The sequence below is a fragment of the Vigna angularis genome, chromosome 3, assembly GCF_016808095.1.
Source record: "Vigna angularis cultivar LongXiaoDou No.4 chromosome 3, ASM1680809v1, whole genome shotgun sequence".
In the NCBI taxonomy this organism is placed as follows: Eukaryota; Viridiplantae; Streptophyta; class Magnoliopsida; order Fabales; family Fabaceae; genus Vigna; species Vigna angularis.
In genome coordinates, this window is record NC_068972.1 from 13222968 (window position 1) to 13295056 (window position 72089).

The 72089-nt window shown below is 32.5% G+C and overlaps 4 protein-coding genes and 1 pseudogene across 9 annotated transcripts; 2 read left to right on the plus strand and 3 right to left on the minus strand.

Moving 5' to 3' along the window:
* Positions 1-4717: 4717 nt before the first annotated feature.
* LOC108324707 (uncharacterized) lies at positions 4718-5662 on the minus strand. The gene has a single exon (XM_017557643.1). The coding sequence runs from the start codon at positions 5660-5662 to the stop codon at positions 4718-4720; it is 945 nt and encodes a 314-aa protein (XP_017413132.1).
* A 9701-nt stretch (positions 5663-15363) lies between these two features.
* Positions 15364-18383, plus strand: LOC108324998 (uncharacterized). Its single transcript, XM_017557972.2, has 2 exons — positions 15364-15626; positions 17702-18383. The coding sequence occupies exons 1-2, from the start codon at positions 15459-15461 to the stop codon at positions 18224-18226; spliced, it is 693 nt and encodes a 230-aa protein (XP_017413461.1). The 5' UTR covers positions 15364-15458; the 3' UTR covers positions 18227-18383.
* A 22441-nt stretch (positions 18384-40824) lies between these two features.
* On the plus strand, positions 40825-44215 carry LOC108325540 (threonine--tRNA ligase, mitochondrial 1-like). Of its 6 annotated transcripts, none has more exons than XR_008248137.1 (4): positions 40825-40962; positions 41375-41780; positions 42751-42822; positions 43862-44215. XR_008248137.1 is itself a non-coding variant. In XM_052875604.1 (4 exons), exons 2-4 carry the CDS (start codon positions 41635-41637, stop codon positions 43970-43972), a joined length of 288 nt encoding a protein of 95 aa, XP_052731564.1. In that variant the 5' UTR covers positions 40825-40962; positions 41375-41634; the 3' UTR covers positions 43973-44215. The 6 variants fall into 6 exon arrangements, 2 of the variants coding, with proteins under 2 accessions (XP_052731564.1, XP_052731563.1); XR_008248135.1 differs by having other exon boundaries at positions 41375-41701; XR_008248136.1 differs by lacking the exon at positions 43862-44215 and adding an exon at positions 43369-43855.
* Positions 44216-45378: 1163 nt separating this feature from the next.
* Positions 45379-48939, minus strand: LOC108324708 (mitochondrial import inner membrane translocase subunit TIM23-2-like; annotated as a pseudogene).
* A 12058-nt stretch (positions 48940-60997) lies between these two features.
* Positions 60998-64050, minus strand: LOC108324286 (probable mitochondrial import inner membrane translocase subunit TIM21). Its single transcript, XM_017557196.2, has 6 exons — positions 63719-64050; positions 63472-63653; positions 63317-63365; positions 62930-63049; positions 62097-62285; positions 60998-61425 (listed from the first exon to the last, which is right to left on the minus strand). The coding sequence occupies exons 1-5, from the start codon at positions 63884-63886 to the stop codon at positions 62112-62114; spliced, it is 693 nt and encodes a 230-aa protein (XP_017412685.1). The 5' UTR covers positions 63887-64050; the 3' UTR covers positions 60998-61425; positions 62097-62111.
* Between the last annotated feature and the right edge of the window lie 8039 nt (positions 64051-72089).

Sequence of the window (72089 nt, forward strand, 5' to 3'; positions counted from 1 at the left end):
TCTTCCTTAGTATTTGATAGGGTCCGACAAACTTCGGGGATAACTTCTTTGGTCGCATGGCTCTGCCGACTCCTGTGGTTGGATTAAGCCTAAGGAATACGTGATCGCCAGCTTGGAACTCTAACGGCCTTCTTCTCTTGTCGGCATAGGACTTCTGCCTTCTCCTCGACGTCTTCAATCTCTCCTGGATTAACTTCACTTTCTCAGTCGTCTGCTGGATAAGTTCGGGTCCGGTTAGCACGTTCTCTCCTTCCTGGAACCAACAGAGTGGCGTTCGACATCTTCTACCATAGAGAGCTTCAAACGGTGCCATTCCAATGCTAGCCTGAAAGCTATTATTATACGTGAATTCCACCAGTGGCAAGACTTCATCCCAAACACCTAAGTGATCTAGGACACACGTCCTCAGTAAGTCTTCAAGCGTCTGGATGGTCCTTTCCGATTGGCCGTCCGTCTGAGGGTGATAAGCTGAACTCATCTGCAACTTGCTTCCCAACTCACCTTGTAAGGATTGCCAAAACCGAGATGTGAACCTCGTGTCTCGGTCAGAAATTATGCTCGACGGCACTCCATGCAGACGAACAATTTCCTGAATGTACAGCTTGGCCAGATTGGTCATCGACATCTTCAAATTTACTGCCAGGAAATGGGCGCTCTTCGTCAGTCGATCCACGATCACCCAAATTGAGTCATGATTTCTGACCGTACGTGGTAGGTGGGTCACGAAATCCATGGAGATGCTGTCCCATTTCCATTCAGGAATTTCCAGCTGCTAGAGTAGGCCGCCTGGTAGTTGGTGTTCCGCCTTAGCTCTTTGACAAGTCAAGCATGACGCTACAAAACGAGCGACATCACTTTTCATTCCAGGCCACCAGAACGAACTCCGAAGATCTTGGTACATCTTAGTCATACCAGGGTGTATGCTAAGACGACTATGATGTGCTTCTTCCAATATGATTCGCTTCAGTTCGCCATCATTAGGGACGCACGTTCTTCCCAGGTAACGCAACATGCCGTCCGTTCCCGCATTGAACTGCTTAGCTTGATCCGTACCGAGCGCGTTTAAGATCTTCACCAGCTCATCATCCTCACGTTGCTTCATCCAGATTCGGTCGAACACATCACTTGTTATTCTCAAGGTGCAGCATTTAATACTGTTCGGCTCCAACTCGAACTGCAACCTTAGGTCTCTAAAGCTTTCCACCAGATTGAGTTATTTCACCATCATAGCTGAAACATGAACCGACTTCCTGCTCAGGGCGTCCGCTACTACATTAGCCTTTCCCGGATGGTAAAGTAACTCAAATTCATAATCTTTTAGAAACTCAAGCCACCTCCTTTGCCTCATGTTTAACTCCTTTTGATCGAAGAGGTACTTGAGACTCTTGTGGTCACTGAAAACCTGAAAGGTCGCTCCGTACAGATGATGTCTCCAAATCTTTAGTGCAAACACGACTGCTGCCAACTCTAAGTCGTGTGTGGGGTAATTCTTCTCGTGAATTTTTAGTTGTCGAGAGGCGTACGCCACTGCTCGTCTCTCTTGCATCAGTACACAGCCCAAACCTTGATGAGAGGCATCGCAGTAGACTTCGAATGGTTTGGCAGTGTCTGGAATCACTAAAACCGGAGCGCTCGTCAACTTCCGCTTAAGCTCCTGGAAACTCTCTTCACACCGATCGGTCCAAGCAAACGGGTGATCCTTGCGCGTGAGCTGTGTTAGGGGTGCTACTATCTTGGAAAAACCTTCAATAAAACGCCTATAGTAGCCTGCAAGACCAACGAAGCTACGCACTTCAGTAACCGAACGCGGACTTGCCCACTCCAAAACCGCTCGTACCTTTGACGGGTCCACAGAAATTCCTTCGGCTGACACAATATGCCCCAAGAACTGCACGCTCTTCATCCAAAATTCACACTTCGACAGCTTGGCGTACAATTCCTTCTCCTTCAACACTCCAAGTACGATCCGCAAATGTTCCTCATGCTCTTCATGGCTCTTGGAGTAAATCAAGATGTCATCAATGAAGACCACTACGAACTTGTCCAGGTAGGTGTTAACTTTCTGGCAAGTGTACCAAATCGTTCTAAGTAATAAAACCGGTAAGACCGGATATCGTTTCCCAAGAGACTCGTGTCACCAAACAATCGTATAATTTCCAGCTAACTTAGACTAAAGAATGCTTCATAATTTGTGTTTTTGTGCAATTAAAGTAAACATGAAACATAATTGATAAAAGTGATCTTAGATACTCAAACACTAGGAAATGGAAAGATTAGAAATGACATGGAATGGTATTGTTGGGGGTATGATTTCACCTACTTCACTCTTATGTATAGAAAATCACTTCCTCTTCATTAATATGCCAATGTCAATCTACTAAATTACTCAAACCCAATTCCTTGGTAGAGAGAGCCTAGACTTCCTTATTAGGTTCCAATCCCTTGGAAAATCTAACAATTATTTCTGCATTAAGAATTGAGATCTTAAGACAACCAAAGGTCCTAGCTCTATTCCTAGATACTATTTCCTTTAGGTGTTTAATCCAAGTCCAGATTTACCCAACATTTTCCAATATCAAGCAAACCCTAAAATCATGTAATGGGTAGCAATTTCACAACAAGCATTAAGAAAAGGAATTAAACACTAACAATCAATGAAAGAGGCATAAATTCATTCAAAACATAGTGGTTTACATAAGATTTCAGTGGCTACATCAATCCCCCAACAATAATGAAACTAGCTCTCCATGAATGGAGAGCTCAAGCTTACAACAATGGTGGAAATGGAAGAAGGAGGAAGACCCAAGGTTGAAGAAGGACTGTTTCCACAGCTCCTAGCTCGCCTCCAAGAGCTCCAATTGAGAGAAATCGTGTTTGGGCAGCCAAAGATCCCAACCCCTTCGCGTTTTAGGGTTAAATAAGCTAGATCTGACACATCAGCAAAAGTCGCACCCGGGCGCCCTCTCAGTCGCGCCCGGGCGCGAGCCTCTCGGAAAAAGTCGCGCTTGGGCGCCCCATTTCTCACGCCCGGGCGCAAGCTTCTCGCAAAAAGTCGCGCCTGGGCGCCCCTTTTTCACGCCCGGGCGCGACCAGCACACAAAACTGGCACCTGGTCACTTTTCTGTGCAGAAACTGGCCCTGGTGCAGTCGCGCTTGGGCGCCCCTCAGCCAGGGGGGCCCGGGCCTGACTTTTCAGCACTGCATCATTTTCACTTTTTCTGCAGATCTGCTTGCTTCTCATGCTTGGTTCAGCTTTAGACATTATTGGAGACTCTTCCAAGCTCATTATTAGCTACAAAATAAGGGATTATTGATGAAAGCACATCAAAGTAGCCAAAGATACACTTATTTAGAAAACAAGACAAAAGAAGAGGATTAAGCAAGTTATAAGTAAGAAAGGAGTTGATTTTGCTACTAAAATGATGCTTAAAATATGGTAAAATTTAGCATTATCAGTAGGGTCGGAATATCCGATGCATGTAATCCATGAAGATCGCTGGCGCGTTCGTTACTCCGAACGGCATTACCACATACTCATAATGCCCGTAACGAGACCTAAAGGCTGTCTTCTGAATGTCACCTTCCTTCACCCGTATTTGATGATAGCCCGAACGTAAGTCAATCTTTGAGAATACGCTCGCTCCCTGCAACTGATCCAGTAGATCGTCAATACGCGGAAGTGGATACTTGTTCTTGATAGTAAGCTTATTAAGCTGTCGGTAGTCAATGCAAAGCCTGGAACTGCCATCCTTCTTCTTTACTAACAACACAGGCGCTCCCCACGGCGATACGCTTGGCCTGATGAACTGCTTGTCCATTAATTCTTCTATCTGCTTCTTGAGCTCAACCAACTCAGCAGACGACATTCTATATGGTTGAACCGAGATTGGCGCTGCCGTCGTTACCAGGTCGATTGTAAATTCAACCTCACGAACAGGAGGCAGTCCCGGTATCTCTTCTGGAAAGACTTCAGGAAATTCTTCTATGACCGATCGTCCTCCATACGGTTCATCCTGTGACGATCGTTCCCACTTCACTCCTTCCATTTCCTCATCTGAGTGCGTCATTATCAGGAAGCAGTAGGCGCCCTCTACTATATCCTCCTTCAGCTGACCGAGCGTCACTGATAACTCCTCTTCCCCTTCATCTGGGAAGACTAATTCCTTCTTACCACAGTCTATGAGAATGCGATTGGTGGCCAACCAATCCATCCCCAAAATCACCTCTGAGCCTTGAAGAGGCAAACATATGAGATTGACTTTGAATCTACGTCCCTCAACTTCTATAGTACATCTAAAGCAACCAGTAGATGTTCTAATCCCACCAGCCGCTGGGGTTGACACCACCAAGTCGAACTGTAATTCACTCTCCACTAACCCCAGCCTCTCAACGCACGCCTTCGAGATGAAGGAATGTGTTGCCCCCGAATCATATAACACGCAGCAATGTTTTCCAAACAGCAAACAATTACCGATGATGAGTGTACCTGAACTAGCAGCTTCAGCACCCGTGATAGCATACACTCGTCCAACTGCCTGCGCACGTCCTCTCCTACCTTGCTGGGTTCTCCCAGCGTTCGGCGGTCTTGCTACCGCACGGCCTCCCATGTTACACTCCCGATCCGAGTGTCCGTTCCTTCTGCATTTAGTGCAGTATTTTCCCCCATTCAGTTGAGGACAAGCCCACCTAAAGTGCGGTCCTCCACACTGGAAGCATGCTAAACTCCTTGGCTGTCCAGGCTGGCCGACAGTAGCCAAGGCTTGGGATCCACCAGAGGATTGGCCTGGACGAACGTACGGGGAGTAGAGTTATTCCTTGATAACACCGGCCCCTTGCTCAACTGTTGCTTCTTCTGTCGCTCGGCCTCAGCCACGTTCTTCTCTAACACCTTAGCCCTTTCAACCATAGCAGGGAATGATCTAATGCACAAGCTGGATATCAATACCTTCAAGTCGCTCCTCAGCCCGTTTTCAAACTTCCTGCATTGCCATTCTTCGCTCGTAGCCATGGTGTTCAAACGGACTAAATGCTTGAATCTATTAGTATATTCGGATACCGATATTCCCCCTTGCACCAATTGTAGAAACTCCACTTCTTTAGCATAACGTACGCTGTCCGGGAAATACTCTTCGTAGAATTTCGTCCTGAAAACTGCCCAATTTACGGGACTATGAGCGTCCGTCAAGAGCGCCTTCATGCTCGTCCACCAGTGACTTGCTTCACCAGTCAGCAAGTATTCAGTAAATGCCAAACGGCTGTCGTCCGGACATCTCTTAGCATTGTAAATTCGCTCCATATCCCTGAGCCACTGATCCGCTTCGTCCGGAAGACCTTTCCCACTGAACTTGGCCGGATGGTGTTGGAGAAAGCTTTCTAAACTCCATTCAGCAGTAGGCGGGGCAGCGTTGGAAGAGGACGCTCCTGCCGCGCCCCTAGTTGCAGCCAATATTTCCATCAACTGCCGCTGTGTCGCCTCAGAGTTGGCTCGAGAGGCTTCCAGACTCTGCATAGCTGTCTGATTTTGTTGCATCAGTGTAGCGTTCTGTTCCATAAGGGTGGTATTCTGCTGTTGAAGTCTGTCAATCACCGTTTCCAACAACCTAGCGCTGTTGGACGTATCCGGTTCATTGGGTTGAGGTGGCGGAGGAAGTCTAGGTGCCATGTATTCTCTGGATACAGAGAAAACGAACGTTAGTAATGTTCAAAGAGTTGATAATTAACTCATTCAAACACATATTAAGCACACAGCAAAAACGTAGTGCACTCATAATCCTACAGTGTCCTTCAAAAGAACAAAACTGCTCTGATACCACTAATGTAACATCCCAAAATATAGTAATTACCATAGATTAGAAATAATTACAATTAACAGTTAAAATATGCAACTTTATACTAAGCACAAGATTCCAAAACCGAACGTTCTCCCGTACAGAGGTAAAATGCCATACATCAGTATATCAAAGTTTAAAGACGAACGGTTTTACAAGCTTTAACCGAACGTCCAAAAGCTAACAATCAAGGATATAAACTACAACTTAACGAGCACTCTAGGGCTCGGCTTTAACCTCTACTTCAACCAGATTGGCGTCCTCCAAATCTTCTTCTTCCAGCGCTTCCTCAAGCAACGCCCCTCCATCTGCTCACACCCACACGGATGATCATTGCATTGACAAGACGGACGTACATGGACGAACGACAACACAAAGAAACGACACAGGGTAAGCTTATTGAATTTAATTCACCAATAATTCATACACATAACATTTCAACATTCATAAAGATATCACAACACATAATATCAGTTCAAACTCTCATAAGACAGACCGTCCAGACTGTATGAATCCATGTAACCACAGGCGTTCGTGCACTCGGGTGGTGTGGTAACTGTATTACACTCGACAGCTGCCACCCGAGGTTAACCCTATCAGTCCAAAGTACTCAATAGGACTAGAGTCTCTTGCCATTCCCACGCATGACCTACTCCCCTCTACATGAGGACGAGCACTCACGGAATATCAGGATGAACAGCCATCAGCGATTTTACCATGGTCATACTACACACTTCTCATATACAAATCATAGAGTCGTTCCTCCACGGAACGCTCGCCCAAATCCCACAACCATAGTTTCACCTCATATAATGTTCGGATAAAAAATAAAATAAAATAAAAATTTATTTATCGGATATCTGTATCCGTTACCATAATTAACGGATATAAATTCAATTAAGAAATATTTTTAAAATTTTATTTCTTATTTAAATTTTAATACTTATTTAATTTAATTTAATATTTAATATATTTAAATACATTAAATATGATTTTAAATATTATCGTTTTTCATTATTTACTAGTCTTATTTTAGTTATTATTATTTTAATTTTTTAATAAAACTATTATAAAAATATAAATTATATTTTAATAATTATTATAATATAAAAATACAATCAATAATATTAGTATTTTAAATATATTAAATATTAAATTAAACTAAAAAAAATATTAAAATTTAAATAAAAAGCTTGTTAATCGGATGTAAAAATCCGTTAAGGATATGATACTGGATAAATATTTTTTTAAAAAATTTATTTTTATTTAAATTTTTAATAATTATTTAATTTAATTTAATATTTTTATATAATTTATCATATAATTATTAAAACATAACCCTGTATTATTTTTCTAGTGCTTGAATCATATAATAACATCTTTATTTATAAATATAGTAAATTATTTTCTCTTTTATATATGAATCAAACATAAAAGTTATAAATTGTATTATGAATAATTTAGTTTAACTTTGTAACATCCCAAAATATAGTAATTACCATAGATTAAAAATAATTACAATTAACAGTTAAAACATGCAGCTTTATACTAAGCACAAGATTCCAAAACCGAACGTTCTCCCGTACAGAGGTAAAATGCCATACATCAGTATATCAAAGTTTAAAGACGAACGGTTTTACAAGCTTTAACCGAACGTCCAAAAGCTAACAATCAAGGATATAAACTACAACTTAACGAGCGCTCTAGGGCTCGGCTTTAACCTCTACTTCAACCAGATTGGCGTCCTCCAAATCTTCTTCTTCAAGCGCTTCCTCAAGCAACGCCCCTCCATCTGCTCACACCCACACGGATGATCATTGCATTGACAAGACGGACGTACATGGACGAACGACAACACAAAGAAACGACACAGGGTAAGCTTATTGAATTTAATTCACCAATAATTCATACACATAACATTTCAACATTCATAAAGATATCACAACACATAATATCAGTTCAAACTCTCATAAGACAGACCGTCCGGACTGTATGAATCCATGTAACCACAGGCGTTCGTGCACTCGGGTGGTGTGGTAACTGTATTACACTCGACAGCTGCCACTCGAGGTTAACCCTATCAGTCCAAAGTACTCAATAGGACTAGAGTCTCCTGCCATTCCCACGCATGACCTACTCCCCTCTACATGAGGACGAGCACTCACGGAATATCAGGATGAACAGCCATCAGCGATTTTACCATGGTCATACTACACACTTCTCATATACAAATCATAGAGTCGTTCCTCCACGGAACGCTCGCCCAAATCCCACAACCATAGTTTCACCTCATATAATGTTCGGCATTTATAATCTTTCACTTTTATTTTCATTTTTATCTTTCAATCCAAGTACATAAGATCACAAACGTTCAGCCCCCTTTATAATGAGGACAACCGTGGAGAACAAGACCGAAGAATTTACTCCGTTCCAAAAACAGAATAGAACCGATTTCCAAATAGATGGACGACATGTATTAATCAAGGGTACTCGACACTGTCGGTTGACACAGATGGATGATCTGTAGTCACAAGGGTGATCGACACGGTATGTCGACACAGATGGATGATCTGTAGTAACAGGGGTGATCGACACGGTAGGTCGACACAGATGGATGATCTGTAGTCATAAGGGTGATCGACACAGTAGGTCGACACAGATGGATGATCTGTAGTCACAAGGATGATCGACACAATAGGTCGACACAGATGAATGATCTGTAGTCACAAGGGTGATCGACACAGTAGGTCGACACAGATGGATGATCTGTAGTCACAAGGGTGATCGACACAGTAGGTCGACACGGATGGATGATCTGTAGTCATAAGGGTGATCGACACAGTAGGTCGACACAGATGGATGATCTGTAGTCATAAGGATGATCGACACAATAGGTCGACACAGATGAATGATCTGTAGTCACAAGGGTGATCGACACAATAGGTCGACACAGATGGATGATCTGTAGTCACAAGGGTGATCGACACGGTAGGTCGACACAGATGGATGATCTGTATTAACAAAGGTATTCGACACTGTCGGTCGACACAGATGTATGATCTGTATTAACAAAGATTTTTCCAAAAAAGAGTAAGAGCGCTTGGTGTAAGACCGAGCACTGCCCAATACGATTACCATGTGTAAGATCGACACTGCTCATTATGAGCTCTAAGTAAAAGACCTACATAGTTCATGCTCGACCAGAATCCTTCCCAAATGAAAGTATTCCAATTCAAAGAAGTTTACTAGAACATCAAACGGTCGAGAACCGTTTAATGTCGGACATACGTTATCATAGGGAAGTTGATATTCAAGTTTCACTTATGTTCACTACTTCTAAGCATGCATATTTCATATTCACATGTATCACCCATATCATACATTTCAACCAACATATATCATGTTCATGTAGTACAGCAACGTTCGATCATGCATACTCAACCAATATACACCACATACTTATGATCATATACCAAAAATCAGATAACACAGTTCATACTTCATGCGACACACATAATATTCATGCCGTACAAGACACACATACGAATTAAATTTAATAAGCTTCCCTTACCTGGTCTAGCAGTGAACTCCCAAATACAATGACTTTTGATTCGCCCAACTAGGGTTTTCCTACACTCAACGTGCTTCTCAAATGTTTCACTGCTTCTAACCAGAAGAAACGTAGGAGAACTTAGTTTTTATTCTAACATGCAGCGGTACCAGGGTCCGCATGTAACTCAGAAAGGAACGTTTATAGTTTGAGAACTTACCGGTTACAGAACTCTAAAGCGTTCGGTTCCAGTGAGGGCTCACGACGCCGTGAATGATCCTACGGTTTCTGAAATGGAATCGGAGAGGTTGGTGGTGAGTTATCTTAGAGAGAAGATGAAGGAGTTTTTAGAGAGAAGTTGGAGAAAATGGAGGTTTAGGTTCTGAGGAAGATGAAGGGTGCGTGCGGGTGAGAGAGGGAGAGTTTTAAAATCTCAGTTTTGTTGCTTTCCTCGTCAAGACGGACGAGCGTCTCCCAGCCCGACACCTGCACACCACTTCTGATTTCAGAAGCTTCTCCCGTGACACGTGGCGTGCGTGCATGCAGTGCAAAGTGCGCTTTTAATGCTTCAGGGGAAAAATGATGGGGTGGGGTTTTCTGTGCACGTCAGAGGACAGGTTTTCAGATTAGGGTGGGGGGGGGGTTTGTAGTGAGTTAAGCGTTAATGTGTGTGCATTAATTTGACGTGACAGAGATTTATTGCTACAAATTATTAGGGGTCTCACAAACTTAAATATACAAAACACTAAACAATATTAAATCAATTTTTATCGTTGATTCATATAACTTTTGTAGTTCTATTATGTATTTTTTTCATTAGTATATATTTCTTCTTATATACTACTATGATTTTGTTTTTCTTCAACATCCTGTATATTATTAAATAATATTTTTACATATGTGACTATCTTATTTTCATACCTTTAACAATAAAAGAATTAAAACAGAATATAAAAATAAAATGATAAAAGGGATTTATATGTATTTATATATTAATATATACATAGAAGATAAACTCTTGGATCTACCTCTCATCACGAGTCTAATAACGCTCCTCAAACATATATTAATATTAAGTGAAATTTAAAACATAAACATAAAAAAACCAGTCATACATTATATTATATTACTATTTTACCATAAATTTATAAGCTTAACAAAGTTAAAAACATTAATTTTTTTCCCAAAGATATATTTATCGTATATAAATGAAATAATAAATAATATAATAATATTTAAACAATTGATTTCAATTCAAGATTTTAAAATGTTAAATGTGACATCTGGACATTGACGAAGACGAGAAGTGATCGTCGGTGCAAAAGGCACGAAGTGCAAAGAGCAGAAACAAGGAGCGGTTTCTGGCAGGCTTCCAGTGGAAGGGACACATGGATGAATCGAACATACACTGAAATGAGAGGGATTTAGAGACTGTATAGGTATCAGACTATACAGTTGAATGATAGCTTAAAGAAATTGATTTGACTACTCTTATAACCAAAATGCATTTGCTTTTCGGTAGCCTAACCATAAGAATTTTATGGCTAAGCGTGCTTAGCCAGGAGTAATTTAGGGATGGGTGATCTTGGAAAGAAAAGAAAGAAAAACTATATCAATTAAAAAAAATCCAATTTTTAATTGATTATCTTATTTTTTGGATAATTTTAGATTTTTTATGGGTTTGGTTATTTAATTATTAATATCAAATAAGTTATCTATCTTTTTATTGTGACCACATTCACATGGTGGGCATTCACTAATGGCAACATGGTGACTTGAATTCAATTATATTTTAATTTGAAGTAGGAAGGTCTGCCTACGTCTTAAACTATATATACTAGCTGTAAAACTTTTTTGCATATAATTAACGTTATAAACAACCACATCATGAGAAATATAAAGGTTAATTTTAACACAGAATATAAAATGTAAAAAAGCATATTCTGACATATATGGCTATTTTTAGGAATGTGCAATGCATTGTTTTTGTATTTTTTTTTACTATGTAAAATATCATATTGATTTGCATCATTCCTCCCACTAAGAAACGTGCCTTATGAGAAGTTTCTTATTAATGGAAATTAAAATAAACTCATGCTCATCTGATTCACTTGGTCTATACCTAATCAAGTTCAAATCCAACATCACTATTAATATATTGTCTTATCTTGCAAAATTACAACAACTGAAAGGAGTGCAGATTAAATATTCTACTAAGAATTTTAAAGTTTTTTGTATTTTTTAAAGATAATCAATGTGAGGATAGGTTAGTTAATCATTAAGAGAAAATGACCATTTTTAAGTAGTTATATTCCTTACCTGAATTAAGTTTGAATTTTTCTATGATGACTTTGGTTTATTTGAATTTAAATTAATTTGATTTCTATCATAAATTTTGGTTTGTTACCTTGATAATAATTGAGGTCTTCTTTTTTTCTTAATGTTTTTCTTAGCGCATTTGACATGATTGATATATTTTTTTTATTGCATAGATTTTGTTAAGATTTATTTATTTGACAATTATGTCTTTTTATTATTAGAGAATAAACTTTAAGTTTAATTTAATTTTAAAACTTTAATAGAGTCTTGTATGACATGAATTTTTTTAATTACTGATGCAATTTTATCCATGTAAATTAATTTACCAATAAGATAGAATTTAGGATGGATTTGAATAAAAATAAATTCATCAATAAGAAAAAATAAGAGACAGAAATCAATGAAGCAGCAAAGCGATGACAACTAGGGATGACAACGGGTCAGGTCAGACACAGATAGTACCTATCCACAACTCGATCCGTCGGATAAAATTGTACCCGTTACCTGACCCGCTACCCGCGCGGGTAACCATTTAGAAAATAACCACGGTATTTTAAAACCTGTTGGTACATGTGGATACCCGCAAAAAAATATTTTATACATTTTTAAAATAAAATTTAAATAAAATTACAAAAAAAATATATATATATAATATAATATAATATAAATTAAATTAAATATAAATTAAATATAAATTAAAATTTAATTTTAATTAAATTTAACCTAATAAAATATAATTTAATTTAATTTTTAATTAAAATATATATAATTTTTTTTTTAATTTGTTGCGAGTAAGATACTCGTGGGTTGGATAATATATTACCTGTACCCGACCTAATTAGAAGCGGGTATTAAGATACACGCTATCCGTTACCCAATGATAGTAAATATCCGCGGATAGTAATTACCCGCCATGAATTTTACCTGCGGATATCCGTGCTCGCGAATTGCACAACTCACAACACAACATACACATGGTAATTTAGTGCAATTCTAAAAGACCATATACAAATTATAAACTTTTTCATAATTATAACTAGCTAATAACAAATAAAAAATAAAATAAAATATTTACATCAAATTTGTCTTTAAGTAACATACATATGAAATCGTAGTTCACTTACTCTCAAGACTTTGACATTTAACTATACTTCTGAAAGACATGTGTATTAAGTAGATACAAAGATTATGCACCTGTCATCTCTCACCTCTATCTTATAAGGGCTATAGTTATATCACAATAACTATAGCTAATTATAATAGATCATACAAATTATAAATTATCTCATAATCATAACTAGTCAATCACATATAACGAAAATCAAATGTCTACATAAAATCTGCACTAACATGCATACATATGAAATCACATCCCACTAACTCTTAAGTTTTTTACATTTGACTCTACCTTTAGAAGACACTTGTATTGAGTAGACTAAAAGATTGTGCACACCTATACCTACAGTTAAATCCTAGTCAGGTAAGATATCTCACAAAGAGCATGACAAGGTAAATTCTATATTTACGAATTTGATCTCTTACCAAAGCTTCAGATATGAACCCTTTTGACTCTCATAACTAGATATCTTTTTTTGTATGAGTAGGATTCTAGCATAATCAGATAATCCCTATACTAAATCAACATTTAATACATCTTAACTCGATATTAGTGTAGCATTTTCTCCTTGGAAATCACTAGGCTATCATCATCTATATAATCAAACATCATATGTTGCATATTAACTCATTCATATAAATTATTCAATATATATATTTTTCAAATAAAACTCCTAAACATGAAAATAGTATAATACAAATTATAGTCCCAAGGAAAGTTCTCTATGCCTAACACCCTAAGCCACAAGGATACCTGAAATTCAAGGTGGCGCCCAACCTGAGGACAAGGGCCTAATGCATTACACCGCAAAGGTTCAAATGCACAACGTCAAACCTCCTGAAGCTCACTACCAAGTGGGCACCCAACAACGGTTCTAGGGTATCGCCTAATGCCTTGAATCACTAGAACTCACTGTCAAGTGAGTGCTCAATGGTCCTAGGGTACCGCCCAATGCCCTCGACCTAGGATCTAATTGACTTGAGTTCTCCACTTGGTGCTTAAAAGTTCTATAGTACCGCTCAATGCTATATTAGAAAAACCAACTCTTAATTTAACTGAGATAGGTTATCCAACTTCCATATCTAAGCAATTCTAACTTTTCCTTAGTTCAAATATCTTGTTTTTAGTTCAAAATAGATCTCGAGTAGAGAAAATTGGATAATACTAGCACAATCAAACTAGATCCACATACCACATTTCAAAATTTTAAATCAATAGTTAAAAGCAATATCCCAATAGTTTCAAATTCATCCATTCAAAAGGTCAATCATTATAATTAAACCAACATCTTTTACTTGGATAGACACTCCTAACTAAAAAAAGTGTTCCACACTGATTCTATCTCACAGAGGTTACTCTATTTATACATAGAAAACTTTACCCCTAACAATCCTTATCGATCAAAGATCTTGAACCCTTAAATGCCACATACAAGCTTAAAACACCCCAAATACAACAAATTTTGTAAAAGACTAAAAAGAATAATAAGAAATGAACTTAATTTGTTCAAGATCATGATGAGATAGGATTGTAGACCTTTTTATTCTAGGTCTACGGGTGGTCTCTAATAATAAAATAAATGGAAGGCGAATCCAAAAAAGCTAGAAAAAAAATAAAGGAAGTTCTATAAAAAAATTATATAATAAAATTCAATTAACGTCAAATTTATAAAGTATAAATTGACTTTATCTCTAGTCGATGTGGGACTTTCAACCGTTACTTTTAAACTATTTCTTAACTTATTAAAACATACCAAAAGAAAAACTTTCAAACATTTAATTTTAGAATTTTAAATTAAAAGTAATTTCATAATTTTTTATATGGTTAACTATTAATGTTAAATATTCCCATATATAATTTTTCATTAAAAGTCATAATATAAAAATGCAATGCCAAAGGAGGTGATGCTAAAATATGTTAAACAACAAAATCTGCAATTGTTCATATCAAAGGATTGGATAGTAAATAGCATGAACCTTTATCAAAGGAACAAAAAGCAATTTACTTAAAAAAAACAGAAAAAAAAGGTGGTAACAATATTAAAACCGTGGTTCAATTAACCAATATAAGTTAATCTGGGTGTACAATTTTAATCTGTATTCCTGATCCAACAACAACCAGAAAAGCAATCACTTTAATTAACCAACATAAGTTGGCGTTGGTGTGCGTAATTATTTATTTTCATAAACAAATGGCAATAACTTAACCTCCATTAGTAGCGCTACCACTAAGTAACCACGGCCATTACAAAAAGTGTACTTCCCAGCATCTTTTGCCATTTCATTCTTCCACTCCCCACATTTTAATATATCTTTTATTATATTATTTTCCACACTCAAATTATTATTCTGAAAAAAAAAACATTCTTAAATTAGCAATAAAACATATTTCTTGTGCAATTTCACCTACCTTGGATATCTTATGTAATATATAGGAAATATATAATTAAAAGAAAAAAAATGTGTTTACGTGTCTGACAAAAAATTGCACCCCACTCACGTGATTTTCTCTTATAAATGAAACTTCTCAGTCGAAAACTGAGCAAAGTTGGGTTATAGAAAGAATCTGCAAAGGGTGATTGAAAAGAGAAACAGCAGAGAAGGGGAAGTTGAAATTGTTGAGAGATCGTAGAGAAGAGATTAAGATGGAATGGAAGAAATACTATTTGGATGTGGCGTTGGTACCATTGGGTTTTCTCATAACCATTGGTTATCATGTTTGGTTGTGGAATAAGGTTCGTACGCAGCCTTCTTCCACCATAATCGGAATCAATACTCATGGAAGACGCTCATGGGTCCCTGCCATGTTGAAGGTATTCTCTTCATCCTTCTTTCTTTTCTCATTTTCTCACTTTCATGTTCAAGGTAAGCTTTAAACTGCTTTCTGCTTCGTCAAGAGTTTCTTTCTTTCTGATATTGAAACCATGAATGATCGATCTGATTGGCTATGCATGAGTCCAGTGAACCAGACAAGTTTTATTTATCATAAACCTCTGTTACACCTTTCAGACACAAATTTTGATATCACTGTTGCCTGTCAAAGCCACACTCTTCGATAGTTAAGATACTAATTTAATAAAGATATGTGAAAAAAAAGGTATTTTTTTCAAGTTCAAGGTAATGTGTTCTTCGAATATCTTGCTATGAAATTGACCGTTCCAGTGATTATAAAATAATTATCCCTTTTCTTTACGTTATCTTCGGTTAATCTATCTAAGTTTGCGAATAAGGGCACACACACATCTTTCATCTTTTATTCGATCTTACTCAACTTGCTTATTTGAATTATTTGTGTGTATATATATTTTAATGCAGAGAAAATTTTATTTCAAACTATAAACACCAAATTTGAAGACATATATACTTCTCTTGAATTAATAAAAACAAAATTAAGACAAAAATCTTACCAGGATCAGAATCATAATACAAATATTAATTTTTTCTCATGCCTAAACATGATGTCATTATAAATAAACACACAGAGAACTATATATGTATAAGTTGTCATGATATAATTGTACTTGAATTTTCAATATTTTCTCTTTGGGCATTTTAAATCATTATAAAACGACGAAGTGTTGAGAATTTTTGTTTGAATGCTTCTGGGAATATTTATTTCTTTTGGTTTGTGTTTAAATAAAGAAAATTATTTAACGTGTAAACTGTGTTGGAGTCGCTCAGATTTTCGTAAAAGAAAAGATTTTAGTTTTTATGTTGTGAAAGTAATGATGTATTTTTTATAAATAGTAAATTACGTCCCTGGCTGTAGTTCCAAAGTTCGTCAGACAAAATATAAGAAAAAATACTTAAACAAGAAATAACTGGTATTACGTATAAGAATTAAATATGATTTTATTGGAAAATTGAAATGCCCTATACCTTCCATCCTCATGTGGTTCATTTCTTGCGAATACTTTTTTATTTTTAATCCAAAAGTTGAAATGTTATGATACGAGTTAGGCCCAGTGCCAAGCAAGCTTCCACTTGAGAAGCTGCGAGGTTGGGGGAATAGATTTTATGAATATTATTATTCTTATCTTTGAATAGATTTTAAAATTTGACACGTATGGAGTAGATATATAAGTAGAAAATAAAACTTATTTTTGAATGTTTTTGATTAAAAATAGTGTTTTTAAAATAATTAATAAATAATGAAGCAAGACCAGGTTCAAAGATATTGCTTTAGTAAATGGATTCCAGGGCCCTATCTTTGGCGTGGTGTTTATCAGTTTAGAATCTTGAAATGACAAACATACAAATATGAATATTCTTGAGAATCTGCATACTACTGGCTGCCCTAAGATTTGGATTTTTTTATGACAATGTCTGGGTTGCCTTTTGCAAAATATGGTCCATCACTTTCTCATAAAAGTGCCTTAGTAACTTCATATAAATAAAAAATATATAAAGTAGGTTAACGACAACGCATTTTGTTTTTGTGGTCTCTTCTTCATTACAAAGTGGATCACCCTTTTTCCAGAGTTAGTTCTTCATCAATTAATTGATTCCCAGGAATATAATAAGTTTCTGCTTTAATTACATCATACACTAAATAATTAAACCATGTGTTCGGCACAAGCATTATCATACTTCTAATCAACTTAATTTTAAGTTTTCAAATTTACCATTTAGATTGAAAGATCTTTTCTTTTTAATCTTGAAAGAATATTTTTTAAAAGGGTAAAATCAAAATTACCCGAAAGCATAAAGGCATCTATATTTGGTTCTCTTCACATCAAACATGATTCAAACAAGCTCACACGCACCTACACGACCTAAACCTGAAACTAGAAGGGTATATATAGAGAGAGAGAGGTTGTGGTGAATGTAAATTAATTTATAAATTTATAAATGGTTTTATATATCTGAGACGTTTTTAGTATGTCAGGATATTGAAAAGAAGAACATTTTAGCAGTTCAAACTCTTCGTAATATGATTATGGGATCGACTCTTATGGCGACAACATCGATTCTTCTCTCTGCCGGTTTGGCAGCCGTGATAAGCAGCACTTACAGTGTGAAGAAGCCTCTGAATGACGCTGTGTATGGAGCCCACAGTGAGTTTATGGTGGCACTGAAGTACGTGACACTGCTGACCATATTCTTATTCTCATTTTTCTGTCACACCCTGTCGATTAGGTTTTTCAATCAATTGAGCATCCTGATTTGCACACCACAAGATGTCATGTCCATGGTCACACCTCAATATTTGACTGAGCTTTTGGAGAAGGGAACTATTTTGAGCACTGTTGGCAACAGGCTCTTCTACTCGGCTCTTCCTCTTCTTCTTTGGATCTTTGGGCCTGTGCTCGTTTTCTTGTCTTCTGTTGCAATGATACCTGTGCTTTACAACCTAGACATTGTTTGTGGAACTGTCAAGACCAAGAATGACAAAGGGGACGACTATGTTTGAAAGTAAATACATTATGTAATAATATGTTTATATAGCTCGTTAATTAACTAGGTTGAATCATTTACAACTTTAACGTTGTAAAGGTCTTGTGTTTTACTCGCACAGCCACATGCTGAAGCGTTTTTCTCTCAATAATTCAACTACTTTTTCTCATGTATATCTTTCATTCTGATTATCATTGTTACATGGAACCTTTTATCCTAAACCACTCAAGAAAAAGACTTCAACACTACTCCTTTAATAATCTTTTATCGCCATATTTTTACACTTAAACTTGTCACACCTTTTTCTTTCGATTGCAGAAAAATCAGTGGAAATTTGTTGTACAAGATGGTTTTTTTATTTAAATAATAATAATGCTGTGAAAGCTGGCCACAGTGCTGTTTTGTTCTTTTGTGGGAGTGGTTTAGAAATAGATAAGGGCTAATTTATGTGAACCACTAGTTTAATCACCTAGTCTTTGTTTAAGAAAATGAATGTTCCCCTCTAAGCTTTATTGTTGTTACACCTTCATTACTTTTCATAAACAAATTAAACTTTATTAATGTGCGTGTAGCTCTATTTCCACCTACTATTTATATATAGGATTTTGGAAACAGATAATTTTTCTTATAATTTCTTTTATGATGGTTATATAAGATAAGAAAAAAAAAAGTAAAGTTTTGACTTAATTAAACTGGATTCCGTCTAAAATTTCCATGAATCTCTCTTAACTTACGTAGTTACTTTTACTTTCCTACATATAAAGTGATCAATAAGAAAAAGCAGATTGTTTAAGCAAGTAATAGTTAAAAGGAACAAAAGCAAATCCAATAGCAATTTTAAGTTGATGATTACTAGTATATATGACGATATTATAAGTATTGATGAATTTTGTAAAGTGAAATCACTGAGAAAGAAAATGATACGTGTACATATTGATTTCTTATAAATTGATGATTATTAGTATATACTAGTGAAAACGAGAATAGTTAATGTTCACTTTTTTTTTTCATCATAACAAATAATAATAAAATGATAAATATAAAAGCAAATATAAATATATTTTGATAATTTTATTATAAATAGTTTTTATTTATTTTGTATGTAATATTTCATAATAAATAATTATTTTAGTTTAAAAATTATTAAATTTTGTATAAAAGTTAAATTTAAAAAAAAAAATAAAAACGGTCATTTAAAGAATATAATTGATAAATAATTACTTAATAAAGGGTAAATTTAGAAAAATAAATATTTATACGAGAACAAAAAAGAGAGAGAGAGAGAGAAATGATCAAGGACCGATGTTATAAAGTCTATTTGATTAATTTTGTAAAGTTAAATCATTGAAAAAGAGAATAATACACAGAAAAACTACAACTACGTGTTAGTTTCTTTCCATATTAAATGAGTTTAGTTTCTATCTGTTATCGGTTTCCATATATTTATAATTGATTTAAGTTTGAATTGAAAGTTATATATTGATTATGGATAGAAAAGAAAAAATATATAAAAAAAAATATTTACAAACATGTTAGTTTTTAAGATTTTGGATTAGAAAAGCTATCATGATTTTTTTATATTCAAAACTTTGGAATTTTTAGTTTATCTCCATTAAAAAAATATTCCAATATTAAAATTAGTGTCAATAATTGATCAAGGACCTCGATATTTATATTTAAAAAATGTAGAAAAAAAAAATCTTATGAGAATTTATATTAAACTTTAATTTTAGAAATCAATTATGTGAAGGAATTATTAACATTTACTAGTATGTTACAAAGGAAATTACATATAATTCATTGACTAAATTATTTATAATTTTTTAAATATTTATGTCACCTAACATTTATAAAAAAGTTAACTACAAAGTAAATTATTATTTAATTATTAGAAAAATATTTTATTTAGACGAAGACTAATATGTTACGATTAGTTTTATGTGAAAGAAAAGTTAAAGAATTATTATAAGTTTTATCTTTTTAGGTAGAAAGATTCCGACATATATTTAATTATAATAAAGAGTTAGTATTTAGTCGTTTTAAAAAAATATTTGTGTTAATATTTTTTAAAACAAAATTTGTTTACTTTTGTTGAAATGCAGAATTTCTGAGTTATTATTTGATATATCTTAAAATGGATCAAATGTAAGAGTTTAGTGTTTTTTTTTTCTTTTCATTGGTTTATATGTTTAAGCTTTTATAATATTTATAGAAAGAGTAACGTTATAAATATATAAAAGTAACCATATATATATACATTTTGAATTTTTTTTTATATAAAACTAATGAAAACAATAATATTGAAAGAAAAGAAATTAAATATATTAGTTTTAACTTTTTGAGTGCATAACATTAATATCAAAATAATAGTTTAAAAAATTCACCTATAAAGCTGAGAATGTGTGATAGGGAAGATTGTTGGTAAAACTGTACTTGCAAGGATATTTCGGTAGTGAAATAAAAAATTGCAAAACTGTGGTCCCAATCAAACCAAAAAAAACTACAGATTAATCACATTTTTATAATGGGTGGGAATACCGTAATTAAGCAATAGAACAAAAATGTAAAATGATAAAAAAAAATGTACTAGTGGTGTATTTTTTTTGGTATTTTTTAAAAATAATTATAATTTGTGGTGGTTTTTAAAAATAGTTATAATTTGTGGTATTTTTTAAATAATTATAATTTGTTTACATATATTTCTAACATTTTAATGTAAAATTATTTAAATTAGAGTTTTTTTTAAAAAAAAAATTCAAAACTTTTCTTTTCTTTTCATTTTTTTTTTCTTTCGGTGCTGGTGGATACTTAAGTATTTGTGAATGTTTATTTTTATAGTTGAATAAGTGGTGATAGGTGTTTTATGGTGGAATCTGTTTTTCTTCTATTGTATTAAAGTTTTTGTGGTAGGTACAAATGCTTATTTAATTGTATTATTGAAATTGAAACTTAATTGTTTTTGGAAATCAATCATGATAAATGTCTTCATTGATTTCATGTTTTTAATTTCGGGGTGCTGTTGTTGTTCTTGGTGTTTCATTGTTTTTCATATTCATTTTTTATATCAATTTGTTGTATCTGTTTTGTTTTATTTGTGTGTTTTTACTATTTATTGTAAAAGTCATAAGAAAAGTCATAAAAAAATATTCCAATATTAAAATTAGTGTCAATAATTGATCAAGGACCTCGATATTTATATTTAAAAAATGTAGAAAAAAAAATCTTATGAGAATTTATATCAAACTTTAATTTTAAAAATCAATTATGTGAAGGAATTATTAACATTTACTAGTATGTTACAAAGGCAATTACATATAATTCATTGACTAAATTATTTATAATTTTTTAAATATTTATGTCACCTAACATTTATAAAAAATTTAACTACAAAGTAAATTATTATTTAATTATTAGAAAAAGATTTTATTTAGACGAAGACTAAATATGTTACGATTAGTTTTATGTGAAAGAAAAGTTAAAGAATTATTATTTAGCTATCTTTTAGGTGACAAACAATATTCCAAAGCGAGTTAAATTTTTATTCACACCTCTTGCCTTCTTAGCCCAACCCTTTCCCTTTTTGAGTTTGTCTTCTTCGGCCCAATAACCAAAAAGCCCAAATTCATGTATTTGTCATACTTGTCACTTAAACATTATTAGCATTCTATTAAAAAACAATGTATTGAGTTTTAATTTTACAGGGTTCTATTACTATATTTATTAAATGTGATGAAATCATCACCCTCCTATACTTAAATTTGTTTTGAGAAAGGGTAAAATTTACTATATTTCAGTTAAAAAAATAAAAATATTGACACCCACCAAAGTCCCAATATCTTATTGTAAGTGACAAAGAAAACAGATAAAAAATAACCAATAAAGTCCAATAAGTGTATGCTAGAGTTTTTCATAAAACAAAGAAGATGAACACACAATATTAAATTTGAGGACCACGAATACATTTTAATTAGCAAAAAGGAAAAAAAAAATAGTAGTTTTAACATGTGGGTGGGACTCGAATACATTTTTGCTCTATATGACCTATGCAACCTGCAAAATGTTCGTCATATTGCCTAAGAAACAAACATATTCTTAGACCAAACAAAAATCACCGAAAGTAGGTCATGTGAAGTATGACTACTGCCAGCATTTGAAAGTGTTCTCGTGAAGATTCAAACTATAAATAATAAGGGCCAAGCAAATGTGGTGCAGTGAGGGGAATGAATGATGATTGGAAAGTAGTATCATTGTGATAAACCGATGATAACTATAGTATATATGGTCCAGTTTTGTGGTGATAATGCATGCAACCTCAGACTTTTTGAAGCACTATGAAAAAAGTGAAAGAAATTGGGCCATAAAGTAGATATGCATCAAGAAACAAGCAGACAGAACTTACCTCCCCATCATGGTTGCCCTCAACAAAAGGGATCACAGAACCAGCCTAATGGGTCCCCCATATATATATATACTTTCATTCATCAGAAAACCCTTTGGCTCATATGTTAGATTCCTTCATGTTTCCCTTTCTTCTGCTGTCTTTCTGTCATAAATACTCAAATTTCCATGTATCCCAGTAAAATATATATCCCATGTAAAAAAATTGTACCTTTTGCCTCATTTCAACTTGCATAATTTGAGAGTTGTAAACAGATGGAGACATTTTAGGTCCCCAGTTGCTGGGCCTGTAGTGGAGAAACTTACAAACTGAATTAATGATTCTTTGCTGAGGCATCCAGCAGTGGTTATGACAAGTTAACGACTAAAGGTTTTATCAAAGTACTGAAAGATTAACTTATTAGGCGAGGCATGTATCATAAAGGTCCCGCTAGAGCTTAAACCAATAATTACGCCTTCAAATGGTTTAAATCTGTCTAGCAGACACTGAAACAGCACAGACAAGAGGGGAAACATGTGGTCTATAATCTTTTTGTTTATTTAATTATATCTTGTCTTTTTCTTTTCGAGAAATTTGCCTACAGGACATGAAAACTTTGTGGACTATTGTGTAGGTCAAATGATGGCTTTCTCCTAACCTCCTAACAACAATGTTTAAGAACTTTACGAGGTCAATGTTTTGTTTGGAGATCAAATTCTAAATTCTAAGCATATATATGGACATCAGTCAAACACATTGTTGGACATCTTTGATCTTTTGAAATTAAGAGAAAATTCATTCATGACACATTGATAAACTGGCTATAGGGAGCATATTCAAGACACCTCCATGTGGAGTTTGATTAGACTTTAAAGAAGAACTTTGCTGTCATTTAATTTGCTGAGATGCGTTACAGAATATTTTGTTTTTAGTAAAGGAAGTTTACTTGGATGTGCTGGCTCTGACAAGTACACGTTGTCTCGGTTCTTTCAGAATATTTGTATTATATATAACTCATTACAGTTTCCACACATTCATATCCTTCAAAGCTTTACATTCACATAAGCTCATTTTTACCTACACGGTGCTTTTTTACATAATCGCACCATAGACATTTTTTCTGACTTTTTCTTGCATGGATACTTCGTATTCTGTAATTGGCATGTTGCAAATTTCTCAATCATGAAACAAATCTCTAACCGTTATCCCAATGAGGATATATGTCTCTCAATTATTCACGAATACTAGAAAAAGGTTGAATGTCAGGCACAAACAAATAACATTAAAATAATGTTCTCTAAAAAGGTTATCCAAAGTGTAATTCATCTGTTGCAAAACAAGTCTTTTTGGTCTAAAGCAGTACTAAAAAAGAAAAAAAAAAGAAGAAGCTCAAGCAATGATCTGAAAATGAAATCAAAAGGAAACGTCTTGTCGTAAACTTTAACCATGATATAAGATTAATTCACGTAATACAGAAAGCTTTATTATAGAACATAACACTGTCGTCGCATATTATGTCCAACATTATGTGATCCTTGGCCACCAGAAAATTGAATGCGCTACACTGTTAACCCTCTCACCCCTTTATTTTAGGGATTCCAACTTGTCATGGGTCAGTATCAAGTCGTATGCTCTATTACTTTTTCCCATATAGGCACCTAGCAAGGAACAAGATTCATGACAGAAATGGAGATAGTATAAATCATCATCTTTACCCACACAAAGGCCAATGAAAGATTCCTATCTTTCTATCTTACATAACACGTAGGATATGGATGACACAACAAGACCAAAAGTGGGCCCAAAATTTCTTGACTTGGTCCCCTATCTACTATACCCAATGAAGCAAGTTTTTTTGGATGAATTTGGCAAAATGGAAATCCAGCGGTTTTGCTTTTGCAGTATGGCTCTTGGTTTACAGATAAGGTTACCACTTGCTACTTTTAGAACTCAGGTGTATAAATGGTATTACAGAATCTTATAAATACATATAGAACCCTAGTGAGTGAGCTGCATGATTTGGAAGCAGAAAATAAGAGGCACATCCTCCTAAGAGGGACTTGCATGAAGGAGCAGAGAGTGTAGTGCAGCCAAGGATGACTTGCCGGCATTAGCCAAGTTTGTCAGCCTCTTCGCTCATGTTCTTGCCGGCAAGTTGGCCTTGGCTATATTGTACTTTCTTCTTCTCATGTAAGTGTCACAATTAGGCTCAGTCATTGATGCAGGAAGCCAGCTAACATTTTCCCTCGGCATGCATAAGATAAGTGCAATTCTGCCGATAATTATTCTCTCTTAGATAGCCAAACTGATGATTGTTTATATGCTAGTTTAACAGTGGTAATTGTCCCTTTCTTTTGTTGTCATTTTCTTTGACAAAGAAGCATGAAGCAAAGTTAAGTAAACAGATACATTTTGGTGAGAGCTGAGATTTAAAGTCTGAGCTAATAACTGCAGATGGAGAAGGATTGATCAGCATAATATTCATTAACTGTGAATTTCCATTGTGACGTATGTACAAACAATTTGCATGCATGAACATATGTTGAACTTTTTGTACATGACGAGTTATATGGTATCCAAACAGGGGCAAGCTTTTATCACTAATCAGTCACCTAAGGCTTTTGTGAGTGTTAAATGATGATTTTAAGGTGAAGTTACCAAAGCAAAATATAAGTGATCTTATCTTCATATATTGTAAATGCGTGAAAAAGATATCCTAAGTCCCTTAATGGGGTACTTTGTAGAAATGTGTATATAAGATCTCACTAAGATAATGTAAATAAAGTAAGGGTATATTTTATGGGGTCCACACATACCTCAAAGAAAAGGTATATGAGAGAAAATATGTGTTTGATATAATGGCTGAATATCAGTGAGAGGCCAAACAAAAGAAAATGACTGAAAATGATGGCTAAATTGGTGTCTTGTTTGATATGTAGTTTGAAAACACTAAAAGGAAGTATTAGATATCTCATTTAATAAAGCATATATAGGTAAATGGAAATTGATTTTTGAAGATTAAGTTATGGTTAAATTTAAATTTTAAGATGGAAAGTATATGGTGTCATGTGCTATCACCAGATCATCTATAAGTATTTAGTTTTATATTTAAGATGTCTCCTACGAGAAGATGATTTCATGACTTCACGTTATATAAAATTATAAATAGAGTATATAAATTACGCAAATATTATCTTAAAAAAATAAAAAAAAAAAACTTTGATTTAGATTTTTATGTAGGAATTAATTTCTCTCTAATGGAATCTTAATTTTTTTCCTCGAAAAAGTAATATGTATTTTTCACAATATTGGAGTAACCTACTTAAATTGAATAAAATTATTATTAATTTCAGTCATTTGTAAGAAATTTTATTTACTTGTATAATTAAATGACATGTCTAATATTTCCTTTTGATTCTTATAAGTGTTAGATATGTTTGAAAGGAATTTTATTTTTTAAGTGATTAAGGAATCTAAAGTTGGAAAACATATTTTTTATGTTTCGTTTAACATTTAAAATAATATTATTGAGTTAAAATATAAATTTTACGGGAAAAATATAACAATATTTTTACATGAATAATTGATATTATCGACGGTTATAATTCGTCTGTAATGTATAAAATCCGTCGGTAATTATCATTTATCGACAGCTTACCGACGATAAAAATATCGTCAATAAAAATGTTGTCAGTAAAAATATAATGGACAAAAACCTCCGATAAACCTGTCAGTAACTGGCATACACATTACCGACGGTAAAAAGTCTTCGATAAATCCGTCAATAAGTCACATACACATTATCGACGATCAAAAGCCTCCAATAAATCCATATTAAATAACATACACATTACCAACGGATTTATCAAAATGTTTTGTCAATCGATAAAAAATAAAGATTCGTCAATAAATTTTTATTGACGAATATATATCCATCGGTAAATTAAAATTTATTGACAAATATATATTTGTTGGTAAATTAAAATTTACTGACAAATATATATCTGTCGATAATAAGTAAGATCTTTTGTAAAATAAGTTTATGGCTTTATAGTAAAATAAAACTTTACACTTTTTTTTATAAAACTTATATATTATTTTTAATGAACCGTACAAAATTAAGTTCGTTAATAAGAATCATAATTCTCAAATATAAAAAATTATTTCGACATTAAATACTATCTAAGAAGTTAATTTTAAAGGACTTAAATTTTATCTTCATTCTTCATTTCCTATATATTAATATAACAAAGTAAATTATTTGTTAGAATATATTAAAAGATAATACAAGTAATTATTTGAGAAAATATTTTCTTTTTTGTATTTTTATTTTGGTCAGCTTTAGTGAGTGAATACACGTTTTGATCATAAGTTGCCAACCAACCTATCTAAATGGGGTGACTTATTTTCCCCAACTCAGTCAAAAGATAAAAGAAATGATTTACTAATAACAAAAAATTAATATTTTAAACTATTCAAATTATAAATATTTATAATCACACGTTGAAAAAAAATTTACAACATAATTTATTGTTTATATTAACATTTTTTATAAAAAAAAAGAACTGTTAACCTATTAATTCTGTTATGCAAATTCCAAATCAAAGTTAGCTGTGTTACTCGTCAAATTATATTTTACAATAATAAAAAAACAGAAAATTAACAAAAAGTTTGCTTTTGAAAAATAAAATGCATTATTTTTTGTTTAAATATTTGAAAACAGAAAAAAAAAATTAATTAACGAGTAAACATAGAATAAAACCCAGAAGAATAGGAATGGATTTAAAAAAAATTGTGGGGTGCGTGAAAAAATTGATAGGATGTAGGAAGCAATTGCCTTAATTAAAATAGCAATGTAAACCAATGAAATGGGCCTTAAAGACAACAAGCCCATTTCAAAAAGGGAAATTGGGGCAAGCCCAAATAGAAGAGTTGGAGAGGGTTTGCAATTGTTGGTGAATCTGCTTATTCTTCAACCATAACAATTTACACACGTTTTATCTTGTAGCAGATGGTTCTTATACTTTTTGTCTTTTGGGAATATAGCAGTGTTGATTTTATTAGAGATTCTATGTTTTTAAAATTTTAAATTCAATATTAATAATTTACATATAATATTAGAAAGTACAAGTATTATAAGGTACAAATAGTTATGGGCCTAGTTAAAGAATATTTCAAAAGAAGTTAATTTATAATTTCTAATGGAATTGCTTTAAGTATTTTGTTGGAGCAAGTGACCTAGTGATTCAAGTTGATTAAAGAATATTGCTTGTACATTAAAAAATGTAAAAAAAATATGTATTTTTTCCGCATATAAAGAAGAAGAATAGTTGAAATAAATTAAGAAAAACATATCAACATCAAAATGAGGTATACGTTGACCATATTAAAATGAAAAAGAAAATCATAAATAGATCAATATCACAAGCAAGTCAAAATGAAATAAATTATAAAACAAATAAGAAGGTATATACAGATTAGAAGATCAATAAAAAAATATAAATAAAAAATTAAAAAAGGTAGGGGGGCTTCGTCAGTGTCTTCTGTGTCTCCATCTTGTCCCTTCTCACACCTCTCTCACTGTCTGTATACGCCATTGACGTTGGTAGCTAAAAGAAAGAACAAAAAAAAAGTGCAAGTGTCAGTGAAGGGAAAAAAAATAAATTGGATAAACTTATCAAGTTAATTAAAAAAAAAAGTCGTAAGGGATACAATTGAGATATGAAACCCTCCTGAATTACGCATCTAACTTTATGCTTGTATTAAATAGAAATCCAGATTTTAAATGTAATTGATATTATTTTTAAATTAAAATTTATTATGTATTGTCAAATTTTTAACCAATAGATTTATTTATTTTGTTATTTTGGTTATGAAACTAGTTGTTATAAACCTGGTAGTTATAAATATTATAACTATTATTATAATATTTTTAAGTATTATGGAAAACTCAATTAATAAATATTATTATTAATCATTATTAAATCTAAATATAAAATAAGTAACCACTTAAATTTTGTCTCGTGACGTGAGTTTAGAAAATAATGTTGTAATAACAGCCGGATCTCATTTCGAAATGTAAATTCCTTTGATTGCCAGACTCTAACTGAACAACTTAAACTATTTTATTTTCGCAAACGAGAACACAAGGCACACACACAACCTAGTACAGTTACGAAAGACAATCAGAACCTTAAATAGAACTTATTAAACCATTATCCGACACTGGTGAAAGGTTCCCAGAATTTGAGGAGACGTAAGAAGCGCAGTCATAAACAGAGCAAAAGGTTTGCACGGTGGTGAGAACAAAGAAAGAAAGAGCCGCAATAACTGTGAGGATCTTCCAAGAAGAATACACATAATCTGTGACCATCTTCTGTAGCCAATGGCTTTCTTCATACTTCATTTTGACTTTCTTAATCACTTCTTCCAGATCAGGAGTTTCGGTAGGCTTAATGGACGTGCTCATCACATTGAAAAGATCTGTCACCACTTTATCACTCAGCTCAGTCACAATGATTTCGTTCTTCACCAACAGCTTCACATCCTCAGGAATGTCTATGATAGCTCTCATAATCTCAATGTACCTAGTGAAGATTAAGTAGGTGGATCTAGTCAATGACTCGTAGGCCACCAGGTTTCTCATTATCACCTCCGAGTTCTCATTCAATTCGATAACAGGCAAAAACAATTCCTTCTTTCCCGCATCGAATTTAATGTCTTTGATGCTTTTCGCGGGTTTGAAGTGAAACCCAGCACCATCCAGTTCAGTCACGGATTGGATCGTAACAGCGGGGCGTGTATCCTTTTCCTCAAAAAAGTGCCGCCGAATTGTATCACCCGCTTTCTTAGCTGAGTCGATCACCGTTAAAACTTTTCCTTGTTCATAGTCTTTTACGTCTTCAGTCATAGGGAGAAAGAAAGCTAACACTTTCAGAAACACCCTACATACCTTTTTAAGAATATGATATAGAAAACGTAACACACTAAAAACTATTTGCCAGATGAAATAAAGCAAATACCACAAAATTACGCCTATGACCACGAAAAACATAAAAAAGTAAAAGCATATGGAACCCAATATGGAACAGCATCCCTTTGCCTCTGTCTTACTGCCACTCTTGTCTGGGCTCTCGGCGTTGTCCGTAATACCCGTGGGCTTATCCGAGGACTCGGCACGCTTGTCAGTCGTCAGTACCCCAGATTCGGGGGGCTCATCAATCTTCACTTCCAGAGTCTCGGGGGGCTTGTCAGTCGTCTCTGCATCTGTCTTAGGGTCGGGGTCAACCTTAGTTTTTTGTTTAGTCTTACGTTTGTTTGTAGACTGGGGGTCGGGCATGGGTGCTACCAAATGGTACATGAGATCCAACAAATGAGCATGATCTTCTGGGTTTTTGGAGAGTTTTTCGACGTGGACGAGTGGACAGTGGTGTTCACAGAAAGCTAACATTTTTGCACCGAAATCGTGTGATTGAATTCCGTGTTGGGTGTTGGCTAGGTTGATTTGATGAAGAACACGGGTGGGAATTTGGTTCTCGAGCATGAAAACGTCCCTGCTGACAGCGTCGATGGTCAACTCTACACCAAAAGCGTTGACGAGGGGCATGCCGTGTTTTCCCGTCAAGAAGTAAGTGTGCTGCTGAGGTTGGGCATCAAGACTCCTGTTGAGCAAAGCCAGCAAGAATAAGCCATCGATGGTGATACCCTTGAGGAGCATGTCTTTCTCGTGGGCATAGGACTTTAAGGTATCTTGGTGGTAGAAAGGTTCAACATCGGAGAGGTGGATTTCGAAGGCGTGGTTCATGATCCTTCTTGCTGCAGCTAACTTGAGCTCGTCTGTCATGGTGAGCTCAAAGCGGGTATGGTGGTAGGGTCCAAGCCCCACAAAGTGAGGGCTGAAAGCTTCTGGGTGGCCGCTTATCAAGGATTTCGGGACACGGCACACACACACTTCATCTTCTTTCTTCTTCTCCACATTATTTTCTGCTTTCTCCGAGACGCTCATGGTTTAGGTTTTACAAATCTCTGAATATTTCTTTCTTCGGCGTAACATATTTATATAGAGATGGAAAGGGTTTTAAGAATTTGGTATCATAATTATCACCCCATCATTTTTTTACTATTATACTATCATCACCCCATCTATCCAACAATTTTTAAAATCCAATACCAAGAGATTTCAACAACTTTTGATAGATTTCCCTGTCTTATACTTTTTTTTAACATTTTATTTAATTTTTTATTTCAATAGGAAACCTTGAATTTATTTTTTTTAACGATTATAATGTGTATTTTCTTAAAAGAAAATAATTTAAAATGTATTTTTTATTATTTTGAAAACTTTTTTCAATTTCTATAAAGAAAATATGTTAGAGATGTGTCCTTTCTCTATTACAAAATAAGAAATTTTAATTATATTTAGAATTTTTGTTAGAGATCCAGATCTAAATTTGGTCTTAGGATAATCATTCTAAAGATCCAGTGGGTGGAAGTCTTACTTTTAATGTTATTTACTGAATGAAGGGAAAGTCTTTGATTTTTTTATCATAATTATTTACTGCCTCGTTCACGTTGTATGACTTAAAAAACTCCGAGGTTAGGGGTCGTGGTCTTCTTTTAAAATGAAAAACTTGTCGATAACGTTGAACGGAAAATATGTGTTCCATTATTAATATTTTAAATTTCAATAAGTTTACCTAATCCTAAAGAATGAGTTCGGATATAGACGGGTTTTCTTCAAGACATATGTGAACTTTCATAATTTCAGATCAAGTTGTTGATTAACAAATGTTTTTTTTTTCTCTAGTTAATTAAATAGACATATAAGCTTTTTGTGCGCGACTAGTTTAATGATATTATTTTAATAGTAGATTCTTGTTTCAGTATGATTGTTTGGGACCGAGATACAAACCTTATTGATGATGTTTTATTACTCCTGTACGTCTGGGACCGTCCTTCTTCCAATGATATTAGTTGTTCACCTTCCAGTAACTCGTTCACACTCCTTCCACCCGTATAATGTGTCATCTTCAATGGAGGTGGGGATATCTGCGAAGATACTCCGATGCTAAAATCAGATATGAGTAGTGAAACTTTAGTTTTCTAATAAGTGATTTTCTCACAATGTGATCTCTACAGTCTTAGAGCAAAACGTACATTTTTTCCTTAGGTTCTCCTGTATTTAACCTAAAAAGTAAAATAAACTGATTACCTTAAAATACGGTTAATTGGTAAATCCGATTACTTGCTTGTAATCCATGTTAGTCTTGAGATTCGGTTAATTGGTCCCGTAATATGCGTTATTACGGTTAGATATTTTTGACTATTTCTTCTTTAGCTAGACTATATGGACTATTGGTCCAATTATTTAAGTGCTGGACTAATTGGATCAACCTCGTTTAGTGTAATTAAGTGTCCGCTGATCCTAGCTTGATTTGGTTGACTGAGTGTCATAATATCGCTTGACTTTTGACGAGCGCTTTGACCTGCTTATGGAGATTTGACGAGCGCTTTCAACTATGCGATAGTTGACGAGCATTTGGTATAGTTGATAGATGACGAGTCGTCTCTATAGTGGATAGAACGATCGATCGATCGGTTGTGGTTTACAACTGTTCGGTTTAGATATCATACTATACACTTACTAACTACCTTATCCTCCACAAAGAAAATATTAATTATTTAGTGTTTCACACATTTTCATGATTAATTTTATAATATACAACGCAATGCAGTATAAGTCAACAAATTTTAATATGTAATATACTAATAGAACAATACAACTATTATTAATCAGTGTTATACAAATATTGATTAAAGATTTAAAATAATTTTTAAGATTTAAGAAAACATTGATCCATAACTAGCATTTGCCTAGTGGTCATAGCGTTCAAGACAAAATTCAGATTTATTTACACAAAGCATCTGTCTTCCTACAAACTCCACTTTACAATTATTAATAAACTCCTTCGTCATTTATATGACGTCATACCCTAACAATAGTTTAAAGTCCTTGTATTCATTCTTTGACTTAGTTTGCATTCACTTTATAATTATTACGAATTTGTCTTAATATAAATAAACTAATATTTCTCACCAACTTTTCAGGATTTTAAATTTTAGCATGATGGTGGCAACATGGATAAAAATATTGTTAGAATAGTATGTCAATATAGAAACCGTAGAATTTTCATTAAAAAAAATTGTAATTTAGCAATCGAAATTTGTGATCGAAAAAAGTTGATCGTAAATTGTAATTGAAATAATGATCAAATGGTAATAATTGCAAATTAATAATCGAAATAGCAACCGAATTAACGCATATAGTAACATTTCTTTGTATCATAATTAAAATAGTGATCAGATATGTTTTTATGGTTAAATGTAACTTGCTAATCACCAAATTAGTGATCAGAATAATGTAATATCCCAAATACAGGGTAAAACCATATAATAGGATGATCATATATAATAATATTACAGCTCAGTTCTTACACTAAAGTAGAGCCAAATGTAAGTTTATGGCCGAACGGCCTTACAGGAAGAGTTACAAACTTAAACTGTACAGGAGTACAAGTCTGACCGAACGGTTTATAAAATAACAAACACCGAACGGTCGTTCAAAACAAAAGGGGAGGTGATCGAATGACCACCTTAAAACAACTAAACTATTTACCGAACGTCCTACTATTCGGTCTTAACTTCAACCTCCACCAGATTTTCTTCCTCCAGCGCCTCTTCCAACTGTACGTCTCCTTCTGCTCACATCCACACGGATGATCATTACAATGACAAAGACGGACGTACAAAACAAGACAAGACAGGAAACACAGGGTAAACTTATGTAATTTAATTCATGCATAATCATACATTCGAAACAATCAAACACTCAAGGTAGATTTCATCATACGTTTCATACAAAACCTATTACTAGACTGACTGTCCGGACTGTATGAAATTTGTGTAGCTACAGGCGTTCATGCACCCGGGTGATGTAGTAACTGGAATACTCTCATCAGCTGCCACCCGAGGTTAGTCCTATCTGTCCAAAGTACCCTTAAGGACTAGAACCTCCTGCCATTCCCACACATGACCTACCCTCCTCTACGTGAGGACGAGTACTCACGGAACATCAGGATGAACCGCCAGCTTAGCATGCCCACAGTCATACTTTACCAATTCCAATATTCATCCATGAGTCATTCCTCCCCGGAACGCTCGTTCAAAATCCAAACATTTCAATCCATATCACATTCTCTTCATATTTCATTCATAATCATTCTCAATTTCATCTTTCATTGTCCATCATTTCAATTTCATCTTTCATTATCAATCATTTCAATTTCATCTTTGTTCAAATATTATTAATGACACCAAAAACCGAATGTTCAATCCTACTCAGAACGAGAATGAACACTTGGAACAAGACAGAGAGGTCTCCAGTTCCAGAATAGATTAAGACCGAGAGGATTACTAACGATTTGAGAAAGAAACCGAGTTCAATCATATAAAACATGAATGACCAGAACGAACGATCGTTACTTAAAAGGTGAGCCAATTAGATGAACTGACTCTTACGAGTTCTAACCGAACACCGAAAAGACCATATCAAGTACTAAGGCTCTAGGCCGGAATCAATAACTATGGACACTTCAAAGAAAAATACTTAAAAGAATTCACATGAAGAAACCGAACGCTTATGAGTACTTAGCTTATTTGAGTTTAGCATCAATAAAACCGAATGTCAGTCAATGACCAAACACGGAAAAAGGAAAACTCTATTGAAGTTGGACGAACGGTATTTTCATCAAGATATATTATAAAAGGAATGAGAACGATCGCTTGATGTAAGACCGAGCACCATTCAGAACGATCGCTTGGTGTAAGACCAAGCACCATTCAGACGATCGCTTGGTGTAAGACCAAGCACCATTCAGAACGATCGCTTGGTGTAAGACCAAACACTACTCAGAACGATCGCTTGGTGTAAAACCAAGCACCATTCAGACGATCGCTTGGTGTAAGACTAAGCACTACTCAGAATGATCGCTTGGTGTAAGACCAAGCATCATTCAGACGATCGCTTGGTGTAAGACCAAACACTACTCAGAATGATCGTTCATGCACAGTATTTCGAAACGAAGACGATCGTCCTCAACTAAAATTCTTCCCAAATGAAAGAATCCAAGTCTAACCAAATTCACTATGAAATACCAAACGGTCGATGACCATTCGGTGACGAAGTACTTTTTCATATAGAAATTTCATACCATAATCATTTATCTCAATTAAATTTCTCAACAAATATCTTCATACTTTCATATATTAATATCATAGTCCATTTTCATACTTCATACAATCCAAGCATATCAACCATCATGCATCATGTTCATTCAGTCAACTAACGAACGTTCATACAGCACAGTAAACATACAAATTAAATTAAATAAGCTTCCCTTACCTTATAAAGTGAATGATCGTTCCTAGAGTCAGAATGAAGGGTCGCCTGACTACAAATTCCTTCTACCCTCACGCTGAATAACTCTTCAAACCAAAATCAAACAACATACCAAAATGGTTCAGAATGAGACTATGAACTCATGCAACCGGAACTTGGTTTGCATGTACCAGAGAACGAACAGCTAAGGACAAGAAGAACTTACCAGTTCGGAAGCCAAAACCAATCGGTTCAAACTCAAGCTCTTGATGCCGTAAATGCTTCTACGGTGTCTGAATGATGATCGGAGAAGAGAAAGGGTGAGATTTCGTAGGGAGAAGGGAGAGCTTTTAGAGAGAAGGAGGAGAAATAAGAATTTCAGAGTTTTGGGGAAGAAGATGCATGCAGAGAGTGTGGCGTAAACTTTCCAAAAACTCAGTTTTGCTTAAAACGAACGTCCGCTCATCTGCCGACACCTGCCTTTCATTTTTTGATTTTCGGATCTCTTCGCTTGACACCTAGCGTCCGTCATCTGAGTGTCGAGCCCCCTTCTTGACACGTGAACTCCACTAAAACGAGTCCTGAGTGCGTTTTAAATGGGTTCCGACAAATAATATTATATTAACTACCAAAAATAATAATATTGTATTAATTACCGAAAATTCATTGGTCGCTAAAAATACTTTAAGATTTCGTTGTACACATTAGTTCTCGTTTCCTAAATTTGATGGAAAGATTCACAAACCAATAAATTTGACAACCTTAGGTTCGTTTCATCCAATTTCACATCAATGCTTGAAACTCCATGCATGAGTTGGCAAAAGGAATAAAATATCAAGAGAGAAAATGAAAGGAATTAAAAAATTAGGATAAAAAGAAAGATTTAAGAATTAAATCTTATAAAAATGTGTAATTTGTAATTATTTAATTTTATTGAAAGGAATGTTTAATTTTACTTTTTAACATTCAGCAATAGTAATATATCAGTGCTTTAATTTGTAATTGAATTTCATGTATTTTAGTTGATAAGTATTTAATTTTCTTATTTGGGTTGATGAATGTGCAGCTCATGGAATTGAAGATCCAATTTTAGAATTCCACCGTCCTCTGAATTTGAAAAGAAAGAAATCCTTCTTCTAAATGGCAATAGCAATGGAAAATTGTCATTGATTATTGTTTTATTTATAAAGGTTTAATTTATTTTTAAAAACAACTTATCATCTTGGTTTTCAGAGGGTAAACAAAACCAGTGAGGTCTGAATCTTCCTAACAGGAGAGCTTAAGAATCTTATGTCAGATTTTTCTAATCTTCCTAAAAGGAGAGTTGATATAGACCATGATGATTGATCAGAGAACCAAAAAATCATTAGTTGTATGTTTAATTGTATAATGACTTTAAAGTTTGCATGTTTATTCAAAATTATTTTCATTTTGGTTTTATGTCATGTATATTATAACTTTTGTATTATTGTTTTCTACATTATATAGTGGAGTTGATTTTATTTAACATGGTTAAATTTTTATAATTTATAAGTGTTTCAGATATAGGGTTGAAGTCCCTTACTCAAAGCATTTCAAGCTGTCTTGAAGATCGGACTGGCGCTGCTCAAAGCACTCTAGGTTGACTTGAAGACCGGATATTCGTTACTCAAAGTACTTTCGGTTGATATAAAGACTGGACGTTCGCTGTTCAAAACACTCCAGATTGTCTTGAAAACCGGACGGACTCCCTAATTGTCCTCCTTCCTTCAAGTTAGGTACCTGTCAAAGGTACTTCGACGCTAAGTTAGTAATGTAATCGAGCGGTTGACACAGCAAGTAATGCATATATTTTGCATCGTGATCTTAAAGTCATACCTAGGACCTTTATTTATACTAGTTGGTGATGAACCTTTACCTTTCGCTGGCTTAATGACAGCTCAATCACACATTAACCTGCATTTGGATTTTAATGAGCTATCATCATTTATAATCTAACCATGCGGTTGACCTAGGTGGTCGTCCTAGTAGTTGGTCGGTCTGAATGGTCGGCCTGGATAATCGGCCTAGGTAGTCGATCGGTTTAGATGTTCGATCTGATGGTGTCCAAAAAAATCGTACCGTAAAATAAGTTATAAAGTTATTTATAAACCTATCAAAATATTATTTACAAGTAGGTCAAATTCTTGTTCATAAAGTTAGTTACTGATATTTCGCTTGTTAGAATATTTTAATATTGTATTTAGTGATCAAAAGATATTGGTAGTCAAAGGTTTCTATCTTTTGCCACTAATTTAACTGTAAAAAAACTATTTTAAATTAAAAATCTTACTCATTATTGACTGAAAACTATAAGTTGTTACCTAAATTATCCACCGATTTTTTAAATTAATAAAATTTTGTATGAATTTTTTTAAAAAAATTAATAAAATTTTGTCTCATTAGCCAAGAATTAGCAACTTAATATTTTTAAAAGTCAATCTTGGTTACATTACCGGGCAATTATTTTTAATATCTAGTAAAGTTTTGTTCAATTAGTACCACGATTTTTCAGCACAATTTGGTTATTAATTTGTTCTCAATACTTGGACGTGACCAAATTAAAAATCGAATTTTCGATAATTATTTAGCAATCGAATTAAAAATCGATCGTAAACTATTTTACGACTAAGATTTGTGTTATTACATTTTTTTTTCATTTGGGTGTTAAAAGTCTTAACTATCGATTGAGGCTCTTAACAATAAAAAGTGTGTTGTCAAAATGTTTTATTTTTTGAAGTGTTTATTTTATTCAATTTTTGGATTAAAATGTTTTTTATTATTCAAAACATTATATAATCTTAGTTTAAAGAATAATTTTAAAGAATTCAGTTGTAATTATTTAATTTTTTTTATAATGTGAATATATAATGATCTTACTCACGTTATCTTAAAATGAAAATATCCATATCAATAAAATGAAATAACAATTTATACAAGTTTTTTATTACATTAACTAACATCACTGCTTATTGATAGACATAATAAGTCTAACATAAGCTAGAAATTAAACTTAAGATTAATGCTTAAAATATATTGTTGTGATTTTTAAGGAATCTGCTTTTAAAAATTAATTGACAATAATAAGGAAATGATAAACATCATAAAAAAAATTCGTATGCTATATTTATTGTAAAAAAAAAACAGAAAACATGAAATTGTTACAATATAAATAATGAAATGACTAAATATATCACAATTCCAATAGTAATCCCAAATAACCTGAAAAAAAGGGAAAATGTCTTATTTAACCCTAACCATAATAACAAAAAAAGGAAATTATATATACCTTACTTGTAAAAGGTCAAATAAACTAAGAATGACGATGTCTACCAAGGTAAGGAACCACAGCAAAACAATGGATCCACACCATAAGTAGAGAAATGGAAGGCACAACGAAGGAAACTGAAGACATACTCAAACACGGTACTCAAGTACATAAACAACCAAGTACAATTACGAAATACAATGATAGCCTTAAATATAACTTATTAAACCATTATCCGAAACTGCTGGAAGTTTACCCAAATTTGAGGAGAAATAAGAAGCGCAGTCATAAACAGAGCAAAAGGTTTGCACGGTGTTCAGAACAAAGAAAGAAAAAGCCGCAATAGCTGTGAGGATTTTCCAAGAAGAAGACACATATTTCACCAGCTTGTGTAGCCACTGGCTATCTTCAAACCTCCTTTTGACTTTCTTCATCACTTCTTCCAGTTCAGGAGTTTCGGTAGGCCTAATGGATGTACTCATCCCATTGAAAAGGTCTGCCACCACTTTATCATTCAGCTTAGTCACAATGATTTCGTTCTTCACCAACAGATTCACATCCTCAGGAGTGTCTATAATAGCTCTCATAATCTCAATGTACCTAGTGAAGATTAAGTAGGTGGATCTAGTCAATGACTCGTAGGCCACCAGGTTTCTCATTATCACCTCTGAGTTCTCATCTAATTTTATAACAGGCAAAAACAATTCCTTCTTTCTAGCCTCGAATCTAATGTCTTTGATGCTGTTCGCGGGTTTGAAGTGAAACCCAGCACCATCCAGTTCAGTCACGGATTGGATTGTAACAGCGGGGCGTTCATCCTCGTCCCCAAATAAGTACCGCCGAATTCTATCAACCCATTTCTTAGGTAAGATGTTGCCCAACGTTGAAACTTTTCCTTCTTCAGGTTGTTTTGATTTTGGTGCCTTCATGTGACCAATTACTCGTGCCATGTCCTCACTCACGGGGAGAAAGGAAGAGAAAAGCATCACAAATACTATTACCACTGTTTTAACAATACCAGCTAGAATACGATATGGAATAAGTAACACACCAATAACTATTCGCCATATCAAAAGAAGCAAATACCACAAAATTAAGCCTATGATCATAAAAAAGGTTAGTATCGTAAAGCATATGGAACGGAATATGAAACAGCATCCCTTTCTCTCTGTCTTACTGCTTCTCATGTCGGGCTTCTCAGCTTTCACTACCACTGACTCGGGTGGCTTGTCAGTCATCACTGCCACAGGTTCAGGCTTCTCAGTCGTCGCTGTATCTGGCTTAGGGTGGGGGCCAACCTCAGGGTCAACATCATGGTCAACCTCAGGGTTAGGTATTGCAGTCTGGGGGGCCATAGGTGCTACCAAATGGTACATGAGATCCAACAAATGAGAATGCTCTTCTGCGTTTTTGGAGAGACTTTCAGGCTTGGCGAGTGGACAGTACTTTTTACAGAAACGTAACATTTTTGCACCCAAATCGTGTGATTGAATTCCGTGTGGGGTGGTGACTTGGTCGATTTGATGAAGAACACGGGTGGGAATTTGGTTCTCGAGCATGAAAACGTCCCTGGTGATAGCGTCGATGGTCAACTCTACACCAAAAGCGTTGACGAGGGGCATGCCGTGTTTTCCCGTCAAGAAGTAAGTGTGCTGCTGAGGTTGGGCATCAAGACTCCTGTTGAGCAAAGCCAGCAAGAATAAGCCATCGATGGTGATACCCTTGAGGAGCATGTCTTTCTCGTGGGCATAGGACTTTAAGGTATCTTGGTGGTAGAAAGGTTCAACATCGGAGAGGTGGATTTCGAAGGCGTAGTTCATGATCCTTCTTGCTGCAGCTAACTTGAGCTCGTCTGTCATGGTGAGCTCAAAGCGGGTATGGTGGTAGGGTCCAAGCCCCACAAAGTGAGGGCTGAAAGCTTCTGGGTGACCGCTTATCATGGATTTCGGGACACGGCACACACACACTTCATCATCTTTCTCCACATTTATTACCACTTCCACGTTGTCTGTGGTGTTTTCTGCTTTCTCCGACACCCACATGGTTTACGTTTTGCAAATCTCTGATATTTCCATCTTCGGCGTCAACATATATATACAAATGGAAAAGAGTTTTAAGTTGAAGAATTTGGTATCATGATCACACCCCGTCATTTATTTATTATCATACTATCATCGTCCTATCTATCCAACAATTTTAAAATCCAATATATTTAACGCAAGATTTCAACAACTTTTGGTAGATTTCACCATCTACCACTATATACTTTTTTATTAATTTTTTTAGAATTTCTGTAAAAAATATTTTTGTATGTTAGAGAATAATCATTGTAAAGATTTAGTGGGAGGAAACCTTAAATTTAATGTTCAAAAATGATTCTTTCACACGGCTAAAGAAATTGACACTCATTTGACACGGGTGGGCCCAATTTTTCTGAATGTCATTAAGGGCAAAGTTGTCATTTGCGGTGCGTAAAAAGTTTATTGAAAGTTTTCGTTCCTTTCACAGTCGATCCTTTCATCTTGGAAGAGGAAGTCTAGGGTTAGGGTTGAGAGAGAGCGAGAAAAAAAAAAAGGAGAACTGCATGGCTGCCACAGGCTGGACGTGATCGGTGATCAGAAGAGTTGGAACCGGCGAAGTGCGAAGCATTAGGTTTGTCCCCTTTCTATTCCTTTCTTGTTTTGTCATCATTTCTCTATCTTTCATTTTCTTTTTGATTCATTTTCGAAAACCCTAGAGTAAAGGGGCAAGGGCGTGAGATAGAGAGTTTTTTTTTTGATTCAGTTTCGAAAACACCAAATGCTCTACTACAGGCACATTCCTCCAATTCGCCCTTGATTCCTCTCTGCATCATATCCTCCAATTTGCTTATGTTGGCAGTTTCATTTTGTGTATGACAGCACCCATTTCTTCTCTTCATCTTTATGTTGATATGGGTGAAGGGTTTTCACTCGCATCTACACACTCCATTTTTTATTTTCATAATGTTTTATTATTTTCTGTGGAATGTGACATTTGAAAGCTTTACTATCTTTGTGCTTATATTCTGTGTAAAACCTTGCAGTTGTTGAATGAAGGGGATGGGGCATTTTATGGACCAAAGATAGACATCAGTGTATCTGATGCATTAAGTAAGAAATTTCAGTGTGCAACTTTGCAGGTTTGCCACGCTCAGATAGATTTGTGTTCACATGATTTAGTTTTGGATAACTTGTCATGTAATAGCTAGGTGAATGTGGTTACTAGCAGCTTAACTTCCAGCTTCCTGATCGTTTGAAGTTGGAATTCTCTGCTGAGGATGAAGCCAAAATTGAGAGACCTGTAATGATACATAGAGTAATTCTAGGATCTGTTGAACACATGTTTGCCATACTTTTAGAGCACTACAAGGGTAAATGGCCTTTCTGGCTCAGTCCTCTTCAAGCAATTGTATGTCCAGTGTCTGGAAAATCATTATCTTATGCACTACAGTTAAGCAACTCTGAATTTTATGCTTTATTCTTTGATATATTTGCTTATACCTATTAAATGATACAAATGTTGTACTGACATATCTTGTGGCAGCACCTGTATTTTTTTCATGCCTATAAATTAACTGTCTAGTACGCTCATAATTGGCTTTTCCTTGTTTATTTCTGAGCTTTTCTGTATCATGTTGAAACCGTTGAAGCAGTTTGATTTTGTTACTAAATTTTGTTCAGTCCATCTCATACATTTTTAAATAAACTTCCAGCTGTAATCTGATCACAAAGTTCGAGCAATCTCCTTGAATAGTTGAATATCTTAGAGTGTGTTTGGTTTTTCAGAATTCTTTCTATTTTTACAAAACGATCATTAAAATTCCACCTTGTACAATATTTTGGAAATAGGAAACAGGGAAATATATCATATTTGTAATCATTAGCAAAGGCATGAATCATTTCTTAAATCAAACAGGCTATTGACTTTTTATTATCTGTTTGTAATTTGTTAGGATACTTGTACTGCTATATATATCTTTCTACTTTTACAAAAGGCTCATTAAAATTCCACCTTGTACAATATTTTGGAAATAGGAAATAGGGAAAAATATCATATTTGTAATTACTAGATTTTGTACCTTGTACGATACCAAAGTGTATGTATTATTCTATTGTAATATTTTAAAAGCTGTTACTTGTAATGAATTTTATTCAAGTTGTTATATATTTGGAACCTTAAGTAAAGTATTCTAATTCATTTAAATGCAACTAAACTAGTTTAGTCTCCGAAATGACTTGGTATCAGTTTTATAACTTATTATATCAAACAACTTTAATAGTCGTTTTGTGTCTTTTAATATTTGGGGATTTTATTTTTTATCAAAAATTTTGTATACTAAATGTTTAGTAAATCTGTAATTGAAAGCTGTTTCTTGATTGAAGAGAAATGTCTTTAAATTGAAGTTGTGACATTTTGCAGGTACGAGAAGCACAATTAGCTCAGTACAAGTACATGTTGGTTGTCGGAGAGGAGGAAGCAAATACTGGACAGGTTCTTCATTTTTCCCTTATCATAAATAATCCTTTTCTTTTTCTCTGTTGACATATCGTCATGCATTTCATATTTATTTGACCTAGGGTTGCTAACAACTGTAAACACAGTTATTAATGAATTTCTCACACTTGGATAATTATGTTTGGATTAATTAGAAGTGTATAAAATGAAGAAGTATCTTCACTTTTATGTCTTAAGTATATACAATAAATATTCTCTTGGTAAATGGTTTATATTTGTGAATTTTGCCCTTCCATTTGTGAATAACAACTTAGGAATTGAAATTTGAAAAAGGGGAGAAACACTCTTAAGAATTCAAGAGCGTCATATCAAGGGAGAATATTAAGTTGGATACTGGAGTGGCTTTAGTGTTAATAGAATGTGCGTATAGATTTTTGTGGGTGGTGAAATTGAAGAGGGTTGAAAGTATTGGAAGTATCATGTGCGTGTTAGTGTTTTAATTTGTGGATTGGAAATTGGAAGTATATATGCTGTGTTGTTTTAATTGATTCTGGTTACATGTGTTGTGATTCTTTTTAACAGGTTGTATGGCCATCTGAAGTTGTCGTGGTAGATTTACTCTGCTTTCATAAAGTAGGAACAACTAAAATAAGTTATAGAAATTTATTGGTTGCTCTAAGTGTACTAATTTTCGTGTTTCCATCATGCTTGATGATATGAAGTGCTTTATTGGAAGTTAATTGTTCTCCACAAGCACATAACCATTGGGAATGGTCACATATCAACCAAGTAACAATATAGAAATATTTATCCTTTAGCTACAATTATAACTAAGGTGGTTGTATCCTGATTGATACCGCATGCATTTTTAATCTTTTAGGCACACCAATAAGGAGGAAATTTAAAGAGATGTACATTTATTGGAAAGATGGATAGGATACTTAGTAGGATAAACAATTACATTCAAGCACAGATTTTTAAAGAGGCTAATGCAGTTTTAACAAAGAATTATTGTGGTGTTATATATTTTTTGAACTTTTTTTATCACTTTGAATGATACTCCCCGTATGTGCAGGTTTTTGCAAGTGATATTGGTTGCCGAAGTGATGACCTAGTATGTCTATCAATACCAATTGTTACCAAAAGCCTCCAACACGTTCCGTTGATGACATCCTTAGCAAATTGATTTCACCTGTTTACAACGACAAACATGAAAGCAGTGGATCAAACAAGAACAATTAAAAGTAAAACAAATTGAGGACTTTCATAATTTGTTGATTTGTATTTCAATTTTATCCTTGTCATTTTTGAATATTGTGTGTGGTTACACGACTTTGTTATGTAGTACAATTAGTGAAGTACTAAAGTTAGTTTCATGAATGTGTTGTTGCATTAAGTGGTAATGTCATGTATGTTATGTTCTAAGTTTTATATGATGTTGTGATATAAAAAAAATTGACAAATTCGTATAGTAAATGGTTAAAGATGTTATATATTAAAGTGGTTTTGTACAACTGACGAAATGATTAATAACGAAATAAATTGCACCCAATGTTGCAGTCCATAGCACAACGAAGTACAATGATTAAAGTAAATAATTATGAACATCCTGCAAAAATCAAAGATAAATGGCACAAGTAAGTGAAAAAATGATTTCACAAGCATTGGTCCAGTAAGTGGTTGTGTCTTAAGTGTTATGTGGTTATTTGTTAAGGTAGTTATGTACAAATAAACAATAATAAAGTAGTTAAATTCAATATCAATGATCACATTTATTAGTGCAGTAAGTACTTATGTACTCATGCCTAAGTGGTATTTTACTCAATTGCTTACGAACAACAAATGTTGTGGTTTTTGAGGTTAGATTTCATCAAATATATTGGTGCAGTATATGGTTATCTGCTCAATCCTATGTGGTTATTTTTTAAAGATGTTTTGTACAACAATAAAAGTGGTTAAATTCAATATCAATGATCACATTTTTTTGGTGTAGTAAGTGGTTATATAATAGGTGTTATGTGGTTTTACACTCAATTTCTTATGAACAACAAATGTTGTGTTTTTTAGGTTAGATTTCATCAAATATATTGGTGCAGTATGTGGTTATCTACTAAGTCTTATGTGGTTATTTTTTAAAAGGGTTATGTACAACAATAAAAGTGGTTAAATTCAATATCAATGATCACATTTTTTTGGTGTAGTAAGTGGTTATATAATAGGTGTTATGTGGTTTTACACTCAATTTCTTATGAACAACAAATGTTGTGGTTTTTGAGGTTAGATTTCAATCTCAATGACCACATTTCTTTAGTGTTGTAAGTGATTATCTACTATGTTTTATGTGGTTATTTCTGAAAAGTATTTTGTACAAGAATAAAAGAGGTTTATTAAATCTGAATGACCACATTTCTTTGGTGCAGGAAATGGTTATCTAGTAAGTCCTATGTGGTTATTTTTGAAAGAGGTTATGTACAACAATAAAAGTGGTTTAATTTAATATCAATCATCACATTTCTTAGGACAGATTTCATCAATATGATTGTCATCCAAACTTTTATGAATAACCAAACTTAAATTTTCATCCATAAAGCATTTTATAATCAATCATAAAATTCATAAACATTAAACATTACAACATATTCTTCATTACAGAAACTAAACAACCTAAAATATGTACATTATGTTCAATATCTGTTCCCATACTTCAATGTATTCAACTTGATCATGTTGTCCTACTTCATGAATTAATCAATGCCTAAAGCATCCCACATTTCTTCAATACTATACTGCGATGAGCATTATCTTCGTGTAATACCCACCGACAAACCATCTGTTGTTGCACAACTTGTAATTGTTCCTGCAATAACAATACTCTTGTTAAATATTAGACTTAAAAACCTTTTATCATAAATTATATTGAAATAAACATATACATAAACCTTTTATCATATGGTCACTGTCTGTACTTCTCCTAAAACAATTCAATAGAAGAATAATTACTACTTATTGGGCTAATTAATATCATGCTTGATAATGAACTTAATCATTTTTTTAGATGCTCATAACCAGTATAAGAACTAACCACATACGAATGACCAAATAACCACTTACTGCACCGTTAATTTTGAATTTTTATTTTAAATGACCATTCTGGAAACAATTACTTCACAGTTAACATTACAAACCATTATGCTATCTCATGAAATTAAAATGGGTATAAAGTTAAATAATTCAATCGGAAGAAGAAGTCAAATTCAAGTAAGATGACAAATATAAATCCAAACATTAAATAACTTCAACAACCTCCTGGGCAACACAAAAATATATTCTTTTGCAAATAAAACTTGTAATCACTCACCTATTTAATAGAACTTCAGTGGTTGTGGACAGATATGGAGTATGCATTTTAAGTTTTACAGGACAATGATCATAGTTTTATCAAGCTAAAACATGTAACATTAAAATTTTTTGGTCATCCATCCAACATACCCAACCAGCAACAATTCAAATACATTTTAATTCAATTCTTAAATGCATACCCAAACAGCATTTTAACCCAAACAGTACAGAATTTTAATTCAAACAGTACAGAATTCCTGCAACAATTTTAACCCAAACAGCAAATAAGTTTTCTACAGTAACAGCATCAAAACAGCAAACAATTTTTTGTAGCATTCTAATCAAAACAACAAACAATTTTCTGCACCAATTTAATGTTAAAACAATAAAGTTTCTGGTGCAGTAACAACAATCAATTAAATTGCATCCATAAAATTAGTAAATCAATTAATATTTTAAACAATAATATCACTTTGACTATTTTAGCATAACATTTAAAGTTTGTCACTAATTCTATTATACACTAATCAACATAAAACATTACAATTATACCATATAACTCTGTAAAACCATACTAGCATAGCATATAATATCATCATGATCCATTCTCACATGATAACCTTTAATTTCTAGCAATCCATCATCTAAGATTAACAACAAGAATTGTTTATTTGCTCAAATGAACTCAGTTTTCGAACAGCCAATTTCATATATATAAATCACCTATTTAAACCACCACATCTATTAACATCACATTTCATGCACGTTAATCCAACAGCCATGGTCAATGCTAAACTTATGTACATGTGATTTTACAGCAATTACAATGAGTCTTTTATGCAAGTTTCTTAACCAAAACAGGAAGGAATTTTTTTCTGTAGCACTTTTATACTAAAAACACAAGGATTTTACGATAGTAACAACAGCCAAAACAACAACAAACAGCAATGTTTTATACAGGATTTTTAACCCAATAGAAAGACTTTTCTGGTGTAAAAACAGCAAGGAATTTACAGCATTTATAATAGTTAACAGACAGGCTTTTTGGCAGCAAACAACAAAGTTTTTATGGAGGTTTTACAGCAAAGGTTTCTGCAAAATTGTAGTATAAAACAACAGCAATTTTCTGCAGCATTTTTATGTCAAAACCGCACCATTTTCTGCAGAATTTTATTCTAAAACAACAACCATTTTTCTGTAGAATTTTATTTTAATATAGCAAACAGCACAGTGTTTTACATAGATTAATTTGTTAATTTTTTTTTTCAAACCTTAAATCCCCAACTACTGATTGCAGGTTTGATATCCCTCTGCAAAATTGATGGCTTTGATATCCCTATGCAAAATTATAGGTTGAACTCCATACTGCAAATAGGCCAACCCCTTTGCCACATCCAAGATTATGCTTTTCCTCTTAGGCCATCTCCATGATGCCTTTGCTTTACTTTCATCTAAAAAGTCTGAACATAGATAGCTTTGCCACAAGCTTTTCATAAAATTCCCCATCCTATCGTAGGTTTATTTAGGAATCCATTTTATCAAAAACCCAAGCAACACCATTGATTTTCTCAACAAAAACACATTTATAAATTATAACCACAATACTTTCTTGACTCTCAAAACTGCTTCTTTTGTGCACATAAATTCAAACATAAAAGAGTAAACATCATCACTAATTACAAGCCATAATCAACTTTACTCATAAAATTGGTTTGAAAAATAAGATATACTTTTAATCTATGTAAGAATTCCATCGCATCCCTCACAGATGAAACTATATATTTATGCAGTACCATAAGTTTAACAAAATTTACTATAATGAACTCCAATATGATATCTCAGTCACACAAAAAACCACATTCAAAATGAGATTTTTCGGTCCAAAATGTTTCCAGCAAACCAATGAAACACAAGATGAGGTTTGGTATTCACTCAAAATCATATCCAGCAAAGCCCATCACATAAAAAGAGGCAAAAGAATCACAATTTTTTTAGTGGCATCACAAACTATATTCATCACAAGGTGACTCAATAAATTACACACTAGAATCCTCAGTCATAGTAAAAGTGAAAAAACATGGCATGAAAGCAATACTCTGCAACCTGCAAAAGATGCTCAGTCACTACCATCAACACTATCGTATTTGACATAACTATTACAATCATTTTCTAACACTGTAATCTATGTTATTTCTTTATCCCTCAAAGTTTGATATAATTAAAAGATATTAGAGGTTTTGTTTCGCACTCTAACCGGGTGATGATCTTTCTTTTATATAGGCACATATTGTTTCAACGCTTGCTTCCCCGCCACGACCACTCCCACCACAGCGCTGCCCACCACTCCGGCTACTGTCGCTGATCTCACCCCTCTCGCCGCCCGGTACAGTGCGCTGGTGCAGAGCCCGCTGGGACACTATTTCATACGTCGTCCGCGTCTCTTGCCGCCTCGATTCTGCTCTCGATTTCGGCGTAGAGTAACCCTAGTATCCCGACCCGGTTTCCCCAGACCCGACCCGAGTGTCTCGCCGCGTTCAGGACGCGGTTGATTCGAAGCTTCATTGTGTCCCCGGACTCGAAGGCCTTGACGCCCTCAACGAGTCCTAAGCCCGCACCGCCAACGGCTCCGGCCAGGTAGCCGCATCCGGTGTAGAAGGTGAGGTTCTCGCCCCATGAGCGGCGCTTGCGGCGGGCCTCTTCAACGAAGAGGAACTCCGGCGAGGTTGGGAGGTGGTAAAGGTTTCGAATTGGAGCATCAAGATCCTTATAGGGATCGTAAGCTCGGGTGGGGAGAGAGGGTTTTGCAGAAGCTAGGGTTTAGAAATACAAAGTTGGTTCGCAAACCATAAAACAAAGAGTAGTAATTTTTTTTTTCATTCACAACCGAAATAAGAACGAAACCTTCTCCCATTTTTACCCTCAATCAGAATGTAATTTTTTAAAAAAAAATAGTAAGTCGGCCGTGTCATATGAATGTATTGTATTACTACTCTTTAATGTTTTTAAGCAAATGAAGGGAAAGTCTTTGGTCTTTCTTTATAAGGCAAGTTCATAATTTTTTACTGCCTCGTTAATCATGCGTTCACTTTGTATGATTATAAAACTCCGAGGTTAGGGTCTTCGTCTTCTTTTAAAATGAAAAGTATGTCTATAGCATCTCAAAAGGATAACGTTAATAGCCAAATGATTTTTGTTTTACCTTTCACATTTGTGTTGCAATTTTTTTAGTGTTCATAATCTATGCGAAACTATATATAATCAGTCAGTCAAAAAAATAGATATCGAAAATATTTCTATTATATAATTATAATAATTAATAAAATGACTTTTTATTATATTTTTTATACATATTTAGGTATTTAAAAATACAAAAAAAAAAGTGTTATTTTAGTACTCTAAAAACATTCACCTAACAGCTTATTTTAATAATATAATAATATATATTAGTTTTTTTTAACTTATATATAACTAAAATACTAATGTGTTAATCATGGAATTTTTTATTAATTTATTTTAAATATCAATTTCCATCCAAATATATGATTGCTCAAATATACTATTTTATTGTTTAAAATTTACTAAAATTGCCTAATAGAAGAATTAAGATTTGTTAAACCAAAGAAAAAATCACATAGTTTTATAATTTTTAACACATTTCGTTGAATGAAAAAAAATGTGTGATACATTATTAATATTTTTAATTTTGATCAGTTTACCTAACCTTAAAAGAACGAGTTCGGATATAGACGGATTTTCTTTAAGACAAATGTGAACTTTCATGAGTAAATATCAAGTTGTTGACTAAAAAATGTTTTTTTTTCTAGGTAATTAAGGAGACAAAAATTTAAAAATAGACAATGTTCGCAATTAGATTAATTATTTCACTCGTAGATTCTTACGTTGCACAAAGAAAATATTATTAAGTGTTCTGACATTATCGTAATTAATTTTAAAATACAATGCAATGCTATTGATTTTTAGTATAATTTAAAAAAAACAATATATAATATACTAATAAATCAATACAAGTGTTATTATTTTAAGATTTAAGAAAACAGTTATTAATAGCTAGTTGCCTATTGGCTAAGATACACAGACAAAATTTTAGAATTATTTGCACAAAGCAACTTCTCCAAATACAAACTTTACAATTATTAATAAAATCCTTCGTCATTTATATGATATCAACACTCTCACAATAATTTAAAGTCGTTAGTTGTATTCATTATTGGACTTTGTTTGCATTCCCTTTATTACGAATTTGTCTGAATATAAATAAACTAATCTTTGTTACCTACTTTTCAGGATTTTAAATTTTAGCACGATGTCGGGTTGGTTCTAAAACCCAAAAATAGTATAGAATCATCCACATCAAAGTTAAAATAAAAGGAACTAACAATTTAAACAACATATTTTTATTATATTAGATAACATCACTGCTTATTAATATTGTCATAAGGCGTCTAACATAAGTTATAAATTAAACTTAATTTATTAATGCTTATTACTCTAATATACTGTTGTGATTTGATAGGATTTTGCTTCGAAATTAATTTGACAATAAGGAAATAATATTTCCCTGTATTATCTTTTCTTTTTAAGAAAAAAAGTCAGAATGATCAACTGCTAAGATGGTGAGGATATAAGAAAATTAATCCTAACTTTCTTCAATCAAAACATGATTACTATCAATTAGGGTATAATTAGAGTTTTACTAACTCAAAACTCATTCCAAAATCTATAAATACAAAAATTTGAGGTAAAAAAATTAGCGATGACATTTAATACGCATTAATTGATTTTTCTACTAAATTTTACTGACTTTGATATCAATATTTTCTATAAATAACCTTGGTGATATATGTTAGAAAAATTTATAATTGACAGATTAATAAGCAATAAATGATTTAATCAAAGCAGTTTCCAATACCCTTATAACATTAAAGCATAAGCGTACTATTAGACATTGGAAACAATGAATAAATAACCTGAGTTCTATGATATTCCCTCTCTAAAGCACCTTAGGTTCTTTCTGGATTTTTTCTTCTGATGGGATAAAGAGAAAGAAACAAGAATAATACAACCCTTTAAATAAGCTCTGACAATATTTTTTAGTTTCAATAATTATAATTTGACCCTTCAACAAATTAAAATTATTGTTGGTCTCTACACAATATTCTTTCATGACAAATATATCCTTAACTATATTTATCTTAATTAAATCACTTTATAAAATTGACTAATAAAATATAATGATCTAACACATTTAATAATTGTTATATATATATATATATATATATATATATAAATGACCCAAATGACTAACAATATAAAGACAACAAGTATTTGAACCTTCAAAAACACTCTTGAACTGTAGGAACTCAACCTCATAATCAAAAACACACATAATAATAATTTAAAAAACATAATTATGAATAAGCTTAATATTTAATTGATGCAACTTAATGTTTATAATTTCTTTTTAAGTTGTAAGCTTCTCCCTTGGAGGTTTCACTTTTGTTTCGGTAATCAAAACATATAATGGACTAGTTGGGATAAATGATTGTTTCTAACACATAAAAAAGAGTAAAATAAAATATTTTTATAAATTAAAAGTAAGAATTTTAAAAACCATGTTGAAAAGAATTTGTATCAATATTTTTTAGAATCATGAATTGTGATTATTTAGGAGAAACTAGAAGTAGAGGAGAAGTGAATCTGAACAGCAATAAATCGCGTGCGCAAAGAAGAAGAAAAACAGTGTTGTGAGTGTATACAAAGCGCCAACTTAGCCGCCTAACACGGTAACTGAGTAGAGGAAGAAGATGGTTTTAAAGGTTCAACAGGGAGACTTTCAAACATACATCATTAGCTTTCTCAAAGAAAATTTCTCTTTTATTTCGTTTGTAGTATAAAAAATATATATAATCTTAATATAAAAGTTTTAATTATATTAATTTTGGTTGAAATTTATCAATGATTGATGTAATTAAAAATGTATTTAATATTCAATAATATCACACTATAATAAAATTATTAAATAACAATTAATTTTAGAAACAAAAATAAGAAATTATTATAGTGATTAATTTAAATAATAATTTATAAATTAAAAATTATTAATATCTAAAATAACATCTAGGATGAATACAAATTTATAATTAATTGATTTATAAATCATAGTTTAAATCGAAAACAAAACATGTAAAGAAATTTTTTAATTTAAATAAAAAAACACTTAGACCAAAATAGTTTCATCTTGATCATGAAAATTAGTGTTTTATTTATAAGTAAAATGATTAAAAATAATTTTTATTTTCCATATAAAAGAATACAAAGATAAAAACTTAAAAATTACCGAGATAAAAATATAATAAAAAATTACAAAGTTAATAACTGAAAAGATAATTCGAAATTTTACAAAGATACGTACGTATTTTGTAAACAATAAAATTGCATTATGAACTTGGGCCAAGCTCGAATGTGAGTCAAGATGACCCTGGACGGTATAAGTCCTTATTATAAATACAAAATTATAATTAATTTATAAATTATAGTTTAAATTGTTCTTGAACATTACAGTCACTAAAGATATTATTAATTATTAGTCAATCACAAATAATTTTTATTTACCAACGAATTTTGATTTTTATCAAAAAAATTTACTCATCGTAATTATATTTTTTTAATGATAAGTAGTTAATATTCCATGTTTAGAAAATAAATAAAATTAAATATTTTTTTGTTTATGAACTTACATCGCAAAATTAAAATTTATAGTTTTCGAAAAATTTATATAAAACTCATTCGGTAATTCATGAACTACATCCTCATCACTAAACGACATTAAGTCTCCATACGATCAACGGTGTATTATATCAACGGTGTGTAACTGTGGTCCACCCATGGACCACTTAATTGGTAATGTACGGTAGAATTTACTCACTGACTTAACATTTTAAAAATTAAAAAATTATAAGAATAAAATAAATTTATAATAGTGTTTTTGAACCGTGAAAAAATTTAAACATATGTGGGACCCGGATTCCAAATTTCAAATTACCCGCTAAAATTGGTTCCACCTTATGACACCATTCGAGCACTCGTGCCCTGACACCATTGGACATTTCATATCAGTTATCAGACTGCATTCCCACAGGCTTCAGAGCCATAGGACCACTACCATATATTATATTCATTATAATAGTAAAAAATCGCAATCAATTTTAGGAATTGAAGTATTATTTTTCAAAATTTAAGTAACAAATAAATGTGAAAAAAGAAGAAAAAATGTGTAGGAAAATAAGTGCTAGAAAAAATGGTAATACATATTATTCAAGAACCATGAAGTAGAACTACTTGAACTTGCAATTATTCAAAGTTAGAAAGAGCTTATGAAATAGTGATTTCTACCATAATCATCGAAATGAGTAGGAAATTGAACAAGTCTGGACGAAGAAGAGCAGTTGAGAACGGTGCAATAAGTTTGGAGAGCCGTAAAAGCCAAAAATAAGAGACCTCCAATGGCTGTTAAGAATGATCCAGATGTATACTTGGACACAACCCTTTTATGCTTCTCTTTGCTGTCGAACATGGCGTTAACTTTGTAAATCACTTTATCCAAATTCGGAGTCTTCGTAGCCCTAATCGGCTTGTTCATCCTATTGAAAATGTCCGCCATAACTTCATTCCTCAACTCGCTATGAATGATTTCGCTGTCAACCAAAATCTTCACATCCTCAGGAGTGTCTATAATCGCTCTCATTAACTCAACGTACCTCGTGAACACCAATGGGGTACTGGATTTTATCAACGTCTCGTAAGCCACTAGGTTTCTGATTATCACTTCCGAGTTCACATCCAATCTCATGCAAGGCAAGTAAAATACGCACTTTCCTTCATCGAAATCAATGGATGAGATGCCACTTTCAGCCGGTCGGAACAAAATCCCAGCTTCGTTCAGTTCTTTCACAGATGGAATCATCACAACCCGTGGAACACCTGATTCTGCTGATTCAATCGTTGCCGTGATAACTTCAAGACGTCCAACCGCTTGTGTCAAAGGCTTCAGGATCGGATGGTTGACTTTACCTTCCAACTTGGTTAGGGCAGCGTGTAACCAGCAAAGCGCAGGGTTCAAGCGTTTCCCCAATCCCACTACCACGCCCCATAGAGGGCGTAACGCCTTCAGAACCACACTGAATAAAAAACCTAACACCCGTTGAATCTTACGGAATATAGAAGTTATCACCCATAAGAACAGCTTCAGAACGACCGTAATCATAAACCAGATAACAATGCATGTAGCCACCAAGAACAGCAGTATTCTGTAGCATATGGAAAAGCATGCTACATTATCCTCAGCCTTGGTTTCAGTCTCAACAGCCGGATCTTCACCCTGAACCTCAGTCGGAGCCTCTGCCGGAACCTGCGGCTCGTCCTCGGGTTCATCCTGAGCCTCGACCTTAGAGTCCGGCTGGGATACAGGTTCAGACTGATGGTTAGGAACAACTAAATGGTACATGAGGTCCAACAAATGATAATACCCTTCTAGGGCAACACGATCAGGGAGCTCTTTTAAGTTGACAAATGGGCATTCTTTTTTACAGAAATTTTTCATGCTTGAAGCGAGGGAAAGACTCATAGAATCTGAATGAATTTCGTTGTTGTTGACTCCACTGATCTGCTTGAAAACATAAAAGGGAATTTGGTTTTCAAGCTTGAAAACCTCCCTGATAAGAGCGTTCACGGTGAGCTCTCGACCGACGGCGTTAAAGAGGGGCATCCCAAGTTTTCCGGTCAAGAAATAAGAGAATCCCGATTCATGGTTTTCACCTTTGAGAAGCGTAATGAAAGCCAGCACGAACAAGCCATCGACGGTGAGAACGTAGGAGAGGGTGGGAAGATTATAGGTGGATGCGACGTCAGGGTGGAAGAAGGTTTGAATGTGTGTGTCAAAGTTTGAGATGCGGTGTTGGAATAGGTCGATGCTGTTTCTGGGGAGGAAGTGACGGAGGACCCTTCTGGCTGCGGCCAACTTCTGGTGATCTGTGAAGACGAGGCCTTCTCGGAAGTGATGGTAAGGGCCAAGCCCTACAAACTGAGGGATATAATCTTCCCTCATGGTGGAGGTCAGCGATTCCGGCACTTCGCAGATACAGACTGGGTGAGAATCTTTCAAATCAAGTTCGGTGGCGGAAAGCGCCACCAGCGTGTCACATATGTCCACCACCCACTGCTCATCGGTGTAGTGTGTTGTTGAGTCCAGGCTTGTGCTTCTGCTCATCGCCATGCCGTTGCTTTCTTCTCTCGCTATCCGCTTCTTTCACCTCACCAATAGCTCTCCTTCCACATTCTTATATCTTCAAAATTTAAATACACTTTTTTCTTTTACCTTTAACCTTGTCCGTTTAATGAAAAATTAACTATTTATTAGAATTGCAAGATTAATTTAGTCATGTAACATTTTTTCACAATTAAATTTATTTTTAAATTCTCCAATTAAACGTGGCTCAACATTGTTTATAGAGGTAGACGTGTTACATATTTAGATTAATTTATTTTCGAATTTATGCATATAGTCACCTTTTAAATTAATTATTGAAAATGCTAAGTCATACTAGTGATAATTTTGACGTGAAAAAGTCGGAAAATGCATACACGATATTTTAATAATATTAAAGTCGTTTTTAGGTTTAATGAATTCAATAAAATTAAACTTAATTAATCATTATAAACAAAGTCATATAAATGATTGCCGACTTCAACATTTAAATACAGTCGAAAATATTCTTAACAATTTTTAATTGTTTTTCAATTTAAATTCTAAAAAATATCTATTTCAAACTTATAATTTTATTTAAAATATTAAAAATATAAAAAATAAAAATAATTTGATGTATAAATTTTAAATATATATATATATATATATATATATATATATATATATATATATGTAAGTTGTAAGTAAATTTAATTATTAATTTTGTCTCATTTTAAAAAAATAATATTACTTATTTAGAAAAAAAAATTGTAACTGGTCAAAATTTTAAATATAAAAATTATATATATATATATATATATATATATATATATATATATATATATATATATATATATATATATATATATATATCCCAAAAATATAGATGAACATATATAAGAGTCATTACATAATAATGTAGAACAATTTCAGGGAATAAAGTTGACTTATAGTTATACTAAAATAACCATAAATTTAAAACTTTATAAAATTTTATCCTTATACAAAACTATATACATGGCCGAATGGTTCCTATAAAACTATAAACAAAATCGATCGGTTTTAGTCTAAGCAGTTGGGTCCTCTCCATCCAGCGCCTACTCTAGAGAACAATTGTTATCCTCTGCTCACATCCACAGGATGATCATTGCAAAGAAGAAATACCGAACGGACTACATAAACAAGACAGAAAAGAAGGGTAAGCTAGTGTAATTTAATAGTCATGTTAGCATACGATTCAAACAAACAGATCAAATAATCATACACATGTATAAAACATAAACACATATTGACCGACCACTTTAACTCGACCGTCCAGACTAGTATGAATATGTAGCTTTGGTCGTTCATGCACTCGTGAGTGTAGTAACTGGAAACCCATCAGCTGTCACACGAGGTCAACCTGTTATCACTCACCTTAGGACCCCCCTCGGCTAGGGCCCCCTACTATTCACACGACATGACTTACCCATCTCTACTTGAGAATTGGTAATCATTAGAATGTCAGGATGAACGTCGTGGATTTAGCTGTCCATATTCATACTATACCACCACCTTGATAACCAATCACTGAGACATTCCTCCTTGGAATTCTCTTACATACCAGTTGGAACATAATTCTTTATAACAACATCCACTCCATTATTCATACATGTTCATATAACTGAATTTAAATAAGTTATCAAACACAATGGAAACCACATGCAAGCCCGAACACCCTGCGTTCATTGGATACCGAACGGTTTCTCACTACCCCAAAGAACAGGACCGACCGAACGGTCCATAATAGGTAAGGCTGAAGAAGTGACCACACACTATTAAGGATCTAACTCTAACGTAAGGCCGAATATAGTTAAACACTGATGTATTACCGAATACTATGGTGAGACCAAACACTAGAATAACCGAATCACCTGATCTACACCGAACACTTATAACTTAGGCTGAAAACTAACTTAGACCGAATACTCAGGTAAGACTGATCATTAAAGCATGACCGAATGGTCATTAACAGGTAAGGCCCATAGGAGGCCGAACCTAGTTAAGACCGAACACCAATACAAACCGAGCACTAACGCTAGTACAAAACCAAATACTACTAAAACCAAACGCTAATACAAAACCAAACACTACTAAGACCAAACACTAATACAAAATCGAACACTGCTAAGACCGAACGCCAATATAAAACCAAACACTACTAAGACCAAACGCCAATATAAAACCGAACACTGCTAAGACTGGACATAAGAGTAAGGCTGAAAGGTCATCGACTTCCTCTTCTCCCAACCGACCAATTTAACTTTTGACCTCAAATTCCCATTTCACTACTCCACTTCCTCACAATTCACTCGACACAGTAACAAAGAACTTTGCAAAAGAAATCAACATGATCACAGAATTTTGACAATCCATACAGACAATACCGATCACACAAAAATCCAATTTCATACACATGCAAAATCATCAAACAACATTTTCATATATCATCAACAAATCAATTAAATTAACTAGTTTCTCTTACCTCTTAACCGAACAGAAAGCTTCTACCCTTCCAGAAATTTGCTCACACTTCCAGAAAATCCTAAGAACGCTTATAGCTCACTGATTTGTGAGAAGAGACCAACCAAAGTACCAAAAATGAAGTTAGAAAGGAGAAAAGAAGGCTGATGAACACATACAAACAACAGGCTTACTTGCATGTGCCAGAAATTTCAGAAATTCACAAGAATTAAAGGAACAAAACTTACCAGCTCTAAACGATAAACCGATCGGTGGAATGGAAAGCTCTTCGACACCAGGATTGCTTTGGCACTGTTGATTGTTAAACAGATGAAATGAGATTGAAAGAATCTAGAGAGGAGGAGGAGAAAAGAAGGAGAGTAGAAGAATTTGAAAAAATATAGCTATAATTAGATAATGGGACGAGACTTTTGAAACTTTTCATTTATATGTCACTCTTATTTTAATATAAATTGTTCGATCTCATCCTTTGTTTACACCTGTCTGCTTCAAACTTCTTGAAACCTCTCGATTCTATTTTATATATATATATATATATATATATATATATATATATATATATATATATGAATGTATGTATATAATAAATAATTAAAAATATTATGAACTAACATGTGATACGGACAAATATAATGGTAATGTTGATTTAATGGAAAGAATCTAATTGATTTTTAAAAAAAATTAAATAACTTAAGTACTAAATAAAATTTAAGAGTTTAATTAAAATTTTCAAACATTTAAGAGGAGCAAGATATTATTTTAGTCTTATTACTTTATTCATAGAGGGAATATAATTTTTAAGATATATGAATAAGGATGAATGTCTTCTCATTCTTTTCTGTCTAGAAAATTCTATTATGTTACTTGTTGGCTACTTGCAGTGGGACAAATATTTGTAAAATTATTTTATATTTATGAGTATTTATGGATACATATACATAATTTTATTTTTTTAAAATTAAAATGAGATTCTTTAAATATCAATATTTAGAATATAAATTTAAATAAAAATTGCTCTTTAAATATAATATGAATAAAATTACATCATAACATATTAGTATAAATATATTTTAGTGCTATCAAAATAAGTTGTAACGTGCGAGTCAACCCAATCCACCACGTGTTTGAGTCAAGTTGGTTTGAAAAAAATGTATTTTCTTATGCGGGTTAGTTTTCAACCCGAATCACTCGGGTTGAACCTGGATTGGCTCACCAACTAACCTAATTTAATTTAATTATTTATTATTTTGTATTTCAATATTATTAGTTAGCATTTTTTTATTATAGTGTAGATGGAGATAAGAAAAATATGTTTCAAGAGAGAAAAATATTATAGATTTATTTATTCAAGATTCTAATATTATAAATGTACATGTGATACAAAAATTATCAATATTAAAAACTTATTTGTTTGTCTTTTGTGTTTTGCTTTTGGATTAGGCTTGAATTGTATGATATATATTTTTATTATTTTGAATTTTCTTTAAAGTTTAACATCATTTTAGGGTGAAATTTATTTAGATTTGAATTAAAAAAAATTATAATTTTTTTTATTTTAAAAAAAATATAATTAAATGAGTCAATAACTGTTTAACCTACAATCCATGGTGGGTTGGATCGAGTTTAAATTTTTCCAATTTGCTAATAAGTGAGTCAGGTTGGGTTGACTCACTAAGTAACCAATCCATGGTGAGGTGGGTTCGATCGAGCCGAGTTACCCGTTTTCATAACTCTAATATTTTTTTAAAGGAGTGAAAATGAAAGCCCGATCAAGTCCCAAAGGAGCAATACATGAAGGATTGGCTTAGCATCATTGGAAGAGATTCTAGAAGTCTTGCACCCAGCAAGATTGTTGCAGGGACCAGCTGAGGGAGGTTGCAGCCAACAAGTTATCATGCGTTCTAAAGACTCGGACGTGTTTAGCACATTTCTTTTATTAGTGTATTGTAATTAGGAATTGAGTTTGTTTAGTTTGGATTGATTTTAGGTCAGCTGACTCTATACTATAAATAAGGGGTTGCCCTTATTTGTAAGACGGGTTGAATTTTGATAATAGAAACCTTTTGCACATTCTTGTGTAAGAATGACAGTTATTCCCAAGTGGCGTGGCTTATTCTCATTTTTTACCCCGCTCATATTCAAAGCCTATGTCATATTCCTGATTTCGTCTATTCGTTTGTTTAATTGGTTCAATTTTTCCATTTTCATTTCAACTCACCAACGAATTAACCATATTTTCATTCGCATTTCACTATATAAAACCTAACACTCATAAATCATTATGAGTTTGATATTTAGTAACCATGTACGGAAACAATTAGAATAAACATAGGTAAGGTAAGGGAAGTACATTATCCATTAAATATATTCAAATTTCAAATTTTAGTCCTTAAAATTGTAATAAATCATACAATTGGTCCTAAAAATTAATAAGTAAAATAGTCCTTAAAATTTACACCATCAACCAATTTGTTTCTTGAAATTATAATGAACATTCAAAATTATTCAAAAGAACTAGAATATCGAAATGGTTGTTGTGATCATAAATTATTAATATATTTTGTACTTTAAATTGTAACAATAAAAGAAAATAAACCTTAAATTACACTGGTTCTCTCTCTCAATACACACAAAAATCCTTACTTTTCATTTTTATAATCAATAACGATAATAAATATTTACTTATTAAAAAGATAGAGATAAAGACAGTTATTTTAGAATAATTTAGCCCTTTATTGTGGGTAACACTCAAACCTTTAACTTGTAAGGTTCAATGCTTTATAAATCACAGTTCATGGCTGTGTATACTACACTCAAACCTTTAACTTCTAAGGTTCTGTGATTTATAATTTATAAATTACAGTTCATGTCTGTATATAATAAATTTCGCCCAATTATCTACAAGATCAACAATATCCACAAAACAAATATATTATTACAGCAAATGAGAAATGCATGCTAGCAACTTTCATTATTTTCTGATTAGTTTATTAGCACATACTGATTCCTGTTAACGGGTCAAAGTAGTTGAAATCAGTCTAAACAACCTTGTTTGTTTCCACGCTAACAATCAACAACAATCACATATGATCCATATCAATTTTCATTTTTGGCTACAATCCCCTTAGATATTCGTCCTTAAAAATTTTGCAGTCTACAACAAGCAACTCAATGTAATACACAGACCAAGCCATGTGGGAATTGTAAGCAATAACAATAAATTGGTAGATGTAACGCTCGATAGCTGTCAAGGACAAAGTAATTGCTATGGTCATCGTTACTAAGATCCTTGCCCAAAACTTTTCCTCAAATCTGCAGGTTCTAAATGGAAAAACAAAAATACCGAACCCGAGACCTTGGGATTCAGTTTCTCACATTATTGGCTTTCTTTAATTTTTTTTTTTTCCTTCTTTCAACTTTCGTTCATTCCTCTTATGAAACATGGACTGGCTATGGTGGTCAATGCTGATAGCTGAAAATTGCTGCCTCCAGTAATGGACCAAATAATAAACAACCTGCATTTAGTATTTTAGAATTCTATTCTTTAAGTTTTATTGAATGCATGGAAATATGAACTTCACACGAACTGGACTATAATACCAACAGGTGAAAGGATTATCTTCTCTTCTAGCATGCAATCAGAAATTCAGATTTCTTATGATTCTTAAGCTTTCATTTGCATGTATGAAAGTATGAATTACATACTAAATGGATTATAATAGCAATGGGTAACAGGAATTTTTCGTTCTAGTAATTTGGGGTATATATATGCAGTCAGAACAAAGAAAAAAGTATTGCACAGTGCATATAGCCTGATATTCACAAACCAGCTAATGTAATAAAGAGCTTAAGTGAGATAAAGAGGCCTTATTGAAGGAAAATGACTGCATACAAGGTAACATAGAAACACAGGCAAACATAGAAACCAAGGCAAACACAGACGCACATATGGCATGTCTAACATTTACAACCAGTTAATGGAATGTGCAGAACAGAAAACAATGATGATAATAACTGTATGAAGCCGTGCCTCTCAGTTTTCTTTATCTGGGAACTTCAGAAGTATAATGCACATCTTATCATGTATAATTTGAGTTGTGTAAAGTAGGATCACAATATCAAACAGAAACACAAATAACAATCTAGTGACTACAGAGAATAATCCGAAAATGGTATAGAACAAAACCTTTTCTCAACTAAGCTACTTGGTTGCATTGTAAGATGGAATGTATGACTCCAGAATTAGTTGTGCTGTAGAAGGTGCTCTAATCTCAACAATCAAGTAAGTAAACTGCCATTCATTGTCAGCTGGACCTTTGAACATCTCAGAGAATACTTTTCCATGTCCATGGGGGCCCCGGATATAAAAATTAACCTGTAAGCCAAATTAACATATTTGAGTTTGAATCAAATTACAAAATAAATGACACAGCTACTAAAAAATAAGTAACTTCCACCATAGACAAAAAATTAAGAATTTGAAAGGGCAGAGGGATAGAACCTGATAAGGACAGAGAAGAAAATATATGAAGAAAAGAGACAGAAATGTCCATTAATATCAGTACAATTCTCAGGTACCAGAACCAGAAATGAATTACACTAATGCTCAAGGTATTCAAGAAACCCAGACATCTCCCCCATTCCACGAGTACCAGTCTTTCCAACTTCATAAGATACCTCATCTCTCTCAACTCCTTCTCTTATTTATAGACAACAGGCCTTATTTCTCTAATTATCCCAGCCCCAGATAACTTTATAATATAACTAACAAACAAATAGCCAACTAACCTATAGTAACCAATTATTAAGGGGGTTACCTGACACAGAGGAACAATACAGCAATATATCCAATGAATTGCTCCTCAATACCTTGTCTCTTTTCTCCTTTCTTCTTCATTTTTGTTTCAACCTCTCTTTTAATCTTTTCATTTATATCCCATGGGTGTATCAAAATAGCTCCCATTAAACGAAATGTAAATACATCAACAAATAAATTTGAGTAAATATTGATATGTTTACCTCTACATGCTCAACACCTTCTTCATCGGTCCATACCCTGTGAGGAATTCTTTGGCGAGCAGCTCGATTTCTACTCTCCTGACCATAACCAGTAATAGGAGATCCAATCCTCACACGTACCTGGTACAAAAACAGCCAACCAGTACAGAACCATATTCATTACCCGTACCAACATTCTCACAATTGTTTGATGCAGAGGTTTGGTTTGGCATGCACAAATTTTCATTACAATTCATCCTTTGCAGTAAATACAACATTGCTCAAATGCATGCCTAATTTTTGGCCAGAAGCTTTCAAATACCCACGTTATCTACCTAACGTAAATGATTTATTTTAGATTTTTTTGCATGTTCATGAAAATGGAAATGTGAGAAAAGCTTGACTGACCTGACCGTCATCTTGAATTCTTTTGAGAGCCTTGCTATAGATCTTGTACCTGCCACCAGCTCCCAACAATTAAAAAAACACATGCTTGAATATAAATTATATTACACAATAAGCAACATTTTCATTGAAGAAAAAACGAGGAAGAAGATGATTACTCTTTGGGTTGAAAAATAAGTTCCTTGAAAACAGCATATCCGGCCGCAGCTGCGATTCCAAGCCCAGCGAGAATGACAACACTGTAGGACGCTCCCTCCACGAAGGTCACAGGCTTCTCCGGAATGTTATAAGTAGGAGCATTAAAGGGATCCTCCTCAACACTGGCTATGTCCTTTTTGGCCTACAAAATCAAATAGATCAAAATTAGGTTTGGAAGCAGTAAATGACACATTCATTGACTCTGACCTTATTGCTAGATTTGCCGTGTTCGTTGGATTGGGATGTTTTGGAAGAAATGGACCTTGATCCGGTGATTGGGAAGGAGCGGGAAGGGACATTGGGGGCGTGGCGAGTACCGAGAGAGCGCGTGCACGCCGAGAGTGCCCGATGGTGGGAGAAGATTCTGCGGAACATAGTGGAGTGAGAGTGTCTTTTCGTTTTCCACGGCGCTGAAGGGCTTCGAAGAATGGGGGAACAGGGTTCGCAGCTGCAAGCAAACTTCGCTCAAAACGGCGCCGCCTCCTCTGTTATCCTTTTCTTCTTCCTCGTTTGCTTCTTTTTTTTTTTTACCACAATAGCTAAAAAAATTATGTGTTGGATAAGTTATTGGGTTAAATTATAATTTACAAATTTTGAACTCATTTTTAAAACAATTTTTTGTAGTTTAATAAAAGAAGTGCTTTTTAATTTTTCGTATTTATAGGTTAGAATAACTATTTAGCTCAGGTTTTACCCTCTAATATTCGATTTTGTTTGAATTTTTAAAAACTTACGCTTATCTATTTTATTCAATATTGTATATTCGTCAAGGCTAAATCTTTTATCATTATTTATAGTTTCAATTTTATTATTTTAAAAGACATAGTTTACTGTAATTATACGAAATTTACCATTTGATCAGTATACTTGGGTTTGGATTTAAATTACTCATTTAAGTTATTATTTTATTATTATGAAAATCTAATCAGGCTCAATCTTGTCTACTAATTATTTCTATTCTCGTTACCAAATTTAGCTTTTGTTCTATCTTCGTCGTGCAAAGGTCATTTCTTTAAGCACGTCTATAATTTCAATATGCACCACCATAAATTTTAAAATTATAAATTTATTCTTCTGAAATTAAATTGCTTAAACTGAACATTCATTATGTTGGTGTTGGCTGGTGAGAGTGTTTGTACATATTTGAAGGCTGTGATGCGCTTAGTGATAGTATTTGGGGGTGGTGGTGGGAGCGTCGAGTGCATTTGGGTTGCTGCATTGGAAGGGTAGATTGATAAACTTCTCTTTTGTTACAATTTTAGTTTAAGTTTTAGTTTGTGGTATAGAAAACTATTTGAATGTTCATGTGAGTTTTAGATTCTTTATTGGGAAGGTTAACAATTTTTGAACAAAATATCTTATGAAGTGGATAAGTTGTATATAGATAAATATTATATTATGAAGTTTGTGCAAATAGATGATGAGTTGAGTGGACGAGATTGCATTCACCATTTTACATTATTATATGTGTAGAAAATTGTACTTGTAATGTATTTCAATACAAATATTTAGTATGCAATATGAGTAACTTTAATGGGTGTATAGTTTTTAGATTTGGTTTTATAATTGTTACTTTGAGGTTTGGTACAATAAATGGACAACACAAAAGAAAATATGTGTATTTTTAGGTTGTGAAAAAGTAATGAGTATAAAAAATACAAAAAGTAATTAGCATATCATTATAATTAGTAGAAGAAAATATGATTATCTTTTTTAGTTGTGAGACAAACTAGTTTATAATGAAAAATTGTAGATGTTTAAAATAATATGAGTCTTATAATTATAAATTGTGTTGACAAGTTAAAATATAAGAATAATTTCATGGTTGTTTATATTATTACAAGTTGAGTGGAGTCATCAAACATATTATGTATTTTTGAAGAAGAATAGTAAGAACAATGTCATATCATATCATAATTGATATTGCACAATAACAACAACATAAAATTAAGCATTGTAACTTCAATTGTCAATGAATGATCTCAAGTTTACTCAATTTTTCACATGAAACCAATTTCAGTTCATTTCAATTCTAACTCACAAATATGGGTGTTTCGTCTTATCAAATTTCACAATTAAGTGCAATTTTTGTTCATCACCCAACATTCTCATAATCTTAAGACAACATGGTGAGATAGTTCACAAATGTAAAATAATTAAAAAAATCTTTTTAAGAGCCTAGTGCAACTACATATCTATCATACACCGCAAGGAAGGAAGGAGCAACGACAATGGTGACATGCTGAGCAACAAAAAATGGAGAAAATAAGTATGTTTAAAGTATAGTTATGGAAATTAATTTAGTCTTTAACCACGCATGAGAGTGGTGCATGTTGAAATTATGGGGTGTAGAAAGAAATGGCTTGCAAATGAGCATTGTCTTGGTTGTTATGTTCATTAGGCCTAGTCCACAGACTAAAAAAACAATTTTCCCACATAAAACATGACTAAAACCGAGGTAGCTTCTTTATCCATTTCTATATTTTTCTTCCTATAGATGTTATAATAAACAAAATTCTCGTTTTATCCTTTATAGATTTTGAAAGTAAATAACTTCTGAACTTTGTAATCTACAATTTTTTTTTATTGCACAATCTGAAAATTAAAAATACTTATGAATTACATAATTTAAAAAAATCAAATAACTTTAAGATAGCATAATATAAAAGCCAGATGATTTTCAAACTGTGCAATTTAGAAACAATTTTTTTTTTCAAAAAAAAACTTTTGAACTGGTCAATAAAAAAAAGATATATATATATATATATAGGTGCAAGAAGAAATATATGATGGTGAAAAAATAAACCGTAAAAAGATTGCACCTCTAATTTTAATGTTACCAAGTAAAATGTGTGAATTTTCAGTATTATTCTGTTTCATAACTCTTAATTTATTTTAAAAAATTTCCTTTTCTATATTATCAGATGAGGATTATAATATTCTAAAAACCATATTATAATATAAATTTGCTTCTAGGATGTTCAACACTACAAAATTATTATTTCAGAATTTCGAAAATTAATATTATATTTTGGAATGATTATCCTGAAATATATATTTTTATTTGAAAACAGTCATTTCAGAATGTACTTTCTATATTTAGAAATAATAATTCTAAAACTGAGAGCATGCTATTTTATATTATTGAAATTACCATGGTGACCAACTTATTCAAATTCTGATAAATATATTTCGAAATGAACATCTGAAGAAAACATGATCACTTCAGTCAAATTCTGTCATATGTCATAATTTTCTTCAACATTTGTAACTTCATCCCAAGCACAAGAACCAAATATAACGAAGCAACTGAAAGAACGAGGTTCACTTTCACATTGTATTCATCGATAAATTTTTTTTACACATTTACATTCATTATTTTTACACTTCAATCCTTTTTTTCTTCTTTTACAAACACAAAAAATCAATTTTTTTAATAATAAAATGTTCCTAAATATAAAGCAGTACCTCTAGTGTCCAGAAGACATATTTTTATAAAAACAAATTCAGGGTTATTGATTGATTGAGTTAAAAGTTATTAAAATGTAATGTTTCAATAAGAAAAATAGTTATAAAATATATCTATAACTATGAGGAAGATTTCTCTTTTAGATACACGATTCATACTTTTATTTTATTTTTAATACAACTGTTGTTAATTGACTTTTTAAAACTAACTACTATTTTGAATTCTTTTTAAAACGATAAACTATTTTTGTAATTTAGTATATTTAATAATTTATGAGTATATTTAACAATTTATCATTATACTTTTTTGTCGCTTTTATTTTTAATAAGTTAGCATATTTCATATACAAAAATCAAAGTAATTAATATATTTTTTATTGCTAAATGGAGTTAAATAATTGATGTAAAAAAATAAAAAATACATAAATTAAAATTATCTATAATAAATTATTAAATAAATTTATTATATTAGATAAACATATTTTTATATTATTTTCTCATCTTAAAATACAATACAAGTACCGTTATTATAATATATATATATATATATTTAATTACGTAAATACACTAAATAAATCTTAAATTTTTATTCATTTAATAAAAGAGAAAAGAGAAAGTATATTCTTTATTTTTGTTGATAACATTAATATTTAGGTTTAATAAATTTTATAATAATGTAATAATTTAAATCATATTATTAAAAATTTATATAGTTAATACTTAATCACAAAAAAAAAAAACATATTGGTTTTTATAATATAAAGTTGTATGTTTATCTCCTTTACATTTTCTTTTTGTTTTAACACTTCATTATGTAATGAATATTGTTTCTGTTTTGACTTTATTTTACTATTTGGATTTGATATTTGTTAATTGATTATGAAATTCATATGCATCCTTTTAATCTCACTTGAATATGATATTTATGTTATCAATTTTAGTTATATTTGAACACATCCATGCTATTTATTATGCGATTTTTTTTCAAATATTTGTTATTTAGAAAATATGTATAAACACATAAATTATTATATTTTTTTCATCACTTTAAACATAACTGTACTTTTTTTATCTCTTAAAAAATGATAATTAAATCTATTTATTATTTTTTTTATCTTAATTAATTTACCATAAATATTCTATTATTTTAATAATAATTAGTATAATTATACTTTCATCGTGTGTTCGATTAAATATACAATACATTAACGAAAGTATAAATATCATCACATTTGTATGTTCGTATTTTTTTTTTAAAATATTTGTATTATAACATATATTATTAATATTTATAAATTAACAGTATAAATGTAGGTATAAACATATGTTTGTAAATGTCAATGTAGATGTTGCATGTACTTGTGAATGCATGGTGGGTGTGGGTGTGTGTATATGCATATGTTATTACATTATCAAAGTTATGTTATCACATTATCAGAGTTTTCTTAGATTAGGAGATCAAAAGATTGATATTCATTTTGTGCTTCAGTTTCCTGGCACTTTTAAAAAGTTAATATTTTTGTTAACATATATGCAAAATAATAAAATAATATGTAACAATTAGATTTAAGTAGATGTAATAAATAAAAATCATAATTAATTTACCTTTTAAAAAGTCTTTTTTCATTCTTTCTAGAATACGTGGTCCTGAGTTATTGAGTTCTTAAAAATTACAAATAAATATTTAATATTACGATTCACATGTGATAATTAAAAGTATATAATTAAAATAATAATAACATACATGACCTTTTTATATGTTTATTTGACACTATTTTTTTCTATTTTTTAATTTTTCTTTTTTCTAAAAACTACAAAAATTTATTATAATTTAAGTGTGTCAAATAAATGTCAATTTGTCATCTCTCATATAATTATATAAAATATTAAATAAATAATAATAACATCATTCATACATATTTTAATGTACACAATTGTTATAGACATTATGAATTGATAATAAATTTTGTTATATCTTGGTAATGTAATAAAATAAATAAAAATATACAAATTTTATTTAGTAAAAATGTAATTATAAAGAACATTAAACTTTTCTTTCTCTTTTCCTTCTAGGTCATACAAACAATGCAACGAAAATCTTTAAATATCAAACATAAATTCATCCAATACTAAAAAAAACTTAATTTTTGTTTTCCAAAAAGACTTATAAGTTTACTATCAGGTTTCCTAATAAAAGTTTCTTTAAGATTACTATGCAAAAATGAAGAATTAAAACATGAAAACAAAGTTTTTCGTAACAAAATATCATAATATTAACCAAACAACTGAAACTCTCACTAAAAAAAATATTAAAAAATTTCTATGCATTATTTACCATAGGATTAAGTTTGTAATAATAACCAAGCATCTTAAAAAAAAATAAAAACAGACTCTGTTTACGCCAGGGTTAATAATGAACGTGTCTAACTATAATTTTTAAAAAACATATAAACTATTTTAGACGAAGGACATATATAAACGCATTTGAAATTGTTATGTACTATTTTTCTTGTATAAACTCGGATAAAACATATATTTTTACAATTATTTTAGTGTGAACATTTTTATAATTTTATATATAATAAGTCATGGATTAATTATTATTTTTATTTGTAGCATTTCGCGTTGAAGGGACTTTTTTCATTTTTAGTTTTTTTATTATTTAGTTTTTTATTATTTATCCTCATATGATATGTAAAGGAATTTTCTTTCTTGATTAAAATTTGTTTTTCAATTTTACCTTTTGAATTAAAGTTTTTAAATTAAAATAATTATTTTACTAATTTTAACTTTTAAATAATCATTTTTTTAAAATTTAACCTTTTTTTAGTTGACGTTATTTTTTAAAATTAATAATTTTAATTAAAAAACATGTACAAAATAAATAAAAACTATTTACAACAAAATAATAAAAACTATTTATATTTAATTTTATAATCATCTATATCAATATATCTTATATATATAATATAGAGGATACACTTTTTGGTGTATAAATTTATTTTTCCTATTTTATCCTTAATAAAATAATTTGGTTACTTTTACTAATTTAAAATTTTTAAGTAAAAAGGATACATATTTTCTGTGTACAATTTTTTTTATTATTTTATCTTTAATAATATAATTTAGTTATTTTTGCTGATTTAAATTTTTTAACTACATTAAAATAGACACAAAACTATTTACAAAACACATAAATACATATAATTTCATCCGTCTATAATTTTGTAGTTTTAAAAAAATATTTTTTCCTTCATATTTGTGTTAATTATTCACTATTTTTAAATACCTTTAGCATTTTTTTAATATTTTATTTTTATATCTTCATAGTTTTGTAACTCCAATTTTTTTCTAATAATTTAATTAATTATTCATTATCTTAAAATACTTTTAGAATATTTTGTTTTATTTTTATTTGGTAATATTAGCCTAATTCACATTTTTGAACCTTTATAATTTATTTATTTTGTTGTAATTTATAACTTTTAATTAATGCTTTCAAAATGAGTCATTTGGTTCAGTTAGGTGTGATTAGAGACACTGCAAATTAATTCTTTGTTTAGTAAGCTAACTGATGAATCATTATTTTATTCACTTCATTTAGTTTATTGTGCTAGAATTAATCAGGGAATTGTGCTTAATTGTCCAGTATTTTTCCATTTTTCTTAATTGTGCTTAATTCGATCAGAAATTCTTATTTTAATTAATTTGAATTATCTGAGACTAATTATTTACATTATTGAGTGCAGGAAAATTCTGTAAATATTTTAGGACATTTGGAAGAATATTCATTTACACATTCATATGGAAGAAGCTACTCTACATTGATTTATTCGGTGTGTTGATATGTGGAAACTTGAGATGAAATACTTTTTGTTTGGATTGACTAAAAATTAGAAGTACAAGGAGGAGAAAATCCGTGCATCTGGATGGAAGAGAGCCAGGGCCTTATTGTGACAAGCATACACCAAAGCACATGTTTTGCAAAAGAAGAGGGACCACCTTTGTTTCAAATTCACGTCCACACATGGTAAGTAATATGTTAAGTGGAGCAAAGAACACATGGTCCCACTATCTTGTAAAAAAGAAACCTTCATTTTTGGACAAAGAAGCAAAAGTTACGAAGGAAGGAATTCTCATTCTTTTCTTTATGAAAGCAAACGGCCAATGCACATAATGGAGGGGGCCACCACTTTGAAAGCTCACGTAAAAAATAGAAGAGGGAAGTGGAGTTGATGCTTGTCATGCAAAGTGCTGAATTTATTGGAGTGACATTGCTACAAAATAATAATAGCACATAACGTCCAAAGAGCATTTGCTAGAATAAAAGTGGGAGCCACACGGTTTTGTTGAGAGGATTTAGTTGATGGTTTCACGTTGGAAGCAACACATACTGGGCTTGAAGTAAACTAATAAAGGGGACCACATTGAAGCAAGAAAACTCACGGTTTTTACATCCACCGCTTTATTCTTTCTTTTAAATTGCTTAGGCATGTACATAAGGCCCCATATGCATAAATCTTTTGGCAAGCAACATGGAATAAAAATGAGGGCCACAAAGTTCACGGCTTACTGAACGAAGCTTGGGATGCAGATTTTTTATATTATTAAGAGGTGGAGCTCACGGTTCTTGGAGAAGGCCACCAATCAGTTTTTGAAGAAAATATCATGGCCCATGGCAGCAAAGAAACGTTCCAGCAGCCTTGGTGTGCTACGTCCAGCTGGGAGAAGATGAGAAGGCCACTGTTTTGAGAAGTAATACAGCAGCTCACGGTTTCTTTTGGTTGGCTTGGTAACATCTCACGGCTGAATGGAGAAAGAGGGAAGTAGCAGCACTAACGTTTTCACATTGGAGAGTGATGTCTTGGCTCTTGAACGTTTTTAAGGGAGAGATCCAACAAAGAAGAGGAGTCCACCAACACCAGCAGCACGCGCAAGGATTAAGGTCTCTTTTATTCAGCTGCACATCCAGAGTTGGAAGAACGAGTAGCTACCGAAGAACTATGGACAGCAGTAGAGCTCATGGTATTCACATCCAGCAACAACAAATTATGGAGAAGAAGCGTCACACACCATGGTCTACCGAGAAGAAGAAGAAGCTCACGATCTT

What these genes read in the sequence shown, in the direction of transcription:
- LOC108324707 (XM_017557643.1), bottom strand. Translation starts at nt 5,662, where the DNA reads ATGGCACCTAGACTTCCTCCGCCACCTCAACCCAATGAACCGGATACG.
- LOC108324998 (XM_017557972.2), top strand. Translation starts at nt 15,459, where the DNA reads ATGGAATGGAAGAAATACTATTTGGATGTGGCGTTGGTACCATTGGGT. An exon ending in GGGTCCCTGCCATGTTGAAG is followed by an intron (nt 15,627 to 17,701) that starts GTATTCTCTTCA and finishes TTAGTATGTCAG; the next exon opens with GATATTGAAAAGAAGAACAT.
- LOC108325540 (XM_052875603.1), top strand. Translation starts at nt 41,635, where the DNA reads ATGATACATAGAGTAATTCTAGGATCTGTTGAACACATGTTTGCCATA. An exon ending in TCAGTCCTCTTCAAGCAATT is followed by an intron (nt 41,740 to 42,750) that starts GTATGTCCAGTG and finishes GACATTTTGCAG; the next exon opens with GTACGAGAAGCACAATTAGC. An exon ending in AGGAAGCAAATACTGGACAG is followed by an intron (nt 42,823 to 43,368) that starts GTTCTTCATTTT and finishes TCTTTTTAACAG; the next exon opens with GTTGTATGGCCATCTGAAGT.
- LOC108324286 (XM_017557196.2), bottom strand. Translation starts at nt 63,886, where the DNA reads ATGTTCCGCAGAATCTTCTCCCACCATCGGGCACTCTCGGCGTGCACG. An exon ending in ACGGCAAATCTAGCAATAAG is followed by an intron (nt 63,654 to 63,718) that starts GTCAGAGTCAAT and finishes TTGATTTTGTAG; the next exon opens with GCCAAAAAGGACATAGCCAG. An exon ending in GAATTCAAGATGACGGTCAG is followed by an intron (nt 63,050 to 63,316) that starts GTCAGTCAAGCT and finishes TTTTTGTACCAG; the next exon opens with GTACGTGTGAGGATTGGATC.